Here is a 71,784-nt window from a genome sequence, read left to right as displayed (position 1 = left end):
TAAGGTCCTATAGAGAGAAGCAGTGTTCTCGCAAAACACCAGGCCCGCCGCCCGCCTCTCCTTCAAGTAGCCAGAGCCCAAGTTCCCCTCGAAGACGCTCTTCAGAGGAGGAAGGAGGAGGAGGAGAAGAAGAGAAGAGAGGAGGGCTGAAAAGAGGAAAGTGAAGCCGGCACCACACATTTCAACCACTACCACCACAAACAAATGAGACCACTCAGAAAACATAAACAAACAGTGTTTTCTATGAGACACCATGTGTTTGACCTGCTGGGTCACTGCGTCTCCCCAAAACCCACAGCAAAGACTTTCATGCCATCGATAGATGTGGACCAGAAAACAGGCTGAGAGACAGGAAATCCTGCAGATTCCCATGGAAGTGACTGGACTTCCTGTTCACTCATATACTGCATGTACACAGAGCCACGTGGAAACACGGCCTTTAGAGACATTCTCCTGACAACTGCTGTACCTTAATTTGAATTAAGCATGTTTTACAACATACAGTCACAATAAGTCACAAAAATGGTCTCATTGGTTTGTGGTAAATAAACAAGTAACTGATTCATCAGCTTTTTTCTGAGTAATGCAACATAATCTGAGTAAAAACGGTGCAACGGTGGCTGCACTTGAAGAAGAGAAGAGCAGGACAGAAGGTCAAAAAGTAGAAAAGTATGAGAAGGAAGCGGCGCAGACAAAAATGCACTGATATCCAAGACTGCTGCAAGTTTGGATTTAAATAATAAAAAGCAGGAACTTTGATAGTCCGTGCACACAGTGCATCTCACTTAGCTACACGTCGACCTGTTTCCTCCGTCTGTGACTCACCGGCAGGTTTCTGGCTGAATCCAGGAAGATGACGAGCAGCGCGGACGACAGGCCGTCGTTGGCCTGCCCTCGGTCGGCTTTGATGGTTGCCAGAGCCTGCGAGGGAACAAAAGCATTCTGTGACACCTGGTTTCATTTCACGGGCCCGGCTCCGGGCAGACTTCAGTAGACGCACCCGGTCCAGCTTCTCCGGCGTGGGCAGCACAGACAGCCACTCCAGTCTGAGGTGCACCTTCCCCGTGCTCACATCGTCCAGTGGAAACCACTGAGGACAAACACAGGGCTGCTGTTAGCGTCAGGCACTGTGAAGATTTTTAATGTTTTTATTTTAACATTTAGATTTTATTTTATTTTTTATTTTTTTATTTTGATTTTGAAATACTTTAATAATCCCATCAGGGAAATTGCTTAAGGCTGCCCAGCAAAGAGCGCCACACACCAGCGAGTGCCTTGCCCAAGGACACACAACAATGACTAGGGAGGAGTTGGGATCGAACCACCACTGCTGCCCCCTTTTTTAAAAAAATGTAATTTATTTATTTAATTTTATTTATTAATAGTATCATTCTAGTATTTCAGTTTTTATAATATTTTAAAATATTTTTTAAAATAGTTTTTCTCTTTGAAGTTAATAGTTTGATAATTACAGATAATTATCCATTTTTTTTTATTGTGGCTCACAGGCCACATTCTTTGTTGTGCTCCAAAAATCAGCAAAAAAAAATAATTTCTACAATTTAAAATTTTATAAATGTGTTGCCTGTGCACAGATTTGCATTAAAATAATGAATTATTCAAAGATTTAAGTCACAAAACCACACTTCTGATTTTGTTTTTTAGTTTCCTATTTATTTATTGTTTTACTGTAACCTGTTTGTTTTTTACTTTTGTGCAATGTTTTTTATTATCTTATTAATTCATTTTCATGTAGCCCTGTTTGTAATCACTGCTGCATATGGTCATATTGTGAGCAAGATAAGACTCAGATCACCTCATCGACCTTCTGCTCCTTCTGCAACTCGCCAATGTCGATCACCATGCTGCCAACAAGATGAGTGTTTGTTAACATGAATTACACTCATGTCACACTGTTATAATATATATATATAATATAATTATGAAGCCCAGCTCAGCCTCAGAGAGGATGGTACCTTCCCAGGTAGTCGTCTTTATCGGTGTCTTCGTCGAACAGTTCAATCACCAGATTCTGAGGTGCGTGATCGTACACCAGAGCCTGAAAACACAACCACAGCCACATCGAAACATTAACACAAGGACTACAGACGCTGTGATTTATAAACTGCTGCATGAAAACAAGGACACAATCAACGAGCCGATGAACAAACTGAAACTCAGCTCACCTCGTACACCTCGTTCCATTTGGGGTTGAGCGTGTCGTGGATGACTTTGCTCTGGAAGAGCTGCGTCCCGACCTGGATGACTCCATACGGGTCCGACTTGCCTTTGATCAGCCCTCCCATGAACTTGTCCTTCCCCAGCACGTCCTGAGCCTCGATGAAGTGGATCCTCAGGACGCCCTGAGCATAAGGGGACAGGGAGGAGAGTGAGGAGTGGACATGGGAAAAGTTTTCATGAGCCAAATTCTGGGTGAAACCTGACAGATATACTGTAGACCATAACACAGCTGCATTTAAATAAATAAACAATGTATGTACAAAACACTGAGAACTAAAACCTGAGCAGTCAAAACAAACAACTGAACTCTTTAGTTACTCAGAGTGGACACTGATATGACCCGTCTTCAGGGGGAACCGGCTTAGCAGTAACCTGCCGATGTGCTGCTGCCAGCTGTGTGGAGCTGTGGCTGCAACTCTGCTCTAGTCTGATTATCCTCATCGTTTCACACTGTCAGTCAAAACATGGATGGACAAGTTCAAGTAAAATGAGTTTGAGAGTGTGTGTGTGTGTGTTACCTTTGGTATAGGGAAGCGGAGCTGGGCCAGCTGGGCGTCTCCCACCAGAGGGATGGTGATGCGGTTGGGCAGCACCAGGTAGCTGCAGATGATGTCCTGGATGATGTTGTCACTCAAACCACTGAGAACAAACAAACAAATAAATAAATAGTCAGCAGTGTTAATTTTGTTGACGAATCATTTTCGTCATAGTTTTCGTTAACGACCTTTTTTTGCTGATAAAAACGAGACGATAACTAAATAAACGCACGGTGCCAAAAACGAAGACGAAATGTACTGACACTTTCGTCAACGAATAAAAACGAGACGAAATTATTGATGGAGACGAGATCCAATCAGAGCAAATTTTGTTTGTGGAAAGGGAGGGACGAATCAGGAGACGGCGGCAGAGAGCCAATCAGAAGTGATCTCTCTGCGTAAGGACGTTACCCCGCGATGCTGGAAGAAGGCGTCCTCATGCATGGTCACACAACACAGGAGAAGAACAGACACACGGACACGTTTGATGTCAAGACAATCAAGACGGTTTACAAACCGTGCGGAGCGACTATCAGCGGTAAAAACACAACAAACCTGAAGCGATATTTGCAGACGAGTCATCTTAACTTCCGTTCAAAGATACACGTGACAAAATCTATAAATGAAGACCCCGCTGCTGATGGTTTTACAGCATGCGACCTGTTTCTAAGCTGTCACTGAAGTGTTTTGCTGTAGTTATGGAGGATTCATGAAGAAGGTCATGACTGAACAGTGTATTCAGGGAGAGCAGCTCACTGTTCACTGCTGTTTACTTCGAAATCTGGCCGACTCTCACTGAGTTTGAAAATCTCCTACCCTACCTTTAAACATTTGCATGAATTGGTGCATTAATAAGTTGCAAAACAAAGTGTCAAAGCAACCATAACATTTCAGTTCATCCTTACATCCAAATGAATGTTTGCACATTTTTTTTTAGCTTTGACCTCTCATAGTCATTTATTAATATTGATCATATGTTCAGAAAAATCCTGAAATATAAAGTATGAGGTGTAACAATCAGCCTCATGTCTCTGAGTAGATGCCTGGGATGCATTTTGATGAGGCGCCTTTGATATTTCACCTCTTCTCCACTAGATGGCAGCAGCACCTCGCTTTAAAGCAGCTTTACAACCAGATCAAACCCCTGGAGGAGCAGCTTCTGTGTCACTTTTCCTTTCAGACTTCATGTTTCAGCTCACTTAACTAAGTGCATGAGGTGCTGCACCTCTGGCCTGCCTCTCCTAGGATTACAGCCATTTTTCCCATCATGCCTTGAGAAGGAGCCTGTTTTAGGTGTAAATGCTGCTATTCAAGAAGCAGGCAGCTCAGGGTGAGCTCAGGTTTTGGTGCTGTTTCAGGGAAAAAATGCAAATCGTCACTGAGGAAATATGAGTGCCCTCACACACACAGGAAGAAGTGGGTGGGGTTAGCACAGGTCTGTGGCTGATCTCACACACACACACACACACACACACACAGGCGTTTTCCTTCAAACTTGTTGAGCAAGGAAATCTGCATTTCACAGGTCAGAGCTGAAAACAAACAAACAGTCACGCAGAAGAGGGGGTGTCAGCAGGGCGTTCACCACCTTCATTATGCTTCACTTCTTGTTGTGTGTACAAACTCCACAAACATTGGAAAGGCACAATAAAACACAACAAACAGCAGAAGATGCACAAATGAAAAGTTTCCTGTCAGTGATCGGGACGCAGCTACTGCTGCACATGTGTGATTTCACCCCAAAGTCTGTTAAATTATCAGGAGCCACAGAGGAAATAAAGGACACTTACTTGACACCCGGAATGTCCAACATGTTAGTGAGTCCCGTCCAATTGATGTCCAGCAGCTGAAAGACAAAAAAAAACGATAAAGAGACTTCCTGCAACTAATGTAAAAAGGGGAATAAGACTGAATTAAAATATGAGATATGTACAAATGACTGGTCAGGATTTGTCAGATAAACTGTTTATACATATTCATATTAATTTGTAGACATATAGACTAAACAGGGTGGATTAATACTTTAGTAGGAGGTATGAAAACAAAAATAAAATAATTACATTAAATTAAATTATCAGCTCAGCTCCTGAGGAGTGGAGCTGATAAATCAATCAACCTGAAAATCAATACCCTGGGGGAAGATCGAGTTAAGGGTTCTGTAATCAGGAAGTGCGTCTGTGGAAATGACATTAAATTAACAAACAATCAGCCTCTTGACTCTTACTGATTGATGTTATTACAACTGATTGACCCCCCCCCCCCCCAACACTGTGGGTGCAAATGAAGATCATAGAAGTAAAATCAGGAAGTAAATAAACTCCACTTCAAAGCGCTGATCGGCTCACATTGATCAGCCTGGACATCATGAACAGACGAGGAGGAGCTGTGTGTGTGTTTGCCGATGATGAAACCCGACACATCGAGTTCACAAAAAGCCGTGTTCACAGGATCCTGGCGCTCGCAGCGGCTTCTGCTTAACCTGGTTTTCTAACCCAGATCTGAGGCTGTAGGCACGAAGTGAAGGAGGCCACTGCTCTAATCAACGCCTGCAGTCTGTGTGCTCCTGGGATCATTGTGTGTCCTGCACCTCTATGAAAACAGGTGAAACAGGCTTATACTGGTGATTTTCTTACATTGCAATAATCCCAGTGGCCCTTTTTTTGGTACAGAGGGTTAACCAGGCTGAGTCAGCGCTCGCATATCTGACACACCCTGGTGTGAGTAAGAATACACCGTACACTGACAGAGTTCCACGAAGACCACATGCTGGTGTAACACGCCTCAGCTGTCTTAGTATTCAAACAGGTCCTGTTAGCATGAGTAGCAGCTGAGGCAGGGGCTGCTTCTCTCAGTGTACGGAGGCAGAGGCTTCCTCCCAGGATGATTTGATTTTCAGGGAGTAAACTAATCAATCAAACGCTAACCATGCAGAGAGGTTAACAGCACCCAGCTGACAATAACACTGTAAAAGGAAGCAGGGGTTGGGAGGTGAGGTTAATAAGCTGAATTACATGGTGTTGGCTCATTCTGATGGTATGAGACGCACAGATGTCAGCGCATGTGAGAGACGAGTGTGTGTCCAGACAGCGAAACACTCAAAAAACTAAAGAGCAAAACAAAAAAATTAAATCTGCGAAACGTGAAAACTCTGAGCCTCCACCTTCTCTGTTTAGAAATGTTACATGACTTCCTGTGGCCTAGTTAGCGCTCTACATGTCTACACACTGTGGTGGACCACAACAAGGCTCTGCCAGGCCTGTGCCAGTAAGAGGCGGTGAGAAGGAACAGCTGAACACAGGAGTCAATAATGTTGAAAGGTAGAGAAAAACTCGGCTGTTAGTCGGATTCAGCGTAATCTAATCTAATCTAATCTAATCTAATCTAATCTGACATCTGAGGAAAACAAAAGCAGCAGCTGGTTAACACTCAGTCATACCAGCAGTTAACTTCCTGATGTGCCACGCTGTCAGAGCACAGAATGCGTTCGCCTGCAGCTAGTCAGCCTGTCGCAACACAGAGAGGAGCAGCTCCAGACATCCAACTTCAGCAGATCTGAGGGCACAAGATCCTGGTACCTTCTGTTTGCTGTTTTTGTCAAGTAATTGATGAACCTCAGCCCAGTAAAGCCAGGGGTTGGTTATTCTGGAGAGCAAAGCAGCTTCACAGAGCAAAGGGACAGCCTCACATATATCCAGGGAGAAAACACCTCACAGTGTCATAAATGTTTAGACAAAACAAGGGTTAGCACTCAAGGCAGCATGGAGGTAGCAAGTAGAGAGCATGCAGTGAGGAAGGGAGGGAGGCGTGTTATTGGAAATGGACGCCAGCCAAGGCAGCCATCTTTACAGCCCCTCCGGGGTCGCCGAGGCAGCAGCCCAGATCTCACTCTCCTCCACCTCCGCCAGCTCATCCAGGGGAAGGCAGAGGTGTTCCCAGGACAGCCAAAGGAATCCCTCCTGTGTGTCCTGGGCCTCGTCCCTGTTGGACATGTTTAGAATGTCTCATCAAGGAGACAGCCTGCATCACTGCGGACGCTGGACTGATCCACCTGTCATTTTCCTGCTGCACTTATTCACCAGGTGTGAACAAGACCTCATGATATTTGAATTTGTCCACTGGAGGCAGCAACTAGTCCCAAACCAGGAGTGGACAAATGACTAAAACCACCAACCCCGGGGCACCTGGTGGAGTGGTTGCCTTGGGTTCCATTCCCCCCTTTCTCTCAACTCATTGCTCTTTGGCTTTGCCAAGCTCTGTCAAACGAAAAACCGAAGAATCCCCAAAAAACTTTAAAAATCACACAGACAGCTCGGGGTAAAACTGCTGACAGGAACAGTGGTGACATCACTTCCTTCGTTTCTGAACCCCACCCAGATGCAGCAGATAGAACCCCACAGACGAGTCAGCAACAACATCTCTGCACACAAATAAAGTGTCACAATCGTCAGTAGGTGCCGTGACCTGCCATGTTTGATAAAAAGATAAAGATGTCTGCTTTTATATTTTATATTTGTGTTCGATGGCCGTTCTTTTTCGCTTGGCGCACCTATCAACGCCTGAATCTGGAGGATAATCTGTGCTGAAGTGCAGGAAGGAAGACAGCAGTCAGAGAGAAGAAGGAATGCACTGATAACAGGACCGGAGCTGCAGCTGGTAAAACACAAATTACACACGCAAGAAGTCACCGCGCTGTTCTCAGTTTTTAAAAAAAGAAAATCTGACAAATCCAAAGCTGTACTGTGAATATGGGATCATTCATGATTCATGAGGAGGCCTGAGGTCAAAGGTCAAAGCTACTCACAGGTTTCTTGAGGAAAAAGATGGACACGGCTCCGATCAGAGGCATGTCGCCCAGCAGAGGCTCCATCACCACCCGCATCACTCCATGAAGCTGCACAGGAAGACAAACAACATTCAGTACGTTTATATGTGTGGACCTTAGATGGTCTGCAGGAGGCCGACTGCTGGGACCAGAGTGTGACGATCATAAAGAAGCCGGTGTGCCTTAATCTTTAAACAAAACTGCAACTTTAATCATGTAAAAATCAACTTTTTCTGTCAATTAAAGATCTAAAAACAAGCAACCATTTAAACATTTAGTAACATTTGATTAAAAATCAATAATTATCTGATACTCATCAAATGTGAAGTATGTGCTGTAATCTGTATATAAGAGGCCTGATGTCACCCAGAGGTGTTTGAGGAGCTTGTTTTAAGTCCATGTGGGGGGCTCCAACCGTCGCCGTGTTGGCAGCACCACTGATTTTACAGGTAAAAGGTGGAGCAGAGGTGGATGTGGAGGACACACTCAGTTCGCTGGTTTCCCCTCACAGCTCTGCATCACTGAGGATGCAGCGGCTGCAGTGACTCAAAGCTCAGATATGCAGACCGCCTGTCTGCAGCACCAAATTAGGTTGTGGTTCAGTCTGAGTAATCAAACACTGACGCTGTGCTCATTGGATGGAAGATGGAAGATAGCCTTTGTGTTTACAGTTCCTGCAGCTCAGTCCAGCCTGACGGAGGATGAGCAGCACATGAAGTTCGTATTTAAAGAAGAAGAAGAAACTGGCAGCCAACAAGGAGGGAAAAAAACACGTGTCTGTGTCTTCAGCCGCGTCATAAAAAAAGCAGCTATAAAACCTGAGCGACACACTGAAGCCAAATATTGACTCCAGGTTTCTCTCAGTAAATCTTCTCCTCACTTTCTCTGCTCTCTGAACAGCAAACATGGCCTGATGTGGAGCCGGCAGCTGAGTGGATGACGTCTCCAGTATCAGTCCTGTGTCAACACGTTACGTAAAAGCGTGGCTGCAGGGGTCATGGCTGCATGTGGTCGAAGAAACGCTGATAAATCTCACAACTGTGAAGACACGACTGACTTTTTTCAACAGAGCGACAGTTTGTGGGACTTTAGAGGATTTCTTTTTTACACTTTCAAAATATTTCGTTATTCATTTTAAATTGTCCTAAAACGTACAAATCGATTGTTTTCAATCACTTGTTTCTAAATTCTATGGTTTTATATTTACAGCTGTTATTTAGTCACCTGAAGTCATCAGTTGAGGAACTGAGTTGCATATTGTCTTACATTGCACACACTAAATAATCTGCCAAAACACATAAACAAATTGTAAAGTATAAAGAGCTCTAGTTTTGAAGGTGTAATTTGGGGCTTAGTGCCCTGACCTCAGATCACATGCATCACATCTTTTCCATTTCTAAACAGTCTGAAAAAAATGTAAACTGCCTGATGACTCATTCATTTACTTGTGAGAAGTGGTTTCTGGAATTAAAGTACACAGTCAATGGAACACTGGCTCTACCTGTATGCTTTTAATTCCAGCCCTGCAGTAGTACTTCTTGATGTCCACATCGATCTCTGTGTTCGCAACAAAACTGAAGGAAAAGAAAAGACAAAGGCAGAGGGAGGGTTAACGATGACCACACGGCGGCACGAGAGGAAGCATTCATCTGTTTTACAGATCTTTGTAGACAAATATCATCATCCCGCAGTGTTTATGTTTTGTATAGGCTGGATTTAAGTCTTCAATCATAAAAAATAAATGTAATAAACAAACTAAACCGTTTCCAGTGTGTGTGAGTGTGTGGGAGGTTCACCTGATCTGCAGGTCCATGATAACCTGCCTCTTGTCCACATTTTCTGTGTAAACTTTCACCCCGTTCACTCTCAGCGGCTGCAGAAACATGAGAACATACAATTCTACAATGATCTACTGTGTATGTCCAGTCCTTAGCTTCACTCTCTGCTGCACACCAACTGTAGCAGCAGCTAAAACACTTGCTGATTTTCCATCGTGATTTTTCAACTTTATGACACACATGGTGCATTCAGGGACCACCGGAAAGCTGAGCATCTGATGACTATTTCTGTTTCTTTCTACAATGACCAGTCTCATTTGAACACTTTAACACCTTCAGCTCTTGTATGTTTGTGTTCAACAGCTACGAAGGGAACTAAAGTACAAACACACTGATGTAAGAAAAGACTCAGACTGTGAGCAGCTTCAGGACATGAACTCCAAATATTTTCCACTAATACTAAACATGTCTCTTCAGGCCCACATGTGGAAAGCCGGAGCGCTTGTAGCTACGATCATGCTCCAGGGCTTCTTTGTGCACATCCTCTCCTCACCTTGTCGCCCATGTCGATCTTGGTGAAGCAGAAGGAGCCGAGATGAGGGTTGGCGCCCTTCACGGCCGGCTCGATGGTCTCTCTGAACAGCTTGTCCACAAACTGGCAGATGAACGGCCACAGCTGCTTCACCGTCTGCAGGAGGGGAGGAGAATCAGACACATACATCACATCCAGATCATCACAGCCTCCGCCAGGCCTCAATGACGTGGCACGTTCATGAAGAGCTCCCGCTGCAGAGGGCGGTTTTGGACCAATATCGATCACCTGTCAATCACTTACAGATACATTATGGGAATGAAGCAGACCTTTGTGTTGTTGCCCTTTAGGTCAGGTTTTCTGAACTCATAAACAACCACAGACATGCAACCAAAAGTAAATGGACACCATGTGCAGCTTGTGAAGGTGGAAACCATCAGATCTGCAGTTTGGATGATTGATTGACTGTGATTATATCAATCCATGAACTTGCCTGTCCTGATTCCGGGGCCATCATCACCTTTCATCAGACTTTACAATTGCCTAATGGGCAGGACAGGGAACTAGAAACACACTGTCCATATACTTTTGTCCACATAGTGTATGAAAGCTAAGCATCACTGTGTCACGCCTACATATTAAAAAGCCATTTCTCCTGGATGTGTTTGTCCATTAACCTTTTCCTGGAAGTACCTGTAAACATTTACAGTAAGTGTTTCTCTGCCTCTCTCGGGAGCTGAAGCACTGGGTCAGGGTCTTTCTGAGCTCCAGATTCAGGTCCTATTTATACCCCCTACCTGTCTGCCTCTCGCTAACGGCCTAGATGATGTAGAGCAGTGTGCAGGTGGGGGTGGATGAAGACACAGTGAGTGTTCGTACCTTATTCAGCCACTCCACTCTCTCCACGTCTGGATAATGGACCTGGAATAAAAGACAGAGAGGCTGGAGTTAGAAACACAGGCAGAGCTCCAGGTCAACAACTGTGAGGTCAACATTACGACCCTTAATGTTTCATTAAGGTGCACACAGTAGAAACTGACAATAACTACAACTTAAACAAGTATTGATACAGCTTTATGATCAATTCAGAGGCTACATTATAACTATTATACTACATTATAACTATTATACTGAGGTCCATCCCGCTCATATCAATAACCTGCAGCAAGCTCAGTTCACCATGGTTGAAAAACGTCTCTTCCAGGAATCAAACATACTCTGTAAAGCCGTATTACTCCATCTCATTGCACAGTCATCCCTTTTGTTATTGCTGAGGCACAGATTTTATGGCAGCAACACACTGTCACTGTAGTGACAACACAGATGTGAGGACAACAAAGTGAGTGGCGCTCCCAAAGTTTCGGCCATCTGTATTTTCATTGCACGGTTTGAATACGCACATTTGTACATTAGAAAGTTAAATGAGTCCTTGAGAACTGACAGTCATTCCTGGAACAGAGAGCCACTGACTCACTCACTGCCTCCCACAGAGTCACGCTGTCACGGCTGGATTCAGTGATTTACTATGGTCTAAATGTCGGACGGCTCACGGAGGAGTTCTCTGTGAGCTGTTTGACTACCTGAGATGATCACCTCCCCGAGATGATCACCTCCCCATGCTGAGACAGACTGACATGGTGTCAGCCCAGCAGCATTAAAGCTGCTGCTGAGGACCTGTCTATGACACACTGATTGCATAATACATGCATGGAGACACCTGAGGCTGATGGACAGGACTGAGAGCTGGTGAACACAAGGCTGTACTGAGCTTTCAGTTCTCAGACTCTGCTCATATGTTCTAAGTGTGCTTCCTTATTTTGGGGCTTTGCCTTCATGTAAATAAAGAGACCAAAGTCCTTCACAGTGAATAATTAAAAGGTCCACAGCAGACAGATGACCTGATGTCATCTCACTGTGAGGATCGAACATCTAGCCACCCCAGACATCCTCGTTCTCTCGTCTGGTCTCTGTGGGTTTGAGCGGGATGTCCGGTTGGCAGTACCAACAGACCCAGGCTTCCTCTGGACACATGTGCACGGACACACAACGAATCTGAGAAACAAAGCACGTGACACAGACTAGAATGAACAAAAGACATCTGAGATGGCGTGCAGGTATGCTGGTGAATGATAAAATGTATCAAAGGTTGCAAAGGTTGTTGCATGTATGTAATAACTGGAATGATTGCCCCATTACTCTTTAAGTCTGCAAACTATTAGCACAACACACAGATAGGGTTTGTTTTACTCATGGGAGAACCACCATGACACTGACAGCCCGCTGTGTGTGTGTGTGTGTGTGTCTTCTCTCTCACACATGCATGTGGCCTACAGCGACACATGACGCCACCCAGGAAACCCACGCTGTACGCTCCACGTGCACACAGTCCTACACACAAACACACATCACATGGTGTTTCCTGAGGACTTAAATTCCAGCGTCTATTTCTGTGACACTGTCTAAGTCTGTGTAATGTAACGATGCTGTTTCCCACCAATCAATCTAACACTAGAGGAGGTCAAACCCCCCAGCAGCTCCACACCTTTAGTCATGATGTCACAGACGGTATCATCATTTCGTCCAGTCGAGGTCTGGAGAGGAATGCTGACAAACATGTAAATGAAACACAAATAAATCGCCGGCTAGTTGACTTGAGGTTAAGCTAAGGCGGAGCTGCTCCAGATTTAATATTCTTGCTTTATTCTCCGACTTGTCCTGATGCTTCCAAGACAACAAGTAGGCAGAGAGAAGAAAGAGTGACTCATCATGGCCATTACAACCAGCCGCAGCAGGAGCACAAGTTTCTTCCCTTTTAAGGGTCAACAACAGAGGAAAGAAAGTCTCAACAAACTGCTTCTGAGCAAATCCACCAGCAGCCATCATGAGGACTGCAGTGAAAGACAAAGCTGCGGACAGAGATACCATATGTCTGCATTTTTTATTCAGAGTGAAAAGGAAACATTCATTTCCTCAACAAACTGTGAACATCTCTCAACAGCCAGCGATCCCGAGAATGACGCCGCGCTGCACCAATCAATCACTGGAATACAGTTACATCAGGTTAGCTTGACCCACACAGCAGAGAGGAGTAGGAGCCGGCAGCAGCACACATGCTAATGTTTGGGTGCAGTATGAGTATTTAGGCTATTTAAAGTCAAGATGCAGATCAGTGTGCACTGTAAACTGTGTCGAAAGCATCAAATATTCACCATCAGAATCTGACCGAGCCTGTGTCCATACTGGGGTTAATTCAAGAAGTGATTATGGCTGTGCCATGTGTGTCAATGCCTGCATCTCTCTCTCTGTTACTGAAGTGTTACACAGACCCTACTGCTACAGCGGTTACACCACTTTAAAATGGAGGCACAATTACAACAGTGGCGCAGTGGTATAGCAGGGTTGTCTAGTAACCGGAAGGTTGGTGGTTCGATCCCAACTCCTCCCTAGTCACTGTTGTGTGTTCTTGGGCAAGACACTTCACCCTAGCCTGAGGTGTGCCTTGCTAGTCATTGTATGACACTGCTTGGCAGCAGCCGTAAAGAATTTCTGGGATTAATACAGTATCTAAAAAAAAAAATAAAAAATAAAAAAAAAAATTAAACATCTGCAAGTGCTGGTGGACCCACAAAACAACAAAACAACCACATTTTATTTGGAGCCTAATGAGATGAAATTGTCTTTTTTAACAATGTTCTGGACCAGACCTGATCAGAGGCTGTCAAGAGGTTCAGTGCTTTGCTTTTGCACACATGTGGGTGTGTGTGTGTGTGTGTGTGTGTGTCTGCATCAAACGAGTGAGATTCCTGGTCATACTGGGCGACAGCTGTTTGGAAATCCTACACCTCCTCTCCAGCCACACCCACCCCAACACAAAGCCTGTGTGTGTGAGAATCATTTACTCTGCTGTCTTCCTACATGCATGCTCTGTCTGACGAGCTGCTTCTGATGGGAAAACAGTGATAACACGATGATAACAACAAGGAAACATGCTCAGTCAGCTTCCCTTCAAACTGCAGACGGTGCTGAAAGGTGCAGAAACAAGAAACCTGCATGACGAGACGGTCTGACGTCTATATTTAGCTGGAGAGGCAGGCTGTCGATGAAGAGGGCAGACTGTACCATTAACTGGGTCCTACTGTGAGTTACAGAGGCACTGACTTTTAATGGAACAAAAATCACTACACTAATGTACGACAACCCAAACATCGCTGACCGTATCCTCCTGATCAATAAGCATTGATATAAATTATGAATTATGTTTTAGTCCTCGTTGAAAGTTGTGTTTTCACCGTGAAGCATGTGACAGGCCAACATTTCCCTCAGGGCAGTAGAGTAGTTTGAATGCATTTAAATGGAAACTAGGCGGCTCCCAACCCAGAAGGAACATCGATCACACAAACCCTCCAAATTATTATGAGCTAGAAACATGTGACACTGGGGTGTGTGTGTTCTGTGTTCGGCTCAGGACGTGCACGCACATCAAGTAACACAGGGAGGTATTTTCCCCACAGGTAGAGACGAGTGGTGCCAGCTCTGTGACTCTTTCACTGAATCTGGTCATTCTTACCAATCAGCCATACATCTTATGCTGATCTATGGTATCTCAGGAAAAAAGTATAAAAACCTCAACAACATAAACCAAAACCGTGACCTGAACATTCCCCCCGATAATAAATATTTGAAGTATTTTGAAGCAGTAGAAGGACCTGAAGCTTCTCAAGGGGACACACTGACAGACTTCTACAATGGAAATCTGAATGGTGTTTTGTGTGAAGCATTAGACAGATTTAAATCATGTCAATGCTCCTGATCAGGGGTCAGATAATCAATATTAAATGAGTCAGACTGGTTATATTTGAAGAAGATGTATTCTAGCTAAACATGCACAGACTGCAGTCACCTGCACATCTTAACTTTTTTATTGCTTTCACTGCTAACAGAGCTGCTAAGCTGGTGACAACAACGTCTCTGAGTGTCTGATGAGTGTCTGACAACAGCGAGGGTGAAGAAACATCTCAATATCAAAATCAAAATCAATAACAAACTGAATCGAACGAACGCTGCGAGCATGACAGAGCAGCCGAGGCCTTTCTGTTCCTCCACATTGTTTCTATTGTCGGCTGCACAGCGGAGCGGAGCAGAGCTCCACCCTTTGGCACTTCAAAGAGCAGGGAATCCCCACCCATGCCATGTCATACGAGTCCATGCAGATGAAGAGTGGGAGGGACAGAAACACGTACACTCAAGCAACTTTCCAACAAACTGTTCCAACAAACATTTATCTGTGGAGGAGAAAGGTCTAGCAAGACGTCTCTCAGCACTACCAAACAAAAACAACTACGATTCATGAGGAGAACTCTTCAATAGTTGGAAACATGTCACATTCTGAAACTGGAGTGAAAACATATTGTGGCATATTGGCTTAAAAATGGATGGCGTCCATCTTAATTTACAGTCTAAAACATGTACACTCCTAATCCTAACAACAGCTGTGTCATCCATCCAATGTGTGAGCATGTAAACAAACAGGATCATAACACAGCTCAGCCCTCCTTCACAGGTCAGAGGATATGCAAACATTATTACCAGGTGATGCAAAAACCTCTCGCTGTGGCTCCATAATGACCTCATTCACAGTCGGATCAGACACTTCACACCTCTGCCCCAGTGACCTCAGCTATCACAAGCTGCTGTCTATACATTACATTAAATTAAACTTTTTTCAATAACTTTAGCATTTTCAGGCCTGCCAAATGCTTTATTTATTAGTAATAAAGATTATTTTTATAGCACCTTTAAAAAAAGGTTTTACCAAAGAACAGGACACAACAACACAGGTTGGAAAACACAAATACTGGAAGACATTCACTGTAAAGGCAGCTAAGAAAGAATCCAGTATACAAATCAATCCCAGTAATGGAAGAAATACAACACCACAAAATAAAAACTATCTATAAAGAGGTTTGAAGAAGTGATTTGATAGAAGACACTGGTTTTGTGAGGCTCATCTCTTCAGGCCGGTTGTTTCAGAGTCAATAAGAGATACTCGGCAGTATATGACTGGTTTTAGGTGGATGGAGCCAATTTCTGTGATTTAAAAAGAAAATTGATTAAATGATGTCATGCTTTACTAATCACATTAAGAGCTTGACATGTTGCAGGCAGCATTATTCCTCACAAACTTTGTGATTTTCCAGCTCATGTGGATCAAAGGATTATAGAGCCACCGAGTAATCAGGGATGGATGTTAGAGGGCAGAGGCTGCTGCAGCAAAACTCCGGCTGAAGCAGCTGCTACTAAAAGCACAGTGACAGTTCGACGCTAACAGACAGGAGGAGAACAACATAGGAGAACGTGGAATACATTTTGGGTACTCAAATCATGAGTTGACAAAATAACCCTGACACAGTGGAAGCATGTTTTTTTCAGTGTGTGAGGGAGCTGTGCAGCGTCGGCTCCTCTTCCAGACCTGTACCATCACCTCAGGCATTCTTGGCCTGCTAACTATGAGCTGCTGCCCACACTGCCTATCAGGCCTCATTCCAATGGCAAGAGGAGAAAACGAGCTCGCCGCCAAAACCTCCATTTCAGGGATGATCAGGTTTACTGATGCAGAAGTGGTTCAACTGACAGAGTGTATGCATGTTTAGCTACTTTGAATGAAGGGCTAATAAACCAGTAATACATTTTTGGGGTGTAAACCAGTGGTCCCCAACCACCGGGCCGGGGACCGGTACCGGTCCGTGGGTCATTTGGTACCGGGCCGCACAGAAAGACTGAGCAAAACAGATATTATTCATTATCTGAGTCTGACAGCTGTTTCATTTATAAATCGATCAGATTCATCCGCCTGTGCCTTTAAGCACCTGCCCAGACGCTGGTCTCCGTCACGTGATATGGCCCCAAAATTAAGCCCACAAGCAAAAATAAATAAAAAAAAAAAAAAATTTGGAGAGCTTCTTCAGAAAGGGGAAAAGACCTAATGAGACAGAAGAAGAGGAGCCTACCCCTTCAAAGAAAAAGAAACCTGCATTTAAAAGACTATATCAGGAGTCCTATTTAAAATACGGATTTATTGCAACAGGTGATTCTCACACACCAAGTCCGCTCTGAGTGATGTGGCGACAGACTCGCAAATGAGGCAACAAAGCCTTCAAAACTGCGAGACCGAGCACCCTGCATTAAAAGACAAGCCATGGAGTTTTTTGAAAGAAGAAAACGTGAACAAGAAGGACAGAAGCAGTTAATGACGGCCAAAACAAAATGACGGAGTGGACTGGACATAAGAAACACACTTGGTGTCATTGTCTCCCATTATCCCCAGATGGGACCGCCTCATTGCTGAGAAAGCTCAAAGGCTCAAAGAGTAAGTTGTCTGTTTATGCACTTTGTTTTTATTTTTTATTTTTTTCTGTGCCGGTCCGTGAAAGTGTTGTTTTACATGATACCGGTCCATGGTGCAAAAAAGGTTGGGGACCGCTGGTGTAAACGATCAATAGAGAAATATTTGGATGAGTGCTTAATAGATTTCTTCAATACATCTTATCGGTCATTACCAGGGGCTGGTAAGTGACTAAATGGCACTTACAGCTGGTCGGTGCACCCCTACAGTAAAGCCTAGGCCTTCATCGACCATAGGTGTTGCCTGTATAGATGTCACAAGCACACAGGTGGGCTGGGTTGTGTCAGGGACAGACAGCATTAGCTAGACGGTAAAAATCTGTAATTTCACATTGGAAAATACAAGTGAAATAACAACAAGTAGAAAAGGACTGCACTGTGAGGAAACGATTTGCTGGTGTCACAGCCTTGTCAGCCATTCATCAGTGTTGGGAAGTAGGGTTTTTCAATCTGCTTGCATCATTCCATCAATCAGCGACTGAAGATATATTGTCACTAAATGATCAAAAGGTGGGAATCTAGAAATAATGAATGATTTATGAATAGGTTGTTTTGTTTTGTTTTGTTTTTTGCACCGTTACAAACTGGGTTACTGCCACCGGCTGTGCTGTTTCTCCAAGAAACTACTGCACAAAGAACACGCACTTGTTGGCTTCTAAACGTCAGCTTAGTCACACTTTATGTGGACTCCATCAACAATCATCCAACCCCACTGGGAAGGAAAGAATGAACTGTGTCATACACAGACTTTGAAGGATGTAGCCCCAGAGTAATCCTTTAACTGTTGACTGATCATCTGACAGTTACAAAGTCTCATCAGCATATCTGGCAAAGATAGAGGCAGGGTTTCATTCTGTTTCAGTGCCAAAACAAGCAGGTGATTAATCGATTGACCTATCAGAAGGAAAAGAAAACCTTTCTGTTAGTGGGCTGATTGGTTTCTGGTCTGCTGCTCGGACAAATTAAAAACGGAAAGCTGATCTAATTTTCAATAACAACACTGAGTTATTTCTGTGCAGAGGTTTGGTGACTGACTGCTTGGCTCACTGTGAGTCTCTAATCATTTGGGGTCAGTGTGACAGAGGTGAAGAAGACAAAGATAACTCTGCTTTAAGGACAGGGACTGACAGTGTCTCTTAGGGGGCAAAGTTCACCGGTGATTGGGTGTAGCTATCATCTTTTAACATCCTGCAACAGGCACGCTCAGCAAGGCTGGTTCACGTGCATCGATCACAGCCCCTCTCCACATGCTGTCATTGCTCAGCAGCCTTCCTCTCAGAGGTCTGTGTATTCATGGATGTGTTGATGTGGCGCTCTGCGATGGGCTGGGCTGGGCTCTCTGTGTTTGGGTCTGGCTGGCGTGCTGCCACCCACTCAGCCTCTTACAGTGCCTCCTCTGGCATCATCATCATCGATAACAGAGAATGTGACGGCAGACTGGGAGCCTCTTGGAGTTTCTCTGTAAATCTCCCAGGCATTGGGAGGAGAGGATGAGTGAAGCAGCGTGCAGAGGGGAGACGTTACATAAAAGGCTTTCAAGTAGAAAAACAGCAGTCTCAGCTTCCGTTTGTAGATTTTGTTTCTGGAAATAATAATAATAAAAATAACTGAACTGTAATCTCTGATGAGGAATTTGGAGAAAAACAACATGTCACGTGTGCTGAGAAACTCAGTGCTCACATGAACTAAAGCAAATATGCTTTCCTAGTTAACCAGTTTTGACTTTGCATAGTGAGGCAATAACAAACTGTGCACACAGAGACCTACATGTAAGCTTACAGCGGAGACTGCAGCTACCCAAGCAAGTAACCTTAATCCTGGACAGCTGCCAACAATCAATGTGCCTGGACCCCTAATATCTGAATAAGGTAACAATAACCCCTTCAGACAGCAAGCGTATTGCATGTTAGCTCTAACTTCATCTGGCCACTCAATGTTTCCATTTCCAGCTGTTGGTGACAGTTCATCCACTCATTTTTCACCCTGCTTTGTTTTAACCCCGCCTAAACCAGCTGTCAATGCGTGAGAGGCAGGGTACACTATGGCCAATTTAGTGTCCCCAGTTATTAACCTAACATGCACGTCTCTGGAGCGTGGGAGGAAGCCAGAGAACCCAGGAAGAATGTTCCACCCACAGGACGAACGAGCACAGCAGCAGACCAGCAGGCCCAGACCAGGAAGCTTCTTCTCGTGAGGCTGCTAACGGCTGCACCACCATGGCTGCTGTCTGACAGATGAGAATCGCTGTGTATTGTGGTCATAGGTAATAATCGCATTTCAAGCAGTGTTTACAAAAACTGAAACGGTTTCTGCAGAGGGTTTACCTTCATTGTTTTTCCACATGAATATGCAAATTTATGCTAAACTGCAGGATTTAGAAGAACAGAAACTCGGACAAATCCACCTCTCCAGGCTTAAAGCTGTGTGATTGTTGCTGGACTGAACAGTTATATCATGAAGAGGTGTGTGTCTGCTAAACATCAAGTAAAACCAAAAAAATGTGCTCAGAACAGTCAAATATTCCACAGTCCGACAACATACTAAGATGTTATTGTGATTCTGAGAAGGATCAGGATTGTGTAAATACATCCCCTGTTGGTCTAACATGTTTCATAAAAACAGAAACAGGTCAGACGTCGAGCATTTGAGAAAAAAAGGCCTCTCCTGCTCTGAAAAAGCTTTTAGGTAAACTGCGCTCTCACACATCTTTGCTCAATGCATTAGGGCTGCTTCTCTCCTGTGTGTGCACGCCCGTGCATGCTGGCTGCTGTAACTGTGCCTGGCACAGTTTGCTACATATGAATACCACAGAATGGTATCCTCCTTCATCTGACTGCAGGGTGACAGGCAGAGAGAAAGTGGAGAATTAAGGCGGGTTTGATGAATTTCCCTCCCTGTCCGAGGACGCCGGGGGCACATGACTCACCGAGGACTGAAACTCCTTCAGATGGTTTACTGAACAGAAACTAACATTATGAGGAGGGCAGCAGGTTCGACCTTGGAAGCAGCTATTTATGAAACTCCTGTTAGAATCTTAAATGGTGCAGATTATTAAAAACATGTGTGCTCAGCAAAAACACACACTCTGCTCAGGAGTCAGGTCAGGTCAGGTCATGTTTACTCAGGTCCTGTGCCTGCAAAACGTCTGCATAGGGTTGAAACTTTGGCCTTTTTCAGTCAATAAAATCTGAAACGTCCATGTGTGGACACCACATTCTCTATTTGAAGCATTTTTACACTCATACTCATCATTATGCTCACAGTTTCCGGTCTTTCTGGACAACTCATCTGCCAGAAACAGCTCATTTTCTCCTTTGGAAACTGTAACAATCCCTCAGAGAAGCAGACCAGGAAATGTCAGCAGAAAGTCTGACTCCACAGCAGTTACAGCACCTCACATGCAAGCGTCTGGAGACCCTCAGATCCAAACGAGAAAACTACAGACCACTGGATTGATGTGACCGGACACAGAGCGTGAGCTTCCATACAGAGAAGACGGAGCTAATTTCAGTTTAACCCTGCAGAAATATTCTGTGAAGTCACCTTAAAGTTGGTCAGCTGGGAGAATGGGAAGAAAGAAAACAGCATTCATGACGTCACAGGAATGTAATAACAGCGGAGGACTCACCCACGGTGGCAGCTCAGTTGTCGGCACAGTTTGCCTCGTTGCTTTCTCCTCATGATCCAGGAATGCTAAGGCACGGTTAATCCGGTAGTCCTTGCTGCCATAGTTCCTCCTCCAGTAAAACAGCATGGCCAGTCCGATCAGCACCCAGCTGAAGCTGAACTCAAAGTATCCCAGGACGTAGATGGGAAGGATGATGGCGAACGTCTTGCCGAATTTAATCCACATCTCAGTTATGTCCGTCAGGGACGACTGCTGCTCTTCTTCCAGCTCTTCTGGGCACAGAGGCGGATCAATGGTGGAGCGCGCCGGGCTGCTGGGCGGCGCGATGGGCCCGTTTGCCCTGACACCTGGTCCTGCTGAACCCTCCATCCTGTTGTTGCTCATTTATTTTCTGGAAAGACATTTTTTTACAATGATTTAAAACAGACAATCTGATATTACAGTAAAACAAATGCATCATCGTACAGACTTCGTTCCAATGAATTGTTCTTATTGTCTGTTCCAAAGGTTCCATCTGAGCTGGGAAAGAAGGCTTTTCAATTTGGGCCCCCTCTGCTTGGACTCTTTTGCAAAAGTTGTTAAAACTGAAGGAACTGCCCTCTGTAGATTCTTTTAAAAAGATTTTAAACGACAAGGAAGTTGAAACATTGAGTTGTAACTGCTTCACCTGATCATTCGGCATTTTAAATTTGCTAGCATCTGTTTTATGTGCTGTATTTATATATTTCATAATCTGTAAGCTTTATTTTGATGTTTTATCTGAGTGTTTTATATTGAGCTGCTGCCTATCTTGGCCAGGACACTCTCTCTTGTGAAAGAGATTTTTAATCTCAATGAGTCTCTCTCCTGGTAAACTAAAGGTTAAATAAAAATAAATATATATATGCATCATGGTTCGAGGGATAAGTCTCATTTATCAGATTTTTCACTCCTTTTTTACACTTTCCTGTGCGGCATGGGCACAGACCTTCCAGGGCCCTTCATGTCCTACCAGGGCCCTTCATGTCCTACCAGGGCCCTTCATGTCCTACCAGGGCCCTTCATGTGGCATGAAGCAGCTTCATGTAATAAACAATACTGAGTCATATGAAACATAAAATAAGGATCAAATATGAAGTGAAACCCATAAAACTTGTTTACATTGTTTATAAATCCAAAAAGTCTGGCTCTGTGGTCATTTACCTTCAGCAAGTAGTCAGAGTCTGCCTTAAATGCCCTGAGCTGTGCCTGTCCCAGTCTGCAGACTGTCTGCAGACTGTCTGCACACAGCCTGCGGGCTGGACTCACTCCTGTGTCTCCTTCTGTCTGGGCAGGTCCTCATTCAAAGCTCCTTTGCAAAAAAGTCCACGTTTTAAGTAGTGCGTTTGTAAGGACGCTGCGCGTTTAAAAGAACATCACTGAATACACAACGGGACACATTTACAGCAGCTGTTTAGTCCGGCCTGCTTTAAATACACCTACACACATCCCTTAGTTTGTAATTCAACTTTAAAAGTGAGCCCTCCAAACCCTGCGCCGCCATGAATCACCGCCAAGACAAGTGTGGAGCGTGGATGAAAGGTCGGGATTTAGTGCTAAACGTGTCCGTTTACGTGGCTGTGTGTGCGCCGTACGGAGGAGGACTGGATCCTGGAGCCGAGGTCCACTCACATTCTGGGTTTCAGAGCGTTAAACTTAGCCGTTGAGCAAAGCGACTCTTAAATGTGGGATTTCTTGAACGGAGTCTGTCGTGACGCCACAAAGTGACACGTATCGGGGCTAGGACTTGTTCACTGCGCCAACCAAAACACCACCGAAGAAACAACTTCTTCTTCTTCTGCGCCTAAAAACACGCACCGAGAAACGAACACTCACCTGTTTCCGCCCGCCACATTCGCTGTTCCCTGAAAAATAAAGAACCGTTCACTCTGCCGGGCTGCTCCGCTGCATGCCGACCAGCTGAACTCTCTCAGTCCTCCTTCCTGCTCAGCACATCCCCACGGACAGGGCGACTAGTCCGCCTCAGTAAGCCCGCAGGAAGCTGTCATCGCGGGAAGCGCTTCAGCCTCCGACAGGGAGGGAGCTTCAAACCTCCAACACGACAGCGGGCCTGGGCGCCATCTGGCGGTCGCTGACGGTGTGTAGAAAACAGACTATTGATGCCAATATTTTACAGTTTCTGGACATCTAAATACATTTTATTTCATGCAGATCGTATTTAATGTAGAATGAATAACAAATACCAAAAAAAATTAAAAAAAACAAATGACTTAAACAGCATTTTACATGTCCAAGCTTTAGGGCTAACAGTTCAGCTAATGTACTTTTTTAGCTTCAAGTTATTTCCTATTCCTGTTTTTGTCTCTTATTTGACTCACATTTTGGTTTAACATACAAAATAATATGATAAGTGATACACCTGATTTTTCACTAATCAGAAATATGAACTATTTTACCAGCAGCACACTGCATTTTGAGCTAACACCCAAGCTAACAGTCTTTGTTATCTGTCAGTCTATATAAATGTTGCTTTTACTTAGGCCTGGTCTGAAGTATATACAGTAGACATAAGTCAAAAATATGGGTTTAAAAGTTGTATTTTAAATGATGCTCATATTTCTAACCTAAACACCTGGTTTTAAATATTAGGTTTCTCGCAGCTGGTTTCCCCATTCTAGGTTTGACAGCTGGAAAAAGGAGGGCTTGTGTGGATGAAAGTTGTAGTAAGTAGTGTTTCCTTTGTTTTTACAGTTTTTTCTGATTGCTTAAGCACATTTCTGTAACTATTGGCTATTTGTGCAAAACTCTACACACAAATAAAAAAACCTTACACCAAATCAGCAAAACATTGTAGATCTTTTGCAAAAGCTAATACATCTTGCTTAACTCTTCAAACCTTTGTAAAAATGGTATTTTTGTACCACACAGTTAACACAAACCATCATATTACTAAGCACACAATGTGCCAACTACACACTGATGGTATTAACTGAAAACACATCTGGCTTTTGCTTTCTCTGTGCACAAGGTCTGTCCATGTGAGGTCAAACTTTTGTCATAAATAGTTCTATAAACACAGGGATTCAAATTTCAAGTATGAATGTTTATTCACACACATCAAAACACACACAAGAAAACATACAATTTCACTGAAAGAGAGAGAGAGAGAGAGAAAATCAGTCTCATTGTCTCTCTGGGTCTGGCCACAGAATTTCATCAACATCACATGCAATGTCTTCTAGTCCAAGGCACCGGGGAACATGTCTCCTGGAGTGCCGTATCCAGGCCTGACATGATGCCTGGTCCATATCCTCGCCTGCCTCCTTCCAGATGCTGGATGTCTAGCAATTCTATGGAGTAACAGTTTCAGTTTTACATGTACAGTATTGATGTTTTTCTCATTAGAGTATGGTACACCTACAAAACTTAGTGTGAGGGAACTGTACTAACCCATTCTCATCAATATGCCTCAATAAGCCTCATGATGCTTGCTACAGTGTAGCGGCTCAGGCTGAACCCGTTCAGGGTCATTCCATGGTTGATCACATGATCCACTATTGTAGCTCCGATGACATCAGTAATTCTATTTCTTCTTACCCTTCCTCCTTCCTCACCTCCTCGTCCTCTTCCTCCTGCTTCCTCATGTCCTCATCCTCCTCTAATTCTCACTCTTCTCAGTCTCCTTCTCCCTCCATTGTTCTCCACACTGAAGCTTACCTGTGTCTTATTTACAGCTCATGCTGATTGCAAAGTGAACTAATGATGTAAAACAGTTCTCACATGTGACAGTGTAGCCAGACAGTTGGCAAAATAGTGTAAATACCAGCCATAAATGTGTGTAGTTTTACTAGGAGTGTGTTGATCATTTGGAAGTTGTGTGTAAAGCAGTGAGTTGTGTTTACAGTTCAGCAAAAAGAGTGCTGTGAAGTGGATTATATTTATACAATTGCAAATTGTGTGTTACAAAAGTGCAAATTGAGTGTAAAGCAGTTTTTTTGCTTTTAGTTTTGCAAACTCAGTGAGTGATTTTGCTAAAACTATTAATAGTTTTAGAAATTGTGCTATAAGAATCATTGTTAGTGTTTAAGCAATCAGAAAAAACTGTAATAAAGCTCTGCTGACCTCAGTGTGGAAAGGTCTGTTAATTACAAAGCCATGCAGGTGCTTTCAGACGATAATTCGTCATTTAACAGCACAAGCACTGTAACAGTAAGGCATTAGTCTGTGAAGGCGATCACTGTTCAGTGTGGTGCAAAAACAACATTTCACCACTAGATGTCATGAAAGGGTTACAGTTTTTTCTGATTGCTTAAACACTAACAATGATTCTTATAGCACAATTTCTAAAACTATTAATAGTTTTAACAAAATCACTCATTGAGTTTGCAAAACTAAAAGCAAAAAAACTGCTTTACACTCAATTTGCACTTTTGTAACACACAATTTGCAATTGTATAAATATAATCCACTTCACAGCACTCTTTTTGCTGAACTGTAAACACAACTCACTGCTTTACACACAACTTCCAAATGATCAACACACTCCTAGTCAAACTACACACATTTATGGCTGGTATTTACACTATTTTGCCAACTGTCTGGCTACACTGTCACATGTGAGAACTGTTTTACATCATTAGTTCACTTTGCAATCAGCATGAGCTGTAAATAAGACACAGGTAAGCTTCAGTGTGGAGAACAATGGAGGGAGAAGGAGACTGAGAAGAGTGAGAATTAGAAGAGGAACATGAGGAAGAGGAGGAGGACAAAGACTAGGACGTGAATTTAGAGGAAGAGGACGAGGAGGTGAAGAGGAAGGAGGAAGGGTAAGAAGAAATAGAATTACTGATGTCATCGGAGCTACAATAGTGGATCATGTGATCAACCATGGAATGACCCTGAGGGAAGCTGGACAACAGGTTCAGCCTGAGCCGCTACACTGTAGCAAGCATCATGAGGACATATTGATGAGAATGGGTTAGTACAGTTCCCTCACACTAAGTTTTGTAGGTGTACCATACTCTAATGAGAAAAACAACAATACTGTACATGTAAAACTGAAACTGTTACTCCACAGAATCATAGACATCCAGCATCTGGAAGGAGGCATGCAAGGATATGGACCAGGCATCATGTCAGGCCTGGATACGGCACTCCAGGAGACATGTTCCCCGGTGCCTTGGACTAGAAGACATTGCATGAGACGATGAAATTCTGTGGCCGGACCCAGAGAGACAATGAGACTCATTTTCTCTCTCTCTCTCTCTCTTTCAGTGAAATTGTATGTTTTCTTGTGTGTGTTTTGATGTGTGTGAATAAACATTCATACTTGAAATTTGAATCCCTGTGTTTATAGAACTATTTATGACAAAAGTTTGACCTCACATGGACAGACCTTGTGCACAGAGAAAGCAAAAGCCAGATGTGTTTTCAGTTAATACCATCAGTGTGTAGTTGGCACATTGTGTGCTTAGTAATATGATGGTTTGTGTTAACTGTGTGGTACAAAAATACCATTTTTACAAAGGTTTGAAGAGTTAAGCAAGATGTATTAGCTTTTGCAAAAGATCTACAATGTTTTGCTGATTTGGTGTAAGGTTTTTTTATTTGTGTGTAGAGTTTTGCACAAATAGCCAATAGTTACAGAAATGTGCTTAAGCAATCAGAAAAAACTGTAACAACTGGCAGCCGTACTACACAAAAAAGGCCGCACCAACTGACGCGCAGGTCAGTTTTTCTCCGTTTCTGTCAGTTCACATTGAAATGCGAATACAGCGTTTTCCAAAATCTCCACTTCTGCCAGAGTTTTTAGAAAGAGGCTAAAACTCTGTTTATGTGTAAATGAAAGGCAGACACAAAGGGAAACGTCTCTTTTCAAAATACCCGGCTATGTGTAGACGGGGTCTCAGGCAGGTGCAGCCACGAGTGCTTGAACCCAAACGCCGCTGTGAGCAGGCACAGTGAGCCGCTCTGTGATACTGTGATGCTGTGTTGTTGTGTTTTTGTACGAACACTGAGCAACTGTACAAAAACAACAAACAATAAATTGCCATGAGAGAGAAGTGTCTCGTGTTTTTGTATGACGTGCCGGAGCACGTGACACAGCTCCATGTGTTGATGATAATAAGGAAACAGATTCAGCTGATCTGAACAGGCCAGTATGGAAGACTGGTTCACCCATGACGGGTAACATCCCACCCTGACCACTGGGACGACCTAAGGCAGGCACAGCCCTGATCACTCGGCCTGTTGTTGCCGCTGTTACCAGGGACAGCCTGCAACAAGACTAGCAGTCAGTAAAGCAGAATGATGTGGTTTTATACTGACAGCTGGGACTACAAGCACTCTAATGTGTTCAGGTTTGTGTGTTGAGGTGCGGTTGTGCGCTGCCTCTGTGCCAGTCAGTTCTCTCCAGGTGTCAGCCGATTCCAAGAGGCCTCAAAACGGCGGCAGCTCCTTCAAAAGCTGTGGTCCATCCTGCAGAAATGTACACTGGACTGGCTGCATCTCAAAAACAGGGTTAGTTCTGGACGCCGCTGCTCAGATTTAGCGCTCTGCCCCGTTTCGTGTCGACAGACTGGCTCTGTGCTGGCTCGGGTAGTGAGTAGCTGCTGTTCTGACAGCACCGGGGGGAGGTGGGAGCTGCCATGGAAGGCGTCGGCTGGTCAGCGTGCCAGAGTGGCACAGATTTGCCTGTAGTGCAATGAATTAAATTCACCACAAAAAACTGTGTGAGCTGCACACACTTGTGACACACGGTAGTTAGCTCATTTTAGTGAGCAACGGACATTCTTTTTTTTCTAGTGTGCACACTACTTTTTTATTTTTCAGCTTTTTGTGTTATTTCATTGTCACTTGTAAACAATATAAGAGTGGCTGCTCCACTGTTACTAATGTGCCTCATTACTGCTGCTCAGTACAGTGGCTCCTGTCCAATTTAGTATCTTCTGATTCTGGTCCAGGTTTATTACTGTAGTTCACTTTTATGTCATTGAAATGGGTTACACACTGCATTTAAAATAAACCACTGTTTATTTCTTCCAATTAAAATGAAAGGGTTAAAAAGCCTGTTAGTAACAGTATAGTTGAAGTTGTGGGTCAGTATCAGATATTGTCTACATCTTAGTTCCGTCTTAGTCAAACAGCTTCCAGCTGAGACAGAAAATGAGCAGACATGACGAAGGATTGTCAGGAGGGTACACTTTGTGCTCAGAGCATGCTCTGAAATCTGCTTCATACACAAGCCATAAAACAGGCCAAACACTTGGACGGCTGTTTTGCGTTTTTGTGTGTGCCTGTTGATACTTTCACCCACAGCAGGGCTGCCGCTGCTGTCTGTCCGGCTTTGTGTAAACATGTGCCACTTCATTCTCCCTCTGCTTTTATGAGCTTACATGAACAAGACAGAGTCCAGACAGTATTGTGCCTTTGTAACAGAGATTTTCTTTATTCTTCTCAGGAGTGGTGAGAGAGGGGTCGAGGCGGAGGCAAAGGATTCAGCTTTCCAGCCGAGTTTATTACAAAACAAGCACGAAAACCAAAAAGTATGAAGACAAATCACAACAATTCCTCTGTTAAAATCAGAAGTTGCACCATACTCAGTTAAAACTTTGAAGGTGCGTTAAATTCTTTACTCTTTTAGATTGGTGTGTTCTGATCATTCTGACCATACCTTTAGTTAATGATGCCTGGTAACACAATTTAAGTATTTAGCAGCCCCTCCTTGTATGTTTCTTTCTGCCACACACGTAGACAACAGAATTTGTGACCCACCTCAGAGCTTAGTAAAGTATTTAACCACACCACAGAACAATTCAATATGTTATTGGATTGTTTCTAAGCAGAGGGTCAGCGCTCAGAAAGGCAGCATTGTTGTGCTGCTGGCTCGAAGAAATGTGCCTTTGTGCCTGCTGCACCCATCGTGGTGCTTCGGCCAGGTAACCAGGCTGCCCAATAACGAGAAATGATCCCAATTTTAAGACCTGTAAAAACAGTAACAGGGTTCTGTGTTTACTGATGTTTCAAACGGTAATGGATGCTGTCAAATTAAAACTAGGGGAAGGACAGAGGCTTCAAACTTCAGTGCATGTAAACATCTGAAAGATTATTTCCCTACAATAGAATGCCTGTGAAGAAGATAACAGCTGTATTATATAATTTGAGGTACAGACTGTTCCATGCTATTGGAGACACCGCTGCACAGCTGATGAGGTATTGGACGAGGTATTGTTGCACAGTGGTATGGATTTTTTTCCCTGGAACAATTTAATAGCACATGTTGGAGCACAGGGAGTGACGCAGTCTTCAGATCATTGTCCACGGTCCACATGCTGCATTCACTTTCTTTCCTTCTGTCAGTCCGAGTTATTCTGATGTGAGGTTACTCCCAAAGCAATCTCCCAAGCAGTTAATGTCAGGTTTGGTGCTGGAGGTGGACACAGCCGCAGGACAGGAGCAAGACACAAAGTCTTTAACACAAGAGAGTCAAAAACCAGGAGTCAGGGTAACTACGGCACCAAAAGGAGCAGGCGAGAGCAAACATCCAAAAACACAGTCAAACAGGAAACAAGAGAAACGGCTGGAACATACAGCAAAACTCACAAGACAGGAAGCACACAGCCGACATACACGAGGGAGGGGGAGGCGATGAGACACAGGTGAGACACTTCAGGACGGGCGGGTAATCAGCAGGAGGACGGGGACGACAAGACACCTGACGAGAGGGCAGTTAGTGTTTTCAAAATAAAACAGGACATAATCAGAATACAAAATAAGACGCCCTGGCTCAGAGACAGAACCTGACAGGTAACACTGAGACCTTTGGAGGACAGAGCAATCATTGTTCAGTATTTTATTTGTATAATTTCTCTTCTCTGTTGTGCCGGACCTTTGAAAGTGAAGTTTCAGGAGGAGTAAAGTGAATAAAGAAGGAATAAACCTGTCCTAAATATAATGGAAAACAGACAAGAAGTCACTAATTCTTTTAACGAAAGCAGTGAAATAATCAAAAAGCAATATTAACATGTCGATTTTTCAGTGATGGTTTTATTTTGAAAGTCACTTCAGGAAGTGCTTATCACTGAGAGCTTGACAGAAGGAGTCAGCTGCGGGGAAATGATCCGTCTGCACGTTCCACTCAGTGAGAGCCACCAGTGTGGAGACAGGGGGCTGCAGGCTGGGCTCTTCCACGCACCGTCTTCTCTCACTGATGGGAAATATTCACATGTCTTTTTTTCAGGGGTGAAAAACTCTGGAGTGGAATTCAAATGAAGTGTTTTTTTTCAGGACAGCTGACTGGTTTCCACAGCAGGACTGAAGATGAAAAGTTTGCTCCTCATCAGCCTGTGGGTCTGGACATGTCCACTCATGGTGAGCCACCTCTACAGTCACATTGCTTTCATTGAAAAGTCAGCTCAGACTCAGTCTACCCCACACATGTTGATGCAGGGATGGCAAAATTTGAATTTAATTTGAGCGACAGAGAGGGAAATATATGTCTCAGTGAAGTGATGACTGTGATGACAGAACTAGTATTTAATGAATGTGTCCAAGCAGTGGATTATTTGGTCTGTTAAAGGTCAGGAAGTCTGCACGGCAACGTCCTTCTATTACTCAAACAACATGTTAACTGATCAGTTAGCAGAGAAACCAACCAGCAATGTTCTATTGAGTCACAAGATTCAAGAGAAAAAAGCATGTTCTCATGTAACTAAATGTCTCTCGGTGTGGTAAAATAGGAAGCTTTAATCTGACATCTTATGGACTGATGGAGATCAAGGAGATCATCTTTAAAATGAGATTATGGAGATTCAGTCATGTTAAAATGTTTCCGTTTGAATTAAATGGAGGATGATGTGTGACTGAGATGTGTTCAAGTAAGTAATGTCTTTGTGGTTGTTAGTGTGGAGGTCTGTCTAAACGCTTAGTCCAAGGGATTAGTCAGTTAATCTGTTAATCAATGATTTGTCAATAGATACGCCAACAGATATTTAAATAAACAAAATGTCTGTTTTTGATGTTGGTCTGTTGTTTGGGCAAATAATGAATTTGATTAATCAATTACCGAAGTGGTGAAACAGATTTTCTTCTTTTCTCTGACATATTAATCAATAATGATCACGGTCACAGACTTTTGAATGCTCCTCTTCTGGTTCTGTTTTCATGAATTAAGATCATGGTTTGGTATCGCCCCTTTTAAGTGCTGAGCGCTGCTGATCCTTAGCTCCAGATTCAGGATGTGTGAGTCAGAGACACTAATCTGAAACGGAGAATATTGTGATACTGTTAATCAATAGTTTCCTACATTTAAAATAGGTTTGACAGTGGTAGATGTGTGAAGCTGGAGAAGCTGTGCACGGATAAACATCAGCATAAGCAGGCTGATAAGAGAGTCGAAACAGGCACGGCTTCTTTGCCAACAATGAACAGACTTATTTGACACAGATGGAGGTTCAAGGGGATAATTAAGAGGTGATGAGCCTGTATTCCTTAATTTGCCCCCGTCCGTGCAGAGCTCGCCCCCCTCCAGCGGAGGACAGCTGGGACTCAGGTGTGAACAGGCTCCTGGCCACAGTGGCATTAAACTCATCTGTGTGATCATGTGCTGCTGCAGGATGTCTGCATCCAGCCCAGCATCGCCACGCTGACTCACAAGGAAATTGTGTTATGGTCTGCTGAGTGTGGACAGAGGGGCGATCAAACTGTCACACTGTTAGTAACCATGTATGTCCTTCAACAGAAGGAAGATGAACAACAGATTATTATAAAAGTCTGATCAATAAACTGATTACTTCATTCATCCCAGCAGAATATGAGCTGTGGTTTTGTCAGGTCGTACAGCACGGGTCCAGTCAGGCAGTAGTGGAATATTCCACAAAATAAAGAGATTATAGTATAATGATCAGCAGTAAAATGCAGGTTTGTACAGAATAAAGAAAACATCAAGTTATTATTAAATATATAATTTTAGGACCCATGATGCATCTGTTGCTCGTCTCATAACAACACCTGACAGGTCTGACAGCTCATTTCTGAACTGAGTGATGACAGACTGCTTCAAGTCCAGGTACAGTTCAGTTCATGTCGGTGTGTCTGTTCGTTGAGTATTTGACCGTCCTTCGGTGAGCTGTCGTTGTGTTGGAAATGAAAATACAACATAATCTCAGAGCGTTCTATTTTAGGATCATCTCTTGATGCTAATTAAGAGAGTAAGCGACCCAGGAAACGGTGTCGGCTGCAGGTGTAATCCCTTCCTACTGTCTGTGGTGCATTTGTACACTGACATTTCACAAAAAAACTGGACCGACTGACTTACATGTTATAACCCAGAAAGTGACATTTCCCATCAGAATGAGTAAGTAGCTCTGAATATCAGAATCCCAGAGGGACTCTTAAGCTGGATCCATACTCCGCGAGACAAAGACATTTTTCCCCCCTGCAGACATTACGCCCACAAAATGACGTCATTTTTTTGTCTCTGACCGCCCGCTGATCCGCACTTTTGTGCACAGGGTCCGGGCCGAACTTTGTCTTTCAAGGCTGTGCGGCAACCATGCTGTGATTGGTCGGAATTTATTGTGGGCGTGATGAAAGTGGAGAAGCGCAAGAGCCTCTCCAGGTATATAGGTAGGTGTATAAACAGCACTGATTCAACAGATTTAGATAAGACCATACTGGTTTTGCATGATGAGCAATAAAAGAAAGAAAGAAAGAAAGAAAGGCAAGTCAGGGTGATTTGTCACCAATAACTCCAGACAGCCATTCACACATACCAGATGGTGACTGTTATTACCATTCTATATACTCCTACATACCCGGGCATAATAGGCTCGTTAACAATGTCTGTATATCTTTGCTATTGTTACTTTTAATGTCGCATCTTCACAGCTCATCACCGGACAGTTTGAAGTATCGCAGGCACATTGGAACACAGTAGATGTGCAAATGTGGTCATAAAGGCACAAACACTGAATCTTTGCTATTGTTACTTTTAATGTCGCATTTTCACAACTCATCGCCGGACATCTCACGCTGTTGCAGGCAGCCTCTCTGTATGATGCCCTCTTGCCATGGCACAAGTCCTTGTGGTGTGTTAAAAAACTCAGTAAAGTCTTTCCTTATAGTTTAGTGGGCGGGCCGTATGAGGAGTTCTGCACACACGCGTCTCGCGGAGTATGGTACCTCAGTGCGGAAAAGACCTTTTTTTTGTATCTCTTACCACCCGTGGAGCGCGTTCTCCGCTCTTTGTCTCGCGGAGTATGGAACAGCCTTTAACCCCTGGTCCCCTGTTCCAACCAAGGCCTGCTGAAGTCTCCCAGCTATCAACTGATAGACGAACAATCATTCACACCCACACCTCAGACCAGCTGAGAGTCCTCAATTAACCCAACATGTGGCAGGAAGCCATTTTTACGTCACGGCCGGTGGGATAAGGCCACAGATGTGTGCGTTTGGTTTGCTCTCCTAGACTTACTGCACAATATTGTGATTTTTTTTGTATCATTTATATAATTATAATTTTCTCCTGGTGGGTCTTGGGGTCACACTGGCACCACAGTGCAGCCCTGTTGTAATGGCTGGTGAGGCCGAGGCGTTGCTAACCCCTCCCCTGATTGACAGAGAGCTGGGAGAGCATTGTCAGAATGAGCACGTTTCAATTTGCAGATAATAGGTAGAAGATAACTGGAATGACGCAAACACTGAATTCAATCATTCTAGAGAACAATGAGCAAATGTGTGAAATCCATGGCTTGTGTGGTGCAAAGCGACTTTTCCAGGCCTGCTGTTTTGCTTTACAGTTTGCTGATAGGCTGGACTTCCAGCTGTGGGCTCTTTCAAGTCATTTTCTTGTCTTCCACACTAAAATGTTGTATGTGAGATTTAGCCAAGCTTCTGAAAAGCAGGATTAGATGCCATGTGTTGCTATGGTCATGAGTTGGAAGGAGAGATTTCCTGAGTTGATGCTGACAGTGTCCCAGTGATGGACACCTTTGTGTAGGAGCAGCAGGAGGTTAATGAGTTACTGCTACAGTGACATCACACACTACTTTATATCACAGTTTCCCTCTGCGGGATCAATAAATAAAGTATGTGGCCTTTCTGAGGAGTCCTGATGCATTTTTAACATGGAGCTCTGTGGTTATTGATCTAGCGTTGAGCCTCAGCTGGTTTACATTTTCCTGGTGACGACAGGCTGAAATGAACACGTTGTGGCTCCACATGAATCACTAAACCTGGGAGCATTACTTTCTCCATGTTTCTGTGCCTCGTCTTGTGACCTCAGCTCTTTGGTTCAGCTGCAGAGAGCGGCCCTGCACAGAGTCAGCCCATGGACTCATGTTCAGTGTTATTGTTGAGCGGCGGCTCTGCCAAATGGAAGCGATCCAGCAGGTGTTTAGTCTGCTGCCAATGTTTGAAGTGAAGCTTTTCAACTGGATGAAATGGATCAAATGTGTGCATGTTAGTGTCAGCCTGGGAGCGGGGTCATTGATTTTTATTCATATCAGTCCACACTGACGCCTCTTTTTAGTGAAACACAAAATAATTGAACTACAGCTTTAAGAAATGCCTTTTTGATCTGAGAGTAGTTGCACCGTCTGTCGTTAGCATCCCCTGTATATGTTCCTAAAAAGCACAATATAGACCTGGCAGGGCTGATGGAGGCTGGAAGGCGGATGAGAGCAGGTTTGTTGTTGAGTCTTCAGCATCCACAGAACCTCCACCACACCCACAACACTGAACCCACAGTGTAGTAAGCGGATAGTTATCTACAGTCCTAACCCCCTCTGCAGCAGTGATTAACCCCACACACCCACTCTTAAACAACAACAACAATAAAAGCGACACTCTGAAGGAGACAGAAGCGCTGCTTCATCTTCATCATCTCTAAGCAGATCTGAAAACTTCACACAGCAGTTCTTTTCAAAGCCTGCTGTTCCTTTGACTGGATGTGACCGGTTCATTGCTGCCTTTTATATTTTGATTCTTTGTTCAGAGCAGTGAACAGATGAGCCTGTGGCCCAGAAGCTGCTCTGTAATTAATGGGTGATAATTGCAGTGCTTGTTGGTCTTTTCAGGGGAACTGATTGGATGACAGGGATCAGAGACCTGCTGCTGCCCTGTTACATAAGATGTATTGATGTATTGATGTATGCTGCCAGGCTGTGTGGGGATACAGGCTCCTGGCTCTGTGTGTAAACTCCCCTCAGACAGCAGTGCTGGTCAGTTTGGGCTGAGTGACCATAACTGGAGGCGTGGCTGCAGTGTACTGTCATGGGGAGCCTGGGGTGTGGGTCCCTCTGTGGTTTTAGTTTGGTATTTTGATCATACTAGTTAAGCTGAAATATTAAATCAGTCAGGTCCCCATCGTTTGACATCCAGGCAGCAGATTACCTCTAAGAAATGAAACATTGACCTCATGTTACGTTTTCCTGGTGATGACCGGCTGTCAAAGAGGTTGAGATGATGATGAAGCAGTTGGCTTAACGTCTATACTACTTTAGGACTTTATGGTCTTGTTACATGTTAGGTGATTTTTAAGAGCTGTTTCTCCACTCAACAGCAGGTTCCTTCTACCCCTCACTGGGTATAGGTCTCAGGAGGAGCCAGTCGTGTTTAGCACTCAGGGTTTAAGACAAAAACTTCACTGATTACCTTCTTTACTTTTTCCTACTGTTGTAGATCCATGTCAGACAGTACTCGGTTTGGGTTGGGCACAAAAACAACTGAATGGGTGGAGCCTGAGTGGAGATGAGACAGGCGGAAGCTTGTGTGTACAGTTGTCACCAAAATCAATAGAGACCAGAATCTTTTTTAACCAGGCTGTGAACATGCCTGCTGCAAAGTTGGCCATGTCAACATGGGAGTCTATGGAACTGACATGCTTTTGGAGCCAGAACTATGCTGAGTGCAGTATCCATCCTTCCATTCGTCCATCCATCCATCCATCCATCTGTCCATCCATCCTTCCATCCATCCATCAATCCATCCATCCGTCCATCCGATCATCCATCCTTCCATTCGTCCATCCATCCATCCACCTGCTTTGTCCTGCAGTGCAGGGTCACGGGGGCTGTAGAGCACTGAGAGAGTGCTGATTTGTTAAGCTAGCCATTCACAGTTGCTCACTCATTTTTTATCTTTAATTCCAGGGGGGGTTATTTTCTTTGTATTTAGGCCACAGAACAGAGCGAAGCACGTTGTTGCCACACCTCCTGTCCAGTTGTTTACGAGCAGCTGCTTTTGTGCCGGGAGCATTTCATCAACACAATAACACAGAGCAGAATATAATAGAAGAGCTAAAAATATTAGCCGCTTCTGTGGCGTGGGTGTCTTGTGGCTCTTATAATCTGGTTTAAATTTAGGCTCATCCCACTGATGGACTCTTTGTTCTGTAAATCACACTGTGTATCAGATCTGAATAGAATCAGAGCTGTTTTATTTTTTTCTTCCGTCTCTGCGGCGTTCGTCCACACTCTGTGATGGATTTATTTAGACTCAGTCACACACAATGAGGTTCACAGACTTTCATAAGAAAATGTATCATTGTGTACACATGACACCATTTAACACTGGACCAGCACTGTATGTGTGGTGGTTGAAATGAGTTTGGAGGAGAACCTGGAATACACCACATGCTTCATAGATTTGTTGTGGCCATGCAATGAGCTAGGCTAATTGTCGAGAGAAATAAGGAAACAGCTTCCTCACAGTTTTCTAAATAAAGACTCTAAAAGTCTGATTGTCAGAGGGCTGCTGTGTTAAGTCTCAGAGAACAAACCACTGCTCAGGAAGGAGGATATGGTCTGACACCTGTGTGTGGGAGCAGTGGGTGACGGGAGGAAGTCCTATATACTGATAAATGCATTAGAGAGATAGTGAGTCAGGCCCACAGTGAAATATGCTGCCAGCTATAGATTTGATGCAGATGTGAGAAGAAGCCTTTTCAGTTTGATTTAAAAAAATAGAGAAAATGTATGATTTTTTTTTGTCCTCTGACCATTTCATTAAAGGAAGTTTAGTGAGTCTGCTCTGACACACCATGATGACGTTATACTGAAGTTCACTGAGTGACCGAGGAACCCTGAAGCAGATGCTGGAGCCGGGGCGGAGCCGAGCTTCAGGGTTGAATCGGGTCAACAGTCACTCCGTGGATCCTTACAGAATGTTTTTATATGGCTCAGATTTGGGGCAGCTGTGGCCTAAAGGTCAGAAATAGCAGGCTTGTTTACCCAGAGGACCAGCTGGAGATGAAGGAATGAGCAGCAGTCCGTACTCCCTCTACTGCTACTGTCCCCGCGGACTGCCCCTGAGCAAGGCACTGAACCCTGAACAGTCTGAACTGCTCAGTAAGAAAATGTGATTTGAGAGATGGCGGCTTGAAGTCGAGCTTTCTTCACAGCACATTTAAGAAAAGTTCCCACCAAGAGAACTTAACTGAGCCAGCTGGAAACTGAACCCGGAGTGTCCTCCACAGTGTGATCACTGTGATAACCTGAAATAGTAACCTGATCTGTGTAACACACTGTACGAGCTCCACAAACACAGAGGCTCTGATAAGAAGAAAACTGTCAGGGTCAATATAACTGCAGGGCACACACAGTATAACGCGTTTTAATGTTTAAGAAGTGGCCTAAAAGGTATTTTTAAGAAGTTCAAAGAGATTCAAATCTGGCAGAGACAGGAAGAGAAACTGCCGAAGGGTGGAAGTGAAATATCAGAGAGGACGGTCACTAGAGTCCCGCACAGGGATGGACTGCCGGGCTGCAGACAAAGATACACTCCACTCCACTGGCAGAAAGGTCGCCTACAGCCAGGCTGAAGTCTGCCGGGGACGACATGACGACGCCACCTCGGTGGCAGTATGATGCTGTGGGTGTGGCTGTGCGTCTCCTCTTGTGAGGGTCTTGGTTGGAAATAGAGGAAAGTGTAAGACTGAAATATGTGTCTCCCACTGTGATAAATGTGCTGCTTCTGTGCACACGCAGCTCTCAGACACGTTTAGGAACGAAGAGATGTGTTTAAACAGCAGACGGAGACGACAAGCAGAGAGAGGAGTGAAGTGAACGGTCGCAGCCACTGAAAGAACACCTCACAGATAGATTCACTGTGAAAGAGACACACAGGCCGAGGCCGACCCAGGCTGTCTGTATCCGATTAACATCCACCTCCACATTCACATGTAAATACAGTTTAACTGCTGTGAGACTCCAGCGATCCGGCCTGGTGTGTGTCCAGTGTGTTATAGCTTTGTGTGGATGTCAGTGGGTGAAGTGCTGTCATGGTGTCATTGCCGTCGGGGTGCATTTAAATCGTCTTGTGTGTCCTTCTGAGAAGGTGTTCTGTGAGTGTGACCTTGCTTCCTCCTCCCTGCAGGCCGCTGCAGTAAATAAATAGAAGTGTTGAGTTTTAGTCATCTCGTCTGATTGAACTTTACTTCCGTCATTTCCACTTTCAGCTTCAGGCTAATTCAGTTGGACAGCCTGTTTCTGAAATCTGAATCATAATCTGTTATTCACATCTCGGATAAATGGATTTTTTGGGAGTTTGATGCATCAAATGTTCTGTTCAGCTGCCACTTTGGGCTTGTGGCTACGGATGTGTGTGTGTCGTCTGGATGACGGCCAGTCTTGCTTTGTGCCAGGGGATGAAGGGCTGTAGTCTGTCTGTGAGGATTTGACTGAGTGATGGACAGGGACTGGGAAACATTTCCAAAAATATGAGTAGAGGCAGGGTAACCAGAGTATATCCTATGGAAGCAGCCGGCAGGCTTCAGAGCAGTTTGAACCTCTTGGGATGCTCTATTGGGTGCCATGTTAGTTAAACTGTCCATGACCTTTCTGAAGACGTCCTGCTGTCCTCATTTTGGAAGTCATGCCAGGAGAGATCGTCCACTTCCGGTCTCATATAATGAACCTGTCTGCAGTTCTCCTCTATGATTAGCGGTGAAAGGAGCTGAAATAATCACTGCTTTTGAACAAAAGCTCACATTTTATTTCATTTTTGGGTAACACAGCTAAGATAGTTTAGCCCATACCGCATAGCATTCTGCTAACGGATGCTGATGGTCGGTTCAGATTAGGACTGACGGTGAACGAAGACCCTTTTGCTTGATAGCAGCTAGAGTTCTTAGATACACTCAACAAAAATATAAACGCAACACTTTTGTTTTTGCTCCCATGTTTCATGAGATGGACTTGAAGATCTAAACTTCATTCCAGATACGCAATATTACCATTCCTCTCAAACATTGTTCACAAATCTGTCTAAATGTGTGATAGTGAGCACTTCTGCTTTGCTGAGATAATCCATCCCACCTCACAGGTGTGCCACATCAAGATGCTGATCTGACATCATGATTAGTGCACAGGTGTACCTCAAACTGCCCACAATAAAAGGCCACCCTGAAATGTGCAGTTTTGTCTCACAGCAAAATGCCACAGATGCCACAAGCATTGAGGGAGCGTGCAATTGGCATGCTGACAGCAGGAATGTCAACCAGATCTGTTGCTCGTGCATTGAATGTTCATTTCTCCACCATAAGCCGTCTCCAAAGGCGTTTCAGAGAATATGGCAGTACATCCAACCGGCCTCACAACCGCAGACCACGAGTAACCACACCAGCCCAGGACCTCCACATCCAGCAGGTTCACCTCCGAGATCGTCTGAGACCAGCCACTCAGACAGCTGCTGAAACAATTGGTTTGCATAACCAAACAATTTCTGCACAAACTGTCAGAAACCGTCTCAGGGAAGCTCAACTGCATGCTCGTCGTCCTCATCGGGGTCTTAACCTGACTCCAGATCGTCGCCGTAACAGACTTGAGTGGGCAAATGCTCACATTCGATGGCGTCTAGCACGTTGGAGAGGTGTTCTCTTCACGGATGAATCTCGGTTTACATTGTTCAGGGCAGATGGCAGACAGCGTGTGTGGCGTCGTGTGGGTGAGCGCTTTGCTGATGTCAATGTTGTGGATCGAGTGGCCCATGGTGGTGGTGGGGTCATGGTATGGGCAGGCATCTGTTATGGACGAAGAACACAGGTGCATTTTATTGATGGCATTTTGAATGCACAGAGATACCGTGATGAGATCCTGAGGCCCATTGTTGTGCCATACATCCATGAACATCACCTCATGTTTCAGCAAGATAATGCACGGCCCCATGTTGCAAGGATCTGTACACAATTCTTGGAAGCTGAAAATGTCCCAGTTCTTGCATGGCCAGCATACTCACCGGACATGTCACCCATTGAACATGTTTGGGATGTGCTTGACCGGCGTATACGACAGCGTGCACCAGTTCCCACTAATATCCAGCAACTTCGCACAGCCATTGAAGAGGAGTGGACCAACATTCCACAGGCCACAATAGACAATCTGATAAACTCTATGCGAAGAAGATGTGTTGCACTGCATGAGGCAAATGGTGGTCACACCAGATACTGACTGGTTCTGAGTCCCCAGACCGCCAATAAAGCAGAAACAAAATGCACATTTCAGGGTGGCCTTTTATTGTGGGCAGTTTGAGGTACACCTGTGCACTAATCATGATGTCAGATCAGCATCTTGATGTGGCACACCTGTGAGGTGGGATGGATTATCTCAGCAAAGCAGAAGTGCTCACTATCACACATTTAGACAGATTTGTGAACAATGTTTGAGAGGAATGGTAATATTGTGTATCTGGAATGAAGTTTAGATCTTCAAGTCCATCTCATGAAACATGGGAGCAAAAACAAAAGTGTTGCGTTTATATTTTTGTTGAGTGTATGTACCTCTGTAGGGGCTCTGCCGCTGCTGCTGCTGCTGGTTGGATGTGTTAAATCCAAATGGAGGATGCTGTAAATGTATGACATCACAAATATGTAGATAGATTTTTTAAAAAAGCTGTAAAAGACAAACATCAAATTGTATCTGTCTCCATATAGAAATGGACCTCTGGCCCTGCGTTTAATTTTGCCTTCTACAGTTTTCCAAGGCTGTTGAAGCTGGACATTTTGACATGGATGTCTGCAGGGACTGTACCTCACACTGCAGAGTCTGGCAGGCTGGCTTCACTTCTCATCCCCACAGATTCAGCCCTGTAACACGGATTAGTAGCCTCTTACCCACAGAGTTAGAGGCTTCAACACAGATATGCAGAGGCCGCTCTGGACTCTTAGTTTTAATTTTTCTAATTACTATACTTATGAATAGTAAAGAAAGAAAAGAAAAACCTATGTAACCAGAAAACACTTCACACATCTGGAGAAATCCCCACATGCCACACGCCTTTAGAACAATCAGGGTAGAATAACTCCAACAATTACACCTATAGCTTGTGGAAAATATGAGATGTTTCTGCAGACTGATGCAGACTGATTCATAAAAGTAGCTCCGGCTTCATAAAGAGTAGCAGCAGAGAATGCAGAGCAACATCACAGGAAGAATTAACGCCTCTGAACCACACCGGTGCCTGCAGGTTGTTTCTGCTCTTTCTGCCAGCAACATAATATTATTCCTCCTGTCAGCACATGTTTACACACACACTGCTGGTGGATTGTAGGCTGACTTTAAATGCAGGAGGAAGGTTAGATATCTGACCTGAGTTGTCTGGCAGCGTTTCCTCTGCTGGATTTATGTGGCTCACCCACCATGAATTCATCTTCTTCTACACACACAGCTGAGTTGTTTAAGCGGCTTATCTTGACCGTGTATTCATCCGTCAGTCATAACGTCGTTGCCTTTTCCCCTGTGCACGGGTTTTTCACTTTAATGGGCTGTAACATATACAGTGATGGGGAGGGTAGCTACAATGGGAAGGATTAGGAAACATGTTGTTTTGGTGCTTTCTTCAGTTATGAGATGATAGCTGATTAAATACTTGTGGTACCAGCTGTTCAGTTTGCCTGAGCTTCCTCCTCTTCTTCATGGTGAAGAACACACATGTGTTCAATCACTATAAGCCTGAAAATATACAGCTGTCTTTGACTACATGGGCACATGTTTGCAGATCATTTCTAAGATCCTGAAAACGCTGTAAGTCACCACACTAACACAGAGCGATTACTCCCACTGCAGGTCGACGGGCGACATCCAACCTGTAACTTCCTGCTGGAGGTGGAGCGAGACCAGGTGGAGTGTGAGAAGAGGCTGAGAGAGGAGGAGGCCAGCAGCAGCCATAAAGGTTTGAAACTTTACCTCTGAATGTTAACTCCGCTTTGGAGGTCTGAGGTCTCCACTCAGCCGACATTTAGAAAAGACACAGTGTAATCTACCCATGCTGCTCTGGAGGACAACACTTGTGTAATATGATGGAAGATACTTCCTACACTAACTAGAGGCAGCAGTAAGATTTCCCACTAAGACCAGGCGAAGCTGACATATATATACATATTTATGCTGTATTATTGGAGACAAAGCTTATAAAATATATTTATATAACATTTTGACTTTTTAAGTTTTGAGTGTAAAAGGTGAAATAAATATAGCTCGTAGGTTCAGAAATGTGGAGGTAAAATCTCTTATCTATATTTGATATTATATTCGTACCGGTGCCACCTGAGGACATGACCAGCTTTTACACTGCCGTTTAATCCCAGGGCTTGCATTCTGTGTCGTACACACACACACACACCGCTCAGGTCAGGTCGCTTCCTTCAGTTGGACAGATGCACTGGAAATCTGTGTGTTGTAGCTGGAGATTGATTCCATCTAAATCATACCTGGACTAAATCTGGCTATAAGACGCACCTGATCTGACCTCCTGAGTTGGCCAAACAGATTACATTTCATGCACAAATATGAGATTATGTCTCTGCCCGACTGAATATTGAACACAGAGACTCTTTAATCTCTTAATGTGTTTCATAAACAGTGTAGAGGCTCTCTGCCCTGACTTCACATTCATCTTCAACCACAGATAAACCTTCAATTAGTCATCAGACTTTCGGAAAACAGTAACTATACAAAGCTAACATAATCAGATCAGTACATAAATGTAAATTCTGTTTGAAACACAAAGCGTCTTCACCAAATTGAGTTTTCTTATCAGTTTGGTAATGGTGGACTAATCCGTGCTGCTTTGTTGCTGTGTTTATTATTTATCATGATGGATCCATCACTTCCTATTGATGTGACAAAACAATTCCACCTTAAGCACAGCGAGCCTTTATTGATAGTCAAACATCTTTTTAAAAGACGAAGTGTGGAATGTCTCAGACTGTCCAGAACCCCAGCTATTAAAGTCAGTTTTATGACATGCAGAGCGCTTCAGTTTTAAAATGGCTGGTGTTTGTGTGACTATGTGTTTGTTTAACAGTAGCGTAAGCTAATAACAACTGACGGCTTTGACAATAACTACCAAGTTAACAGTGGTACAGTGGAGGTGTCCTGCGAGAAAGATTGAGTCTGAAGTGGCCAGTGATTCATTGGGCCCACTGCTGAAACTAGAACAGTCTGTTAGTGTTAGCTATGATCTGGACTGAAACAGCTCTCCATGAGGAACAGCATGGACATCACAGATGTCATGAATACTGACAAATAAAGTAAAGGTCCAGCATGGGGAACAGACCCCAGCTTCTGTCCAAAATCAGCTCAGCTTTTTGCTAAAACCAAACTAAACATTTAAAAGTAGTTGTCTCATGTTAAACCTAGGGCTGCAGGAAAGTGTGAGGTGCAGTGATGAGTGTTTAGAACTACATAAAATACATACATATCTGTTTATCTTCATGTTGTTCTATTCAGCAGGCTCATTATGAGATGACAGCTCTCTTGTATAATTACCCCAGTACTAAAATGTCGTGGTATTTTTAGACCAACTGTAGGTCTGACCTAATGATCAACACTGTTGGTGGTCTCATCAGCGGGCAGAAAGGCCTCTAAAGAGCAAACTCCCTCTGTTATAACTCCAGATTAAACACAGGTCAGACACTTGTACCTGCTAACAAGCCTGACAGTCAGTCAGCTGATGTGAGCTCTGAGCACTGACCCCCCCCCCCCCCCCCCCCCCGCCCCCCCCCGCTGTGTTAATTAAAGCTTAATGACACCAAATAGAGCAAATTAACAACATGGCTGAAATCCTCTGCAGGGGAAAAACTACAACCGGGCTCTCAGGACTTTATCCGCTGCTGCAGCCCTGGTAATAATAACAGTTTACACTGAGCTCAGTCAGCACCCGGCCTCTGCCTCTGTATACACAGGTTTGTAGATTTATACTCTAACTCAAGTTCATTTTACACAAATGAAGTGTTTTCGAGATAGTAATGCGCCCTGCTTTAGAAACAAACCCACTGCAGATGATTCTCATCCATCCAGGTCGCTTTCATTCAGGCACTTCATCAGTCCCGCAGCCAGACGTCTTCAGGAAAAGTTGCCTCGCTTCAACCTTCATACTGGAATCCAGTTACACAGTCCAGCTCATTAAAATAAGTGCCTGATATTGAGGCAGAGCAGTGGTGAAAAAGGCAGCATGCTCAGCCATCCTTTACTTTATATTAAATAAAAAATAAAAGGAGCACAGAGCAGACACCTTCCCCTCCAGATGTGTGCTGCCGTGTTTCACACAAAAAAACTGGGGGGAAAGTGCACACAGGAAGGACAGATCCCTCTGTGGGTAGATTTTGGGTTTTTTTTCATGCACTGATGAATTTGCATCTGTGTCGACCCAGTTTTTCCCTCAAAGACATTTGTTCTGTCACTCTGGTGTTCGTTTGTCCTCTGATGCCCTCTATGCTATCTTCTCTCTTTCACCACTTATGTTCTTTTGCTTGCTCCCTCCACTGGCTTTTTCTCTATATATAGTCTTTGAATAGAAGGCAAACAGAATCTGAATTTTTCATTTTAACAGTACAGGCCATTTACAGAGAGGTCATAACAGGAGCAAGCTTCGGTTTCTACATTAGACGTCCTCCAGGAAACTACTTCAGGAGTCAGGAGTGGAGGTCTGGAACATGCTATCCTGTGTCCTTAACCTCTTACAACTGTGACGTTCAAGTGCACACAAATATAGAAAGATGACCCGAAAGCAAGTCGGCAAGATAGAACATTAAAACACTAAAGTGGAAAAGTAGCTAAGCTAGAATGTAAGGAAAAAAACAGCAACACAATGTAGAGACACTATTAACTAGAGACACCAACCATGGTGGCACGTCCCACCACAACCAGGAGACCATAGCTGGCCAGTGATGAAATGTCCTTGATTCACCTGTAGTGGATGGATGGATGGATGGATGGATGGATTGGCTGATGGACGGATGGATGGACGGATGGACTGATGGATGGATGGACGGATGGATGGATGGATGGACGGATGGACTGATGGATGGATGGATGATGGATGGATGGATGGATGGATGGATGGATGGATGATGGATGGATGGATGGATGGATGGACGGATGGACTGATGGATGGATGGATGATGGATGGATGGATGGATGGATGGATGGATGGATGGATGGATGGAAGATGGATGGATGGATGGATGGATGGATGGTTGATGGATGGATGGATGGATGGATGGATGGATGATGGATGGATGGATGATGGATAGAGGGATGGATGGATGGATGGATGATGGATGGATGGATGATGGATAGAGGGATGGATGGATGGATGGATGATGGATGGATGGATGATGGATAGAGGGATGGATGGATGGATGGATGGATGGATGGTGTGTGCAGCTCTCGTCTTGCAAAAGCACAGTATTTCAGCCGCTGGAGAACAGGAAAAAGAAAAGAATATGTCATGAAACAATATAACACTTTGTTTTTCCTGACTTCGCACTAATAGCTTTCTTTATATAGCATGTTTTCCCTTCACAGTCTGATGCCTCGGTAGCAGGGATCTTTAGCAGGCAGGGGTATGTTTTAGCCGGCGCGCTGTCTCCATCTATCCCTAAAAAGCCCAGTTGACTGTTCAGTTAGCCATCAGCACTTTGGCACCCATTAAGGCTCCCGCTGAAGAGCAGAAAGAGCTATTTTTGTCGACAGTTTGTTTGCTTTGCTTCCTGAGGGTGGGTAGGAGTTTTGTATTTTCATGTTGGGTCACTCAGCATACGCAGTGTGTGTGTCAGATCTAAAATGTACCACACAGAATTTAATTGAAAAAATAAAAAATCTGTCACTTCCTTTTTGTTGCCTTGAACAATCTTCTTGATGCTAATTTTAGGGCTTTAGTAATAAAGTACCATGGTTAGATGAATCCATGCCTTGACATAAATTCCATGAAGTAACGCACCTCACACACAAAGTGATGGATTTCTATGACCTCGCTGGTTTTACTAATGACTCACACTTTGGTTTCAACAGCGTCTGGATGCAAAGGAGTCTGGGAGATCATAGCGTGCTGGGAGCGTGCTGAGTTTGGAGAGACCGTGACCATCCCATGTCCACGAGTCCTCAGGACCATATTCGGCAGAAACGGTAAGTGTTTTACTCGGGGACGGTTGATTAGAAGTGTTAGTGTGTTCTTCTTCATTTTAATGTGCAGAACATGCTCCATGCATTCTTCCTTCCTTGTCATGGTCTATACAGTGTCAGTGAGCCATGAACATTGTCATAGTCAGCATCATCGATGATGATCGAACATTTCAAACCACCAAAGACTTATCAAAGACCAGAGGCAGTGCCTGAGGTAGCAGAGATGAACACGTTGAGGTTCTTAGGTTATTAGATGACTTCTTTATATCCACCTACCCCAGGGACCCTCAATGGAAGCACCAGCCATGGTTGCCTTTCCCTCCCTGTGCCACCCTGTGCTGTCTGTGTGGCTGCGTGCAGCCGGCAGATTCCCTTTGGAATCCATCTGATTGTTTCCATCCACTGACCAGATGGCAGTTTGAGTTATGCCCTGATTTACTTCGATGACTGAACGTTATGTAACCTCACAGAGCTGGAGTACACGCTAACGCGCTCCCAGACAGGGAAGCGTTAGCGTGTACTCCAGCCTGGAGTATTTTGTGTTCATTCTAAGGACTAAAGGCTCTGAGAAAAGACACTCGGCTATATTTCCTCCATCTTAACACCAGCATGTCAGCGGTGTGATGTCAGATCAGAGCGATGTCGCTACCTGTGCACCACTCAAAGCTCCTCAGCTCCGTTTCAGCCCACTGTGATGCAGGGCAGAGGGGTTCTTAAGTGTGTAGCGAGGCAGAAGTGCAGTGATTACTTCCAGTCAGTGAGCAAAAGGATGCTTGGTGCTTTTTAACAGTGCATTCTGGGAATCTCCAAAGGGACATGATCTCTCAGTGCGTGCGGTGAATTTGGCACAGGGACCCTCAGTGCACAGTCTGAAAGTGAACATCATGGCTCGCTTCACACAACCTGAAATCATATGAGAACGTGTTCCTTCATTATGAAAGGTGCTCGTGGGAATAGAAGCGTGTAAGAATGTAAGAACGTACTTCCAAACGGAGATCCAATCCCATTTTCAACCCCCAGCGATGCAGAATTACGCTGGATGATGACTCCTAACAGACATCAGCAGACACACACAGTGTTGTTTCCTCCTTCCAAAGATAGACCTCTTTTCAGGGTCTGTTGGTGAGGAGCCCTCAGTGACATGTTTTTCTGTATGTTGTTGAATAGGTTGCTATTTCTGTACACATGTATCTGAACCATTATTTATATAACATGTCAGTTTACTGGGAGAAGATTACCCTACTCATCCTCAGCTGTAACATCCAATAGTGTAGCAGCATCATAATATCCTCTCATGGTAAACGTCATCTGCGCGGCCCCCCCGGCATTAGTTATCCTTTCGGAAGATGTTTTAACTCCGTCTTCACAGCAGACTGCGCTGAAGAGACGCTGCCTTATTAATGCTTTTAATTACCCATTAACAGACTTACTCCGATGTCATAAGATGGAATCTTTTTCTCCCTTCACTTTTCCAGTCTTAACCAAAAGTGTCACATTAATTTAGAATTAGCAGCAGCACATTAGCATTAGCATGCATGAATACCACCATGATGTCACATCATGGCAGCTTGAACAGTTACACACTGTGAATATCTGCTGTTGTTGTCTCTCTTCACGGCTCGGTCATGTGACTTGTCTTTATTTGATAGAAGTCAGAAAAGCCCGCCAAATATATCAAACATGTCATAAACACACTGCCTTCTGAGGGAAGTTTGTGTAGTTTGTATTTGTGAGGCCTGTAGTCAATGAATCACCAGACAGAGCCAGCCTGTTAGTCACAGATGACATGAGGGGGGCGGTGCACTCGGCTGAGCAGCTTTCTTATTATTACTGGATGGGCATCACTGCCAACAGGCCGCCACGGCGCGTCCATGAGAACATTTGATCTAAATGCATGAGGCTGTTTGTAGTTCACAGGTGACGTGTGTTTGGTTTATAACCGGCTGCTCATCTCTTCTCCTGCAGGTAACATCAGTAGGAACTGCACGTCGGCGGGCTGGTCCGAGGTTTTCCCCAACATAACCAGCGTGTGTGGCTCAGACACAAGCCAGGACAAGGTAGAGCCTCTCAGTCTGAGTTCACAGCATGGACCATTAGTGACCTGTAATTGACGAAGCCTGCAGGGTGGATTGTTAATTAACACGGGTCAGTGGTGAGGGACTGCATCGTTAAAAGGTCAATATGCCCTACAGTAGTGTGATACATGTCAGCAATTAGTGTGTGTTCCCACGTGCCTTCCTGGCTTTCTGCGTCATGTAGTCTGATCCAATAATACCCTCATCTGTCTTCTTACAAAGCTCCTTTAGACACAACAAATCTAACAGTTTCAGACTAATTCTAACCTTTAATCATGATTATTTTACGCTGTGCACCACGGTGAAGAAACAACAACGAGGAGCCTGAACTTTGCCTTTATTGTTTCATCCAGCGTTTTTTTGTTCAGGGGAGCAGAAGAATAAGTTTTGGGCTGTATGTTGTAGGGCGCCACCTGTTGAAGGGGGTGCTGCTGCAGGCAGAGAGTGTGATGCATGATTTAATGTGGAGCAGGCGGTAAAGAAGAAAAAAACACCGGGTTACACCGTAAAGCTTGAGTCAGAGCGGCGGAGCAGAGAGAGTAGTGAGGAGTGAGAGAACAGGTTCAACATTTCAGATGGTCAATACAAAGTCCAAGCTGCCGACATGTTTAGTCTCAAAACCTAACTCTTATAAATATTAATGATTCCCTCAGGGAAGTATATCTATCTATTATATAAACCTAATAACTCGGGGCTCGTGCCATAGTCTCACCTACAGGGGACCACAATGGCCAGTTCTGCTGTCTACCAGCCTTTTCTGTCAATTGTCCATGTCCTCTTTTGTCTTTTTTAGTTTAAGTAGTTTCAGTAGATGTGAACTGGCCTCTGTCTGTCTGTCTGTCTGTCTGTCTGTTTCTCTTTTGTGTGAAAGTATTCAGACACTCATGATCGATGAAGTTCAGTCTTTCTTCACACACAAACAGAGACACAGACACACAGACGTCATGCTGTTCTTTGTAAAATGAATACGTTGACCCGATATCAGAGAAGCTTTCACTTTCAAAGGAGGGAAAATGTTTCTCTGCATTCTGTTGAAATATTCATCTGGAGGAGGATGTTTGGACTGTACATGCTTTCAGGGCTTCTCCGATACAGGACTGAACAAAGTGAAAGTCTTTTACGGAGACAGACTGAAGAGAGAAGATAAACCTCTGCGTGATGTTCAGTCATCACAAACCAGGTCGCAGCTACAGCTGAGGGCCACACATAACACGCAGTTATCTTCGTGCATGTACACGTCTCTTCATTTATCTTTGTTTTCTAGTTGCATGTTTGAACATTTTTTACGTTTCATCATCTTATATTTATGGCCTCAGTCCACTGATGACTATCCTCGTTATGTGTCCAAAGATTACAGGTTAAACCTGAGCTTCATTTGAGCCATTTCAAGGGTTAATGATTAACAGAGGACTCAAGATAAAACCTCGAGAAAACACCAGTTGTGAAGGCCATGTGATCAACAACACCATGACCTTAAAGCAGACCTCCATCCTCGGTCTGTGGCTGGAGGTAATGGGGTCCATCTGACCTCTGTGTGTAGCGTGACCCATGTGATGTACGCAGGGGAGTCATTATCAGCCACATGTGTCATTTAGACGGACGTGTCGATGATAAAACACACAGCATCACACCTGCCCTTTTAAGCTGAGTGTAGTTCCACATCAGTCGTTTCAGCCTATCATCACACGCTCTTTGATTTGTCTCAGTGAATGTGCTGCGACCGGAAATCAAACAGCAGCAGCTTCTGTGAGGAAGCAAGATAACAGAGCGCACAGAGAGGAGGAGGAGGCATCTGTGGGCAGATCTCCTACAACAGGGATTGATCTGCTCTGTAGATCCTCAGAGCAGATCGTGAAGTTTCCTCTAAATCCTCCCACTGCTGAATGAGGCTGGCAGCTCTTAGAGCATCACATGCTGGAACACAAGAGACACGAATGAAGCTTTAAAGGACCAAAAAAGGACCCGGCTGTTTTTCTTGATCTGAATAATTCCTTTATCTCCTTCTCATGCACCAAACCCAGTCGATTTTGATTGACTTTTAGGAGACATATTTAGCTTGTTGGACTTTGTTCTGCCCATAGTGAGAAAGCAAACTTGTAGAAAGACTCGTCTGTGTTTCTGAATAATACAAATGGCCCTGTGTGAAATACAAATGAGAGTTTTGTTGCTGTAAGAGTAGGACAGTTTGTTAGGGACTCATTTCAGTGACATTCTGTTGTTTGTCATTATTAAAATCATCCAGCTGTCCACAGTGTCGACTGTTGTCCCTGAAAAACTGCAACACAATTGCTCCTCATTTTCAGATTCCGGAGGCTTTGTCCTCTCAGCCAGAGGACTTCTCAGCCGTGAAATGAAGCCCTGTGTGGTGTTCATGTTGTTGAGCCCTCTTCCTGTTGTTTGTCACAAACGGCTCAGCTGTCCGTCTCTCCATCTCTCCGTCTCTCACTCTTTAGCCCGTGCACTCCCGATCTCTCCACCCACTTTTTTCAGTTTACATACTGCGAGAAAGTATCTGTCACACGTCACAGTAAAATCCCATCAGCCCAATCCCAATCATTTCCTCTCCTCCTGCTGCCACTTTCTACCTGTTTGAGTTTAGTTGTTTTAGGCGCGCTTGCTTTATGTTCCTTTAGGATGCTAACTTTTTTCTGGTATAATTTAGTTCCTTTTCAGTTGAATAAAGATGTGTGTCCTTGCTAACAATGACCAGCGTGCAAAGTAAATCATTTTTAATAGAATATCTGTATTAAAAACAAAAATATTGCTTTAAAAAAATGCTGATTGGTGAAGGAGGTGAGCGGCGGTGACACTGCAGCCGTTTGAGTTACCTGGCCTTCAGCTCTATGCTGAATCTTTTTTTAAAAGTGAGCTACTGTGCTTTACTCACAGTTAATAATCAGGTTAGACACTCACAGCAGAGCAGAGGGTGGAGGACCTGTTGTCCTTTACAGCAGTGACCAGGTTCAGCTTGTAGAGGACACACACGTTGGAGTTAGAGTTACATGTAACTGCTGCTGACATGGTGTGAGCTGTTCTTAGTGCCATGTGACTCATTTAGCACCGTTTCAGTATGTTTCCTTTCATTTGACATCATTAGAATCCTAACGGTGGCCGCTGTGTGTTTGCCTGCAGCTGGTGTTCTACCTGGTCGTGCAGATGCTGTACACTCTGGGTCACAGTCTGTCTTTGATCGCCCTCACCACAGGGAGCGCCATCCTCTGCCTCTTCCGGTAAGACCTCACTGTAGACCAGATAAAAGCCTCATGATAGTGACAGCAATGTGAAGGAGAATATCAGCCGCTGTTCATTTCAGCCTCAGCTTTTAAGCCCCGATTGACATGAGAGGCGAGCCTGAGGGAAAGCTGCCAGTTTAATTGGATTTTAAATGAACAAGCAACTGGCACAATGAACACATTTCACACTGTTATCATTAACTGCACATGACTCCGTGTGTGTGTGTGAGAACCTGAGGGCTAATGACTTGAACATTAGTGTCAGGTTGAAGTTATTTATCTGGGATGTGTGTGACCTATCAGAGCCTCATTTCACACATAAATGTATTTTTGTTTTATTCCGTTTGATTCACTATTTTTAAAAAGCCCCTTTGCCTGTCATTGGCTGAACGTTTAGGGGTTTGCAGATGGAAGCCTTAAGCATAAATTAAATTGTGCAAACTGAAAAAAATCTTTACTGGAGCCCTTGCATGGTACGAATGGTATGGATGGCAGGGACATGCAGAGTCACTGATTATATGTCACAGGGTCTTTTATGCAGAGTCTCGGAGTTTACAAAGGCAAAACAGCAAATGATAAAAACCAGAGTATTTTACCCACAACCCTGAACAGATGTATTATTATCTGAGTTGTGTACCTGTAACGTCTGTGCAGGAAGCTCCACTGCACCAGGAACTACATCCACCTCAACCTCTTCTTCTCCTTCATGCTGAGGGCAGTGGCCGTGCTGGTGAAAGATGACATCCTGTTCAACCGGACCTCGCACTGCTCCAACCAGCCGTCACTGGTGAGAACAGCACCTCACTGCGTGCACCAGAGATCTGGCCCTATGATTGCTGATTTTCTGATATCAGTGAAGATCTTATCAAACACTGCACGGTGTGAGCATGTGATGAGCCTGAACCTTGTAGTGTGTATGTAACCCTCAGCTGCCTTTTCTGATTTGCGTGTTTGCCACCTGTGTGCCTCTCCAGGTGGGCTGTAAAGCCAGCCTGGTGTTTTTCCAGTATTTCATCATGGCCAACTTCTTTTGGCTGCTGGTGGAGGGTCTGTACCTGCACACGCTCTTAGTTGTCATCTTCTCGGAAAACCGACACTTCATTGTGTACATGTTCATCGGCTGGGGTAGGTCGACTTCTGAAAATATTATAAAACATGTTTGTGTTTGTGTAGTGGAATGAATCTGTGAATCTCTCAGGAATGATACTTTAGTTTTCAGTAGTTCATGTCTTCACTGTCTGAGGCATCAATAATGCGCCTTCCTCCGTCTGATTCTTTCGTGCTGCACAGGCCGCTACTTCAGCTTTCCACCTTGACAATAAATGTTGTCACATTTCATTACAGCCGGACACCAGATTAGAAATTGTAACAAAATCATCATTCAATCATTTCACCATAGTATGTCCCCTAGGAAAGCTTTAATTACATAATTAATGTTGCACAGAGCAGCAGCCAGAGTACAAATCACTGTTACACAATAGTTCTGTGTAGTCTGTGCTTAGCTCAGTGACCCTGTGTGCATGTGATTTGCTTTGTTTCGCACTTCACTTCAAAGCATCATGGGAAATGTGACAGACATTTTAGACCTGAGACAAAGCAGGAGAAACAGTGCAGGACCAGAACAGGTCGAACAGGCAGGAAGTAAAAAAAATGTTAAGAAAACTAGTGAGAGATGAGTCTGAAGAACACCTGCAGAGACACTGGTGAAGGATTTAACCAGCTCTCAAACTGAGTTAGAGGAGACAGGAGAAGACAGGAAAGAGCAGAGGCCAAGAAAAGCTCCACATCTGCCAGAAAGACCTCAGACTGAAGTCGGGATGATGTGGAGACAGATCACACAGACTGGGAGACATTTGGTCAGGTGGTGGTTCTCCTCCCTTATTGACTCCCCCCTTCATGCAGGTATTCCCACTGTGTTCGTCTCTGCATGGGTGATAACGAGGATTTACCTGGAAGACACGGGGTGAGTGCCCAGCCAATCAGGTGTCAGGTATCATATGTGATATAAATGAACACAATGAAGCCCTTCACACATATTACACTGATTCAGCTGTGTTACAAGGAAGATCCCTCTCTGTGCAGTTCCTGACTGAGTACCGTCTCATTACAGCTGTGTGTTATATTGTATTGATTGAATAGTGTCAGACGATAACTATGTGGAAAACTATCCTGCATGTAAACGAGCACTTCATCAGATCATTCAGTTGGTGGGAGTAGAGCACAGACTCAGGGACATTACTAGAGCTGACACCTCACTGAGTGAGAGTTTCTGCAACGATTACACAGATCTGCTGACAAAGAGCAGAGGGCCGAGTGTGTACGCAGAGTGATCATTTGAAGTGTCTTTGTTGGCTTGGAGAGAGACACAAGTAAAAATCTTCTATAAGAAATTCTATCACAACTAGAAAAGCAGACATTGGCCACAACAGAGAGAACATTTTAAATAAACAGGAACATTTGTCTGTAAAATGCCATTGATTGATCAATCAGTCACAGAAGAGACTGTGCATGGTGTCCATTTACTTTTGATCACATCGTGCATTTAGATTATATGTTATGCTTTTACCTGCACATGTTTCTCTTGTAATGTTTACATGATCATTATTTATGGTGCCTTCAGATGCTGGGAAAGAAACGACAACCCCATACCTAACTGGGTGATCAATGGACCAATCGGTTTCTCCATTATGGTAGGGTGAGCTCTATTACTTCAACTATTATTGTCAGTTATTTACATGAAATAATGCTAGCATTAGCATTCATGAAACTTTAAAGTGTTCAGGTTCCTCAGAGCTTTGTATCCTCAGATTATTTTGAATTTGAATGTTTTAAACCTCACAGATTTGAAGGCTTTGTCACACATGATGCATTCAAGGATCAATAAAAAGTCTGACTGTCAATAGATCAGTTGTTCCTTTGAAGATTCTGGTCGAGGTGTCATTGTGCAGGTGAAATTCGGAGGTGTCACAAAAAATGTGCCGTTTATATTACACTTTACAGGTGGGTTCCTGGAGGTATTCTTGTGTCAGTGCCACTGTGCTGGTTGTTTACACACATTTATTCTGATGAGAAATGATCCTTACTTTCATGTCTAGGCTTTAGCTTGTTTGTCAGTTCTGAGGCTGATCTGCTTTCCTCGCTTGTTTCCCACCAACCTGCACCTGATTCGTATTTTTTCCCTCTTCGTCTCTGAAGGTGAACTTCATCTTGTTCATCAGCATTATCCGGATCTTGGTGCAGAAGCTGAGGTGTCCTGACGTGGGTGGCAATGACCAATCACAGTACAGGTACAGGCATCACATGACACAGCAGGTTTCTGATCGCTACAGATGATCAAACAAAGCAGCGCTTTCTGGATATATGTATATACTTCATGAGAAGGTAATAAAGGTTGGCAGGCTGTGTCAGCATTTCTGCATCATTAAAGGAGTAGTCCGCCTGCTCGGTCAGTGGGATCTGCTGTTGATAAAGCAGTCCGCCTCACAATATAAGGAGCAGCTGATGTGAGACACTCTGAACAGTGTTTATTTGCCGGTGTTAGCAGAGATGCAGCCTTCATGACACGGGGCTGAAACCTCTGCTCCTCTACGACCTCCACATTCCTGCCCGATTTACTGTCTGTCTGACTCTTTGCGCAGTCACAGGCAGTGTGTTTAATCTACAAGCAATTTTACCCTCCAGCGACGTCTGAGCTGTGCTGAGTTGTCAGGTGTTCTCGCTGAGATCTGAGATCTAGAGGCAAGAGGTGATGAGAAGCCTGGATGAGGCCAGGTTGTTACACCGCTGAACCTCCTGTTAGTGTAAGTGACGATTCGGTGTCAGTGCAGGCAAGTTCATCGCAGGGCTCATAGTGTCAGACAAAACACAGCATCTGTGGGATAGAGCGATTGATTACTACTAATATATTGAAAACTGATAAAGAGCTGTTTTATACCAAACTCCAATTCCCACAATGCACTGCACTGGCTGCTGTCAGAGACCTGTTGGTGTGTGCTCATGGAGTCTGGATCCAGCTCTCCTCTGTCCATGTGTGGACCAAAGCTTTCCTGTCAAATGTTTGTGGACGCTACAGAGCCTCCAGCAGCTGTCCCTGCCCGGGACCAGCAGCTCTGCACAGAGCCTCCTCTTCCTCACACTGATGTCTGACTCCTCCGAGCTGTCTGCTGCTTGATTTCAGGAGCTCTATGCTGACTTTATCTGGAGTCCACCAGATGTAACATTATGGGCTGTGACTGGGACGTTGTTCTTTAACACAGACTATTTCCTCATTCAAAGCTGATTTTATGATTTATTGAACAAAATATCTAACCAGAGACAGGGCGTTGAGAGAGTTTTCATCCTTCCTGTTCAGCTAGCTGCTCTAATCAGACTAATAAAACTGATGTAGCACGTTGAATAGAATCTGCTCGAACGCTCCACTGTGTCTGTTCTTCACTGTTTCTGTCACAGGCGGCTGGCCAAATCCACGCTCCTGCTCATCCCTCTGTTCGGCATTCACTATGTGGTGTTCGTGTCTCTCAGTGAAACCATCGCAGAAGACTATAAAATATTCTTTGACCTGGCCCTGGGATCTTTTCAGGTGTAATATCAGTCCCTGCACAAGCACCTATTTTAATACAAGCCTCATTAATGATTGTACTGATTTCTGTTGTGGCTTCTTTAAGGGTCTGGTGGTGGCCATCCTGTACTGCTTCCTAAACAGTGAGGTGAGTTCTCATGTTGTGAAACAATGACTCGTGTCTTATTTATTAAGCACACTAGAAATGTGTCTGCACTGAGCTGATCACCTGTGTTCATGTGGTTCTTACTGGAAACATTTAAAAAGCAGTACATTGTATTGATAGTTTGTTTGGTTGGAGCTAAAAATGTGTCCTCGTTCATCTATTTGTTTTAATTCCATGCAATGTTGCCAACAAAACAGGCTGCAGAAAAGCAGAAATATAGATCATCCGTCGTTCATACTTCCTGGTCTGATTGCTCTCATTGTGGCAGCTGCAGGCAGAGCAGGAGTTAAATCCTGGTTGGTCCCATGTTGGTTTTTATATGGATTTTGATTGCCTGACGCCACTCGAGTTGACAGAACTTCTATGAATCAGAGCAAACTTGGCAACCCACAAGCCAACAGACCAACAAGAGACAAGAAGGGACACACTAAGCGTGTGTGTGGATGGTGTGACATTCTACAGATGTCGGTTGTAACAGTTCACCTGGTCTGGTTTGTGCAGGTTCAGTCTGAGCTGAAGAGGAAGTGGCGGAGCGTGTGTCTGAACTGCCACCTGAGCAGAGGTCACCCCCTCCACAGCACCTTCGCCTCCAGGAACGGTTCAGAGCACATGGTGCAGTTTCACCGCAACTCCCGAACCCAGTCCATCCTGCAGTCAGAGACCACGGTGCTGTGAGAGCCCTCACACCAGGAGCACACACACACAGCCTCCAGGCTGACCTGGGTCGAATCGTTTACAGCCACTTTTACTTGCTTCACCACTTGAGGGTGGCTCCAGAAATGAGTCCCAAATCCTCTTGGGTAAATTTGGTTTCAGCTCACTTCCTGTCTGTGCAGGCTGTGTGATCTGCTTGAGCTCCACCGCTTTGTGCTGATGGCCAGAGCCGCCGCGTTGACCCTCAGAGATCCTAAGCTTGGGGGCTGTGACATGAAGCTAAAGTGCCAAAAGCTGCAGTTCCGTCAGTGCCCACTAGAGGCTTCAGTGACGCAGTTGGTGATCCACAGAAGCCACACCCACCCATTTGATCTTAACATCACGGCTAAGAGTGCGTTTTGACCCAGGTCAGCACGTGAGCTGATGTTGTCAGGGCTCAAAGGCAGAAACAGGGTTCTTTAGAACAGATGTAGGAGCCAAGCTGTTTTCATGTACATGTCATGCTCCAAACCCTTCATCTGTGCCATGACGGTTCTGTAACCTGTAGAGACTGAAGATGTAAGCAGGAGGACGGTGTGTCCACCAGGAGCTCGCGCTGAGGCTGGAGGTGTGAACATTGGTCAGAGCTGGCTTATGTACAACCTGCGGCTCTTTGATCACATGTGTGTAATCTGAGTCTCTGGAGCTCTGTGCAGCCTCCTTGATACAGAATTTGTAGACATTTTGATCGCACACATGGCTGTCGGTAATCCTCTCCGCCACATCCCACAGTCAAAGTAGGACACATGTAGCTTTTAATTATGTTTCAAATAATATGCAAACAATCAACAGATCAGAGAAGAAGAGTTAACAACACAACACGAGAACTGATTCATCTGCTTAAAGCGCTTCATTCAAGCTGTTATCGCTGCTAACCTCGCTGTCAGGCATCTCTCTTCAGCACTAACACACCAGAGCGTCCAGCCGCAGCACCTGGTGGACACAAAAACCCGCTCTGCCTGGAAACAGGAGGGATGTTGGGCGTCCTGGTGCAGACAGTGTTAGGCAGCCATTGCATGATGTTCTGAGTGTTCCTTTTTTTCATCGCTCTTGGTAAATGGCTGTGTTCTGGTAGATTCTAATGTCTGTTTTGACAAAGGAACAAATGGAAATGCTCGCTTTATAGCATGTATATAACATTTGACCTATTGTATTTATAACACAAGACAACATGTGGCACTTGACTTGAGGCACACAGACCAGACTCTGATATACAACAAGGAGCCAGACCTCACTGTGCCTTGAAAGATGCTACAACACAAAACCAGTCAATCTCTCATATGTTAATACCAGCCCAGACTTTGTATGTAAGAAGTGAAAATGTGTTGAAAAGCACCTTTAAGTTTTGGGTTTTAGGCCTTGATGACCAGGCATCATTTTAGAGCAGCGAGCTGGAGGCATGAGGTTCCTCACACGTATCCAATAATCTGTTCAGTTTTAGCCGAGACTAACACCAGCATCGTCACACTTTAGGCTCTAGAAGCAGGAAATGATTGTGCATCTTGCAGAGAGCTGATGGGCTCGTCGAGCCAAACGTCCGCACACAGCTGTCTGCCTCAAGACAAGTCTCAGCCATACGAAGATGTCACACGTGTTACTCGGCGGCTGTCTGAGCGTCCACAAACATATGTTTCATATTTAATGAGTGTCGTGTCTTTATTGAACACGTGTATTTGTATTGAGACACCATGAATGTCATGCAAAAGATGATTGATAATCTTTGTACGCGTTGCACTGTGTGAATGTAGCTCTTTTCGTACCGCTGGCCCATCTGATGGGTCTCAGACGTCACATCGTTAAACTAACAAAGATAAATCAGTTCTTCACTTTCAGGAGAATTCGTGCCGACCGTGCGCGCGTGCCATAACCGCTCTTCCTGCGGCTGTCAGGAGGTCGCCGCCCGTCACTACGTCGAGGTTTGACTTTCACTGGTCTTTGACCTCATGGTCCGTCCCTGGTGTTCACAGCTCTGCCTCCAGGCTTCCTGAACGTGTCGTTTCCACTGTTGTTCGATGTTTTGATGTTTTGCCAGCGTTTTTATTTTCAGTGTTTTACAGGAAATTTATTTATGATTGCTGTAGTTACAGATCTGTGACCTTTCTGTGACACACCTGAACATGTGGCAGGAGTGTGGAAGGGAAGCAAGAATAAAGAAAAATACAAAAAACTCCCGCACGCCGTTTCACTTCCTGCTGAAGAGCTTCTCTCCCACAGAATCCTGAACCTTGCAGTTTGTTTGTTTGTTTGTTTGTTTGTTTGTTGACAGCTTCATTTATCTCCTCATCTGGAGAAACACAGGCAGATTCCTCACAGGTTTATTCATTGAAAGACGACAACATTTGTTTTCACCAAATTAACTTAACACTCAACACTCAACACCTCTGCTGTAAAAACTGATTGCGAGCGCAGATGATTGGCGTTCAATGAGTGACACCGCGCTTTAAATTGCTGTTTAAGTGCGGCTGATTTCATCAGTAACAGTAATCAGCCTGTCTCAGAAGCTTCACTTTCTTTCACAACATCTGAGTCTGGGTTGAAAAGAAACTTTACCTAGTGATAATAGGACATCATTCATGAAACAGGAGCTTCACATGCTAATGAGTAGCATGTGTTTGCATATTTATGCCTCCTCACACCGGTTTTTGACTCATATGAACTGTAGATCAGTCAAATCACATCAGAGTTTAAGGTTCAGAGGGTTCAATGAAAAGCAGCCCCATCACGACGCTCCACATCAGAGATGGAACAGTAAAAAAGCTCCACACTGAGGCTTCCTCCTCTCTCCTGTCCTTCCTGCGTTCCGGCTCGGCTGTCCTCAGAGCCCGGCCTGGAGGTGGCGAGCTCAGTCATCTCTGAGAAGACGGGCTGCACTCATCGAAGCTGACAGAGTGACTTCAGGCAAAGACGCAGCTAATTGGGAGCAAGGAGACGGGCTGGGTGAGGATGGAGGCGCGGAGGGGGTCGGCAGGCGCTGGGCTGATGACTGAGCACTTGGTGTCATGTCGCTGGTTGTTGTGAGTGGAAGCCACACAGTCCTCCAGAGGGGGAAAGGGATTCTACCAACAGGAGACAGCAAGAGGAGAGACACGGATGATGCCAGAGGCTTCCACTCACTGCCACAGGTTCTTAATCTGACATTTCTGTGACCATGTTTTTAAAAAAAATCAATAAATCATGGAATTCAGCAAATGATGGCATGGTGAAAATGAACCCTTTTCTTTAAACACATCAGTAAACGTGAGGAGCGGAGCGTCATCTGTTCCAGTCCACCTGTCAGCATGACCCTCTGTGGTCACCGATTCATTAAAGGATCAGGAGTCACTGACCGGCCTGATTCCAAGCAGCAGGTACTGACGGCGGTCATGTAATGCACTTTTATCAGCCAGGCTCATCAGGCTCAGCTCTGCAGGAAGGGCTGACTGGTGGCAGACAGTTTGAAGTCTTCTACTGCCTGTCCCCTGTGTGTGTAACCACAGCTGAGACGTTAGTCCACCAAAGGACCAAAGAAGAAACAGTTTCCAGTCACAGGACCCATCTGTTCCTCAGGGTTCGATTTTGGGCCGTTGGTCTCTAATCCTGTGAAAATGTGTGCCTCTCCTGGCTCTGCGTCTTCCTCCATTTCAACTCTTCCCTACCATCCTTCATTGTATCAAATTCACTCGTTCCAGACCCAACAGTTTTCTTCTTACAATAGTCGACTCAAATCTGCCATTTCTGAGGTGGATCCTGAGACCTTAGATCCACCACCCCGTAGAGAAGATTGAAGCGAGGCGTCTGGACTTGTAGTGTTTTCTTGAAGACGTTTGACTGCTTGGATGAGCAGGACGCCTTGCTTCAATCTTCTCTATGATGACTGAGAATCTTCATCAACACGATCCACCACCTCCATGGAAACAGTCGCAGCAGCTTCCCAGAGGTCATTCTATGTTTTCTAAAAGACAGAACATAAATTGACGATTAGAAGTAATTGTATTGAAAAACAAGAAATGAGATTTGGTTAAACTGCAGATTACATTTAAAACACAAACAAACATGTTAAAAAAATGTTTAAAGTCTGTAAATCCAGCCCGGGTTTGCAGGGCGCCTCACTTGAGGGCTGATGTGAGTTTCCTTCATGCAGGAGCTGTAATTCGCTCAGTGACTGAACTTGTGAACAGCAAACTGTCCCAACAGATTGACCTAAATGTGTCGGAGCAGCTGCAGAAAACAAAGCAGATGCAGCACTTTACCCACCAGGGATGGGGGGACGGGGGGACGGGGGTTCTCTGCCAGCCTCCCATGAATAGCGTGTCATCCTACTGAACCTCCTGAGACAGGGGGGAGGTGCAGCTGCTCGTCTGACCGGCCTACAGCTCAGGTGAGCAGCTCATCAGGCATGACTGCTGTGAAGTTGGAGGTGTCTAGGTTTTGAGTTGCTTTTGGAGCCCCCCAGAGGCTGCAGAGGGGACTGCTAATTATCATGGAATTGTGTGTGAACTTCACACCACTCTGGGCACAGTTTGTGTGTCCTGTCTACACATTTGAAGCTTTTTGTCACATGACGTGTTATTATGTGACAAATATGTCATTATGGCGTCACACATAGAGTGACACACTACACCTGGCTTCACTGGCTACTGGTGAAGCACAGAATTGATTTTAAGATTCTTTTATTCGTTTTTAAGTGCTTGCATGGGCTGGCGGAGGTCTATTTATCAGACCTCCTGGTATTACATCGGCCCTCCAGAGCTCTTAGGTCTGCTAACCAAATGGCTCTGGAGGTCCCCCGATCTCTTTTAAAAACTAGAGGTGACCGGGCCTTCTCAGTCAGGGCTCCCACTCTGTGGAATGCTCTGCCTCTAGCTGTGCGGTCAGCAAATGGCCTCACCACTTTTAAATCTCTACTTAAGACTCACTTGTTCACCTCGGCCTTTGCCTGAGTGTTGGCAGCTCTTGGGGATTTTATGTTTTATGATTGTATCTTTGTTTTGTTTATTTTACTGCAGTTTATTACTTTTATGTATTTTATCAGTTTGAGTTAATTTTACGTATTTTAATGTTAAGCACTTTGGTGGGCGACGCCCTTATAAATGTGCTAGACAAATAAAGCTGACATTGACATTGACACCTGGAATAACCAAGATGGCGTCAAACTGCACTTGGGGACACCTACAGGTGACGTCTACTGAAGCTCTGTGGAAAAGCCTGCTGGAAGCAGCAGGTGCAGCCACAGCACAGAAGACTTATCTATGAATCATTAAGCCTGCTGACCCTCACTTGGTGTGTTTTTGTTCATCGTGCGTGAAGCTGTTATTTTTGCTTTCGATGGTGACATTCGGACAGAAGTCTCCTTTTCCAGAAACCTTCTTTTTTGTTGTGTGTCCTCTACCTGTCACTTTTTATGGCAAGTTTGTTTCTGAGAGAGCTCTGAGGGGACAGAGTGTGTGTGTGTGTGTGGTGGAAGCTTTGACGTCTTCGGGGTTCAAGGGGTTGCCGGGCGAGCTGTCACTCTGCCTCAGCTGAGACGTGTGTCTGAGACCTGCAACCACCGAGCCTGCTGTCAATCATCTGAGGCGGCGTTCTACCTCATCACCTCGGAGGAAGTTCCAGCAAATCGATTCAAATGAAAGTCACATTTATTTACTGAGCTTCCGTCCAGCCTGCCAGCACACAGACCTGACATGACCTTTTCTTCGAGGAGCTCTGTCAGCCTTTTACTGAATTTCAAATGATCTGGATGAGCGTCAGTTTGTAAAGGACATTCAAAGGAACACTCAGCAGCTGACTGGATGAACAATCCTTGCTGAGGATCTTTGGAAGCTAGCAGATCTCTGTGATCACACCTGAAACACGTCCTTACCTTCTCCTCAAACACCAGGTTAAATGTGTGTGTGCAAGAGTTAAAAACGGGGTTAAACTTTAGGTAAAGAACACAACCAGACATGGACATGTTTCTGCAGAGCCTTTCAGAGTCTGTGTGGGAGGCTCCAACCGTCGCCATCTAAACCCACATACAGGTGAAGAGGTGGAGCTGTGTGGAGCTGAGGTGGGCGGGACTTGATGTGGAGTGAGTCTGCATCCACCTGTCACTCAAAGCGGTCACGCTCATAATCATGCCATCCAGGTGTTAATATAATAAACATGAGTGAGGTCATTAACATGGAGGTCTATGGGGGTTTACCTCCTGTAAGAGCCAGCCCCTAGAGGCTGCAGGCTGAACTGCAGTTTTTACCACTTCCCCTGGTCTGTTTACCTGGTGATAATGCAGTAATTAATGCTCATTAGCACTTATAAACAAATAATCCTCCATAAACATCATTTTTTTCAGCTTTAGTGCATCGTAATTAACACGGCCTGTGTATCCGTGCGTGGCGGGAAGTCTCCATGGTGACGTAGACGATGGATTAAACACAGTGCGTAAAGCCTTCTGTACAAATTGGCTATCACACGTCTCAGTGCTACACATGAAGCCTGAGCTGCCGTGAAGCCTGCTGGATTCCTGTGTCAGTCTGCGTTAGAGTCACGATGTCGTCGTTAGATGACAAACACACACACACAGGCCTGGCTGACGTCCTCAGGATAACATCAGCACTCACTGTCACTGTCACACATGAAAGAATCTTTTTCCTCTGATTATGGACGCTCCCTCAGGGCTGCCTGACAGCATGTTAGTATCTCCTGACAGGAAAAAAGAGGAGATTGTGTTCTCTGTGGCCTGTAAACTTTATCAAAGTGCCTTTCTGCAACAACACTAAGGCGAGATTTAGCGGGTTTTTTTTAATCTGGGAGGCTTTTCAGGGTTTCGTTTCTAATCATCAATGCATTTGTTGTTTTGCTCACCATAAATTAGCAATATGTTGATTTTTTGTCCACATAAATACAAACACACCTGCAGTGTGAGTCACTGGATGCAAAACATATTTCTTCAACTGAACAGAGAGAAGACAGAATTCTCTCTGGGCCACAAAAACAAGGACAGAGTGTGAGCTCTCACCTCGACTCAGGTAAGAAATCTTGGTGCCATCATGAACTCAGACCTCCACCTAAAAGAAAAAACAATAATGTCCACACAAGACCTAGAGAGGCTCCTCCTTACCTTGAATGCATCATGTGTGACATATAGTTTTAATTTAAAACACAGCCATGTTGTATTTTGTCTCTACATCGCTTGCAGAAGTAACACACTATAAATGCACGCAGCTGAATGTCTCCCTTTCTTCACCACTGTCATCCTTCAGGCAGTGAATACTAGCCGAACGTCCCCACACAGCCGGGCTAAAAATGAAATCTCCATCTTCTGTTAAAGCGCTGCTCATTCTGTGGAAATGGAACACAGAAGTGTGCCACACTGAATCTCGCTGACATGACGTCTTTTTGCCTCCAGGTCATGAGAAGTTTGGGACGGTGAAAAGTGGGTCAAGAAGTGTGAGACAAAGACTCAGTCCTGTGATGTCATCGTGTTCTGGTTGTTGTCAGGTGTTTGTTTCTGGTCGAACAGACGCTGTACACATACTCAGCCTGCACTGTTAAAGGTTCCACCTAGCAGAAGGTTTTAGGGCAGCACGTTTGGTCATTAATGTGGAAGCAGCAGTTTCATTAGCAGCTGAATCAAAGGAGTGGGTTCTGCTGCAGCACCAGCTCTTCTGTTCTTTTGGACTGAGCTCCACCTCTTCTGGGCTCCTCTGACTTCTGTCTTTCAGGCCCTGTCTCAAACAGTGCTTTACTCACTTCTTGTCTCATTAGCCTGCAGTTGAATAATTGATCACAGACCTCAGAGTTTTGGTTGTATGAGGAGGCTGCGGCCTCCTGATGCAGTTGTCTGGATAATTGCAGTCGTTCCTCTGTCAGCTCTCTCAGCTCAGCTGGGACCAGATTACCGACATTATGGAAATGACTACCTGGATGAATGAGAGCATCCACAGATATATTTACCAACATTATATTCAATATTTCATTGTTTCTTTCTAGTGACAATCATACCAGCACAGCATGTCGCCTGAGTATTAATACACAGTCATGCTTTGACTGGGGGGTGAACTCATATCAGTGGAAGAATGCCAGTCCAGACACTACTCAGAGACAGAGAGTACATTTCTGTATGAATTTGAATGGCAGAATCACTGCTGGTGGTAAACAAATCACATGTTGTGTAGAGATTCAGGCAATTCTTATTAACTCATGAGTCAAATATTGTAAATAACTGATGGATGAGCAAATGAAGCAGTGTTGACATGTTTGAGACATGAGAAGAGATGTATCTGTGTTGTAGTGTTATCCTACAGTTTAAGTTGTCCTCTGTGTTATGTGCTATTTAATGTTTTTACATTGTAAGTGTGTACATTTGATGATTCAGTATTACACGATTTCAAAGGTTCACTTTATTTCTCTGGCTTTTAGTATTGATGCATCCAAAGAAGATGGATCCCTGGGAAGATTAGTGACAACCACAAATCACCAAACTGTGTAATACAAAGATAATAGTAAAGGACAGGCCACATTTGTGCCTCTTTGCTGCTCAGGCCATAGAAATTGGAACTAAAACTGATTTCAACTCTGGTGATTCCAAGTGGCCTTGGCGTGAAAAGGTGAGTGAGTTAGATTAAACATCTATCTGTGTGGTGTTTAAAGGGGTATTTATATTGTAGTGAGTTGCAGTATCTTATATATGCTGAAAAAACCTTCACATGAGCTAACTATCACTGCTAATCTTTAATCTGACTTCAGGTGACCAACAAGCAGGCTCCTGCTGGGGCAGTTGATCTGGGGATGTCCTCCACACATCACACTTCACATGGAGATTGACATGGAGCTTCACACAAAGATGGTGTCAGCACACAGGTGATGCAGATTCTTTCTTTTATGGCTGTGGCTGTGTACTGTCTGGTATCTTTGTTTAGATGGGAAGGTGTTTGTATTGCTTTTCCTGGTAAAGGTCTCAGACTCACACACTCTGTTTCTATAGTAGCTACATGTGCTGCGTGTTGTATGTAGCCCTCAGACACTCCACAGAGACCCCAACAGATGGCGCTGCTCCGGTGTAGGTGACAGTGAGGAACGGTGCCGTTGTTCTGCTGCGGGTGGGCGGGTCCTGATGTTTTTGGATATAGACAATTACATTGAGTTCTGTAGAAGCAATTTATTATTGACGTTCAGTCAAATCTGTTTTAATATTAAGCTGCCAAAACATTGACACTTTTTACTTATGTGCAACTTAAATAAATTCAAAAAGAAAAGGTAATGAACTTACTGGAAGAAATATACTTTATAAAATAAAGTCCTACAGACGACACCATTGAAGGGCTTTTTACAGTGTAGGCAGTTGGTGTGCATGTTAGAATCAGTGTGATGGTCTGCCTCAGACAGACCGGACCAAAGCAGCAGTACAGCTTCAGGCAGCCTTAAACATAGTGTGTAGAGGCTGACGTGGCCTCAGCACAGGACATGTTTTAGCATAGCTGAGCTGCTGTAATGTTACTGTTGCTGTTAGACGTGCTTTGAGGTAGCTGACACTGTTAGCAGTATTTAAATTGCAATATTAAAATAGTGGAAATGAGTTGAATGTGTTTTTTGTGTAGGTCCTGGAGCAGAAGATGATCCAGCTGAATGAAGTGTAGAGTGAATCAGCAGTGATGCAGGTATGTGCGGTTTGAGTATGTTGTGTAACAGAGTAGAAATGTCGTCCTGAAGTCCCACAGTTAATGTGTCGTTGTTGTGTTTATGCCACAGGCCCTGTGTGTGATGATAACAGAAGCTCGACAGCCAGTGTCGGGACACACAGCAGCTGACCCTCAGGTCATGGTTTGTCAGTGTCAGTGTGTTGTGTTGCTAAATATTTCCCATTCACAAATAGTTTGTGAGGTTAGGTAGTTGTTTAATAAATGTCCAAAGGTCTTAGAAGCTCATGTGATGAGTCATAAAGATTTTGAAGAAGTGTGCAGTTGTCTGTGTGTGTGTGTGTGGAGAGGGAAGCAGTGAGTCGGGTCACTGTGTGTTCATTACGCATGGAGCCAGATGAATTTTGAATAGACGTAAATATGTTGACAATCAGAGTTTATGTTGCTACTGATTAGATTATGATTTGAATTGTTTTTATGGATAGAATGTACGGATTGTATAGAATGAATGGATGGCTCCTCCCTGGCAATCAGCTCTAAAACACCTGCAGACAGGCGGGGCGAGGTGTGTGCAGGAGGAGGAAGGCAGGAGGAGAGATCCGGTTTTGTTGCCGTGATTTGATTTGATTAGTTCTTATTTTGAATTTCTTTTTTGGTGAGAAAATTATTTTTTTGTCACAAACCTCCTCCAAACAAAGGGCCTAACCACTGGCTGTGACACATGGGATGAAAAGAGTCTCTGGCTAATGTGTTGAGTGGTGTTTGTGTGATGAAGGCCAGCCAGAGGTTTGCAGTGTGAACGAAGGCGGAGATTTCATATGTACAACACAGTCGGCGGTTGGTGAGTGAGTGTAATGTAGCTGTGTAGTTGTAGACATTTGTGTGTCTGCATGTGTCTGCAGGCTGGATTTATGCCGAGCTGCTGTCTGGGCCTGTGACCCATCAGAAGCAGCTGTATAGAAGCTAGGAAGCGTTCCAGTAAGAGGTACCGGAGGAGCTCAGAGAGGTTCCTGGTGAGGGAGGCCCGTCAGCACGTTGCTGCACCTGTGTCATACAGAGCAACATCGGCACCTGGACGCACCGGGTCAGTTCAGACAAGCAACGGGCCAAATGGGTCCATGTCAGTGAATGATACTGTTCATGTTTCAAGTAGAACCAGAGGACGAAAGAGAAACATTGTGATGTGGAGTTGTGTAGTGTTGTTGTGACGGGTCCTGTTGGAGTGGGACCAGTGATCCTGTTTGTTGGTGATGACACGTTGTGATGTGTTATAAACTGATAGTGTTTGGTTGGTTTGACAGGAGCTGAGGCTGCTGCCTGTCAACCAGAGCGACAGGCATGTGCGGATGCAGGTGTTGTGTAACTGTTGTGTGTGTGTGTAGTTTATGTGATTAATGAGACGGTGTTGTGTGTTGTCTTTGACGTTGTGTTTTGTTCCTGAAGGTCCTACGAGGTGTTTCCTGTCGGTGTGGTAAATGGGCTGTTAGAGAGCAGCGGGTCATGCTGTGATGTGTCTGTGTGCGGTCATGTAGTTGAGAAGGTTGTGGCATGTGTTCATTTTGTGTGTGTGTTTTCTGCGGGTGTGTGCTGAGCTGCAGCAGGGTGCTGTGAGTGAGCAGAGTGTACCAGTGTTAACAGGTATGTTTTTGTATATAAATATATATATATATATATAATATATTGTATTGTTATTTAATGGAATATATACAAAGGTGAACAGAGGCACTTCCAGCAGCCATCACTCCTGTGTTGTAATTAGGTTTGGGCGATATTGGCCAAAGAATGAGTCATGATTATTTATGGCATTTAGCTGATAATGATTACACATCAGTGATTATTTAAGGTTAAAAAAATGTCTGTGCAAACAGACCTGCTAACCTGTGGCTGGAATACGTCCCACACTAGTGCATGTTTTCACTCATACTGTAGAACAGCAGCAGAAAAAACAAACAAACTGGACAATTTCACATGTAACTGTGTGTTTGTGCAAATCAACCTGCGTTACGTTAGGTTGGTTGTAAGGAGCATAATACTAAACATGTCGCGGATTCTCGGCCGAGTGGAATTCTTTCCAATATCTGCTGGAGGAGGCCTCGCTGGAGCTGGCGTTGTGACCTCGTCACGCTTTCTTCGCCTTTCTTCGTGCTCCAGCTTATGGTGACAGACGTTGAGCCTCTGTTAGAATGTCCTGCTCCGCGTCATTTAACTGAACACCACCGCCTTCTGCCATTATTGTGATTTATTATTGTGGGCTTACATGTGTGCACTTGCAGGGGAGAGTACGTCACACAAAAATGCATCATCATGACGAGGCACTAATTGCAGTAATTGATGAGTGGTAAATATAGTAATCGGTGACAATTTTTCTGACGATTAATCGCACACGATCAGATTTTGGCACAAGCGTCGTCCTAATGGTGCATTGTGTTAGCCGATTGTGTTAAAAAGGCTAATTGATGATTAGAACAGTGCTGTGAGATGATGTTAGCACAGCTGAGTAATGCTGATCAGAGAAGCTCTAGAAGTGGCTCGGTGACCCCAAACTTTTGAATGGTAGTGTCCACACATGATGTCATCATGGTGCATGTGTAATGAGATGTGTAGCATTGGAGATCAGACATTTCCCCCTCTGTGCAACACAGGAGGAAGATGTAGCATCCTCTTTGTCAAATCTTCTTTGTTCATATTCAAATTCAAATGGCCTGCAGACTTTAAAACAGTTTATGTGGGTTGTCTGATTCACATCTGTCCTATAAATACTGCTGGGGGAGTTTCCTAAGAACAACATTTTGGTGCATTTGTCTCTTCTTCTTTTTAAAGAATTCCATGTTTTTTCTCTATATTTGGCTTCATCAGTGCCCTCTGGTGGCCGCGTGTTGGTATTGTCAAATAGCTGCAAGTATCAGAATTCCTTTATTTATCCCTGAGGGGAAATTCTTTTTTGTTACAGACAAAGAAATCAAAGATAAATTGAAGTTTGAAATAGAAATATATAATAATCTAAATACCTAGACAGCATTTAAATCCCTGAGTTGTATCTAAAGAAGAAGACACATATTTACTACTGTATAAAAACCTTTACATAGTAAAGAGCAGGACATGAATGTACCAGTATGAATGTACAGTGTCTGAGTGACTGTCACAGTTCAGAGTTCAGTAGTTTGATTGACAGGCAGGAATGACTTCCTGTGTCTCTCAGTGGTGCATCGTGGGAGTCGGAGTCTGCTGCTGAACGAGCTCCTGTAGCTGGTCAGCACAGTGTGGAGCGGGTGAGAGGGACAGTCCAGTATAGTCTTTATTTTGGACCACGTCCTCCTCTGGCACACCTCTGTCAGAGAGTCCAGGTCCTGTCCTACAACATGGCCTTATGTGATGGACGTGTGTGCCGCGTCTCCTTGGAGACTCTGAGACCAGTTTAATGTTTACAGACAATGAGGAAGTGAACTCTGATCGCAGGCGTTTGCAGTGTCGGTCCTCTGAGGGTCAGACGGAGGGACCTGAACGGACCGTGGTCTGCTGCCTGTGGAGATGAAGGTGGAGGAGAAGCTGGAGGTGAAGGTGGAGCTGCTGAAGTTCTGCTTGGCAGTCTTTAACACCGTGTTTCTGGTGAGTCCATCTTCACATCCTTCAATAAGCTCAGAGGCCTTTTTCATCCAAGAGGTCTGAGAAAAGATTCCTCTGGATTAATCAGTCAGAGTCCTTCTGATCATCACGGATACATTTTCAATGTGTTCTTTTTCTGTTTCTTTTCGTTTGTTTTGAATTGCTGATGTCAGCTGGTTTATTTAGTAGTTTCCTCTTTGAAGCCAACAGTAGGAATAGATGTTCACTTTAACAGTGAAGCACAGTCTGAACATTCCGATCCAGAGTTAATGACTCACAAGTGATCCCGGGCTAGGTGACGTTGTCTGTGCTCCAATGAGACACTGACAGAAGATGACACGCCTCCTTTAAGGAAATCCTCTGCAGTTTGCAAGTAGCAGTTTAGCATTGAGCGCCATACAACATGTCCGCTGTGTGGAAATATTTTACGGTCGAAACGCCACAAAGTAAGACAGCAACGTGCAATGTTTGCAAAGCCATCGTTCCGAGAGGTGGAACCTCCGTTGCGACGTTCAACACTACAAATATAATTAAACACCTGAAAAAGCACCACTCGAGAGAGCACGAGGACTTTTAACCAGGGGGCAGAAAGAAGAGAAGAGCCGCCAAGAATCACTTCTGGATCATTCAAAAGGCAAAATAAACTTCCAGCAGACAACGTAAAAGCCAAAGGGATTACAGAGAAGTTGCTCAACTTCATCGTACTTGATGACCAACCCTTATCAGTGGTGGAAAACGAGGGGTTTCGCAGCCGATGATGCTCAGAGCCTTGTCTTGACCTTTGACCTCTGTAGTTTGTGGGTCTGAGTCCAGCCGGCTGTGCGATCTGGATCCTGTTCGACAGAGGAAACTTCCTGAACTCCCTCCCCTCCGGTAAAGACTGCAGCTTTAAAGGATCAGCCCAACATTTACAAAGAGGACGCTGCTTTAGCCTAGCTTAGCACAAAAACTGTAAACAAGGGGGAACTGTTAGCATAGCTCAATGACACTGTGTGTGTGTGTCTGTCTGTCTCTGTGTGTGTGTCTCTGTCTCTGTGTCTCTGTGTGTGCAGAGGAGGTGCAGGTGGTGTCCGTGGGCCTGCTGGTGATCGGTGGTGTTGGCGGTCAGCGTGGCAGCGACCTGTGAGATCAGGTTCCTGCTGCTGACGGTGAGTCAGCGTAACGTCTGATGCTGCATTCAGGTCACGTGGGAAAATGCTGCGACCACATCCAGGGCTCAGTCAGCTGTTTTTTACCTGTGTCCCTCGGCTGATGTGTGGTGGGTTTCCCCCCCCCCCCAGGTGCTGCTGATTGGCTGAGCAACACCTACATCCAGAGCCTGAACCTGACGAGTCCAGACGTGCTTCCGTGTTCCTGCTTTCACTCGTTTCAGCGCAGCGTCAACTCTTCCTGGTGCTCCGAGCTGCTGAACCTCACTCTGATTGGCCAAGGGAGCGGCACGAGCTCGCTCCTGAGGGGGCGCCGGCGGCTCTAAACCTGCTGTGTTTCATATCGCTGGTGTGATGTGATGTTTTACCCATGATGCTGCTGGGTTTGTGGTTTTCAG

General features: G+C 44.5%; 2 protein-coding genes and 1 long non-coding RNA gene across 5 annotated transcripts in view; 2 read left to right on the top strand and 1 right to left on the bottom strand.

Annotated features, from left to right (window-relative positions):
- esyt2a (extended synaptotagmin-like protein 2a) overlaps nt 1-22,937 on the bottom strand; it is a 30,117-nt gene extending 7,180 nt beyond the window's left edge. Inside the window, exons 1-15 of one of the 2 annotated variants that reach the window (XM_028427000.1) lie at nt 22,793-22,937; nt 20,939-21,329; nt 10,789-10,830; nt 9,931-10,065; nt 9,396-9,472; nt 9,101-9,173; nt 7,579-7,668; nt 4,568-4,623; nt 2,760-2,880; nt 2,187-2,363; nt 1,977-2,059; nt 1,817-1,865; nt 1,001-1,090; nt 826-921; nt 1-99 (exon numbers count right to left, since the gene is read on the bottom strand). The exon at nt 1-99 is cut by the window's left edge and continues 3 nt beyond it. In XM_028427000.1, the coding sequence (XP_028282801.1) occupies nt 1-99; nt 826-921; nt 1,001-1,090; nt 1,817-1,865; nt 1,977-2,059; nt 2,187-2,363; nt 2,760-2,880; nt 4,568-4,623; nt 7,579-7,668; nt 9,101-9,173; nt 9,396-9,472; nt 9,931-10,065; nt 10,789-10,830; nt 20,939-21,322 (1,572 nt within the window). In that variant the 5' untranslated portion in view covers nt 21,323-21,329; nt 22,793-22,937. The remainder of the gene's footprint in view (nt 100-825; nt 922-1,000; nt 1,091-1,816; nt 1,866-1,976; nt 2,060-2,186; nt 2,364-2,759; nt 2,881-4,567; nt 4,624-7,578; nt 7,669-9,100; nt 9,174-9,395; nt 9,473-9,930; nt 10,066-10,788; nt 10,831-20,938; nt 21,330-22,792) is intronic. The other variant, XM_028427001.1, reaches the window with a different exon arrangement.
- Nucleotides 22,938-30,070: 7,133 nt separating this feature from the next.
- vipr2 (vasoactive intestinal peptide receptor 2) lies at nt 30,071-58,657 on the top strand. The gene is made up of 13 exons (XM_028427640.1): nt 30,071-30,286; nt 41,977-42,082; nt 46,207-46,320; nt 48,283-48,374; nt 51,525-51,622; nt 52,280-52,412; nt 52,600-52,750; nt 53,528-53,588; nt 54,246-54,315; nt 54,821-54,912; nt 56,075-56,204; nt 56,290-56,331; nt 56,851-58,657. The coding sequence occupies exons 1-13, from the start codon at nt 30,236-30,238 to the stop codon at nt 57,022-57,024; spliced, it is 1,314 nt and encodes a 437-aa protein (XP_028283441.1). The 5' UTR covers nt 30,071-30,235; the 3' UTR covers nt 57,025-58,657.
- A 7,944-nt stretch (nt 58,658-66,601) lies between these two features.
- On the top strand, nt 66,602-71,322 carry LOC114450070 (uncharacterized). 2 transcript variants are annotated; one of them, XR_003672033.1, is made up of 4 exons: nt 66,602-66,656; nt 66,748-66,813; nt 70,092-70,241; nt 71,291-71,322. It is a non-coding gene; the product is annotated as an uncharacterized LOC114450070 (long non-coding RNA). The 2 variants fall into 2 exon arrangements; XR_003672034.1 differs by lacking the exon at nt 71,291-71,322 and adding an exon at nt 71,033-71,047.
- Nucleotides 71,323-71,784: the final 462 nt, after the last annotated feature.

This window comes from Parambassis ranga, chromosome 17, assembly GCF_900634625.1.
Source record: "Parambassis ranga chromosome 17, fParRan2.1, whole genome shotgun sequence".
NCBI classification, from domain to species: Eukaryota; Metazoa; Chordata; class Actinopteri; family Ambassidae; genus Parambassis; species Parambassis ranga.
The sequence above is the reverse complement of the archived record's forward strand: the minus strand, read 5'-3'. Positions and strand labels throughout refer to the sequence as shown.

Coding starts and splice junctions, on each gene's coding strand:
- vipr2 (XM_028427640.1), top strand. CDS start 30,236: ATGAAAAGTTTGCTCCTCATCAGCCTGTGGGTCTGGACATGTCCACTC. Junction 51,623..52,279: donor GCCATCCTCTGCCTCTTCCG/GTAAGACCTCAC, acceptor ACGTCTGTGCAG/GAAGCTCCACTGCACCAGGA. Junction 53,589..54,245: donor ATTTACCTGGAAGACACGGG/GTGAGTGCCCAG, acceptor TGGTGCCTTCAG/ATGCTGGGAAAGAAACGACA.